Genomic DNA, 72089 nt, shown 5'->3' on the forward strand with positions numbered 1-72089 from the left:
TATGCTTCCAACTTTGTGGGAGCAGTTTGGGTATGGCCTCTTTCTGTTCCAACATGACTGCACACCAGTGCACTAAGAAAGGACCATAAAGACATGGATGATGTGGAAGAACTTGACTGGCCTGCACAGAGTCCTGACCTCAACCCTATAGAATGTTTTTGGGTTGAATTATAGCAGAGACTGCATGCCAGGCCTTCTCATCCAACATCAGTATCTGACCTCACAAATGAGCTTCTGGTCAAAAATTCCAATAAACACTCCTAAACCTTGTGGAAAGCTTTCCTAGAAGAGTTGAAGCTGTTATAGCTGCAAACGGTGGGCTGAAATCATATTAAACCCTATGGATTAAAAATGGTGTGTAACACAAGTTCATATGCATGTGTAGGCACATGAGCAAATACTTTTGGCAATATACAGGGGTTGGACAATGAAACTGAAACACCTGTCATTTTAGTGTGGGAGGTTTCATGGCTAAATTGGACCAGCCTGGTGGCCAATCTTCATTAATTGTACATTGCACCAGTAAGAGCAGAGTGTGAAGTTCCAATTAGCAGGCTAAGAGCACAGTTTTGCTCAAAATATTGCAATGCACACAACATTATGGGTGACATACCAGAGTTCAAAAGAGGACAAATTGTTGGTGCACATCTTGCTGGCGCATCTGTGACCAAGACAGCAAGTCTTTGTGATGTATCAAGAGCCACGGTATCCAGGGTAATGTCAGCATACCACCAAGAAGGACGAACCACATCCAACAGGATTAACTGTGGACGCAAGAAGAAGCTGTCTGAAAGGGATGTTCGGGTGCTAACCCAGATTGTATCCAAAAAACATAAAACCACGGCTGCCCAAATCACGGCAGAATTAAATGTGCACCTCAACTCTCCTGTTTCCACCAAAACTGTCCGTCGGGAGCTCCACATGGTCAATATACACAGCCGGGCTGCTATAGCCAAACCTTTGGTCACTCGTGCCAATGCCAAATGTCCGTTTCAATGGTGCAAGGAGCGCAAATCTTGGGCTGTGGACAATGTGAAACATGTATTGTTCTCTGATGAGTCCACCTTTACTGTTTTCTCCACATCCGGGAGAGTTACGGTGTGGAGAAGCCCCAAAGAAGCGTACCACCCAGACTGTTGCATGCCCAGAATGAAGCATGGGGGTGGATCAGTGATGTTTGGGGTGCCATATCATGGCATTCCCTTGGCCCAATACTTGTGCTAGATGGGCACGTCACTGCCAAGGACTACCGAACCATTCTGGAGGACCATGTGCATCCAATGGTTCAAACATTGTATCCTGAAGGCGGTGCCGTGTATCAGGATGACAATGTCAACTGTTGCTTGAGTCTGCTCTCTGGGTCTGCTTTTAGCCACATTATGACAAATGTGGTTTTTTTTTCTTTTCATTAAAACTTCCACTTGTGACTCCCTTGTTCTGCTGAACCTAGCAATAAATATTTTTAGGTATACTGAAAAATCTGGCCTAATTAAAAAATATAAAACATGGAAATTATATGATTTCAGGATGACAATGCACCAATACACACAGCAAGACTGGTGAAAGATTGGTTTGATGAACATGAAAGTGAAATTGAACATCTCCCATGGCCCGCACAGTCACTTTGGGGTGTTTTGGAGGAGCGAGTCAGGAAACGTTTTCCTCCACCAGCATCACGTTGTGACCTGGCCACTATCCTGCAAGAAGAATGGCTTAAAATCCCTCTGACCACTGTGCAGGACTTGTATATGTCATTCCCAAGACGAACTGACGCTGTATTGGCCGCAAAAGGAGGCCCTACACCATACTAATAAATTATTGTGGTCTAATACCAGGTGTTTCAGTTTCATTGTCCAACCCCTGTAGTTTGTAGTTTAGAAGACCACACTGAGTGTACTCCTGCCAGGTAAGAATGGGAAACTGAGGCTACAGTTCGTATGGGCTCACCAAAACTGGACAGCAGAAGACTGGAAAAACATTGCCTGGTCTAATGAATCTGTTTTTGCTGCAACATTTGAATGACAGGGTTAGAATTTGGCCCAAACAATATGACCACATGGATCCATCCTGCTGTGCATCAGTGGATCAGGATGCGGATGGTAGTGTGGGTATTTTTTTCTGGTGCACTTTTGATTTAGTATTTATTAGGCAGTTTTGAACAAAAAAGGGAGTCCAACCTTGTAGCAAGGCATACCTAATAAAGCAGCACTGTTTTTATTTTAGTTTACAGTGCCCTGAGAGGCCAAAAGCACAAGAAGATGAGGTACATTAAACATGCAGCCAAAATTCAACAGTGTTTGGAGCCACATCAAATCTTGGATGCAAGAGAAAGACTGCCAACACACAGTCAAAGACCTTTCCAGAGTTACTGAGAAAGGTAGACAATAGCTGTGGATGAAGAAAAAGGGCTCCCACTTCATTTCCAAGCGAATGAAAGCACGTAGAGGTAAGCTTGCTGAATCTCTTGAAGGTATTGAGTTCATAATAGCAAAACCCTAAGGAAAGAAAGAGATTTGCTCAATTGATAAGGTGCTAAAAATCAGCTGGCTATCCCACAGAATAGGCTGCATATCTCAGAAGCCTAATTGAGGGACCCTAACAGCTAGACCCACTTGAAGGCTTCAGCCATCCACTTCTTTGGCAGACTGTAAGTTGTCTACAATGCTATACCACAGATAAAACCAGGTAGGTTACATCTACATTCAGCATATTCTTCTCAACATTACATACATGTCGTCCTGCAGCGTCTATGCAATGTGTACAATTAGCAATAACAGCTAGTTCCGTAAAAAAGCTCATTTCAAGTATATGCATTATAGATTAATAGATTAATTAACAAAAGTGACAGCTTTTCGGGGACTTCAGCTGGCATTTATTTTTTTAATTAATCACATATATTGCTTAAAACAGTAACCTGGGGACAGCACAAAGATGTAATCACAACATAAACACAGCATTGGTATGTTATCATCTTATAATGTTGAACACATTTGCAAACAGTTGCCCGTTAGCACTCTGTCTCTGTCTCTGGTTTGGTCTCACCCAAAAAGCCCAGGGGAAGCATGTGGCTTTGTGTAATCTTATATCATGGTTGCCAGCTAATGGTTAACTGCTTGTTTGCTTTTTCCTGCTGGACAGGAAGTGCACAGTGGGTTTATCCCTGTATTTTTGGCTGAAAATGCCACTTGGAAAAGCAGTGATAGAACAAATGAATGAGCAAAACAGTTAACTTGCAAAAAAAAATGCTGATCGATGCCAAAACCTCCAAAGCGCTGACATGGTTGGGTGCTTCTTCTTCGTCCTCTTCTTTTTTGTATTGTAACTACATTCCACAGTAATTCAATACCTTTTATATAGTGATTAATGCAGCTTTAAACTGATGACCCAATGGTGCTCATACGCCTGGCGCAGATGTAAATAGGAAAAAAAAAGAGCCTTTGTTATTAGTCTATGTGTTTATAACAAGCATATGATTGAATTTTTTTCCTGCAAACACTTTAAAAAGAGCTGTGGGAAATAAAACTCCACTAAAAGCACAATGATTTCGGATGGTTGCATCATGAAAACAATGAAACAGAAAGTAGGTGGCATCATATTTATAAACCAAAAGCCACTAAAGAACCTGGATGTGTGGTCCTGTATACACACACACACACACACACACACACACACACACACACGTACACACACACACACACACACACACACACACACACTAGTTTGTAGCTGCTGTGTTTTTCAGTCTAGTGTATTAGAATGAAATCCTTAAAAAAAATAGTGCTACATAGTAATATGGGGACACGTGATACATAGTCCTCATAAAAACACTTCTGGGTGAGTTCAGCGACCATCAGCGACACATATCACTTCTGTTTTTCTTTCTGTTAATCAGGAGACCGCATTTACTCCCTCTCTTTTCAAATCCACGCATGAATGTACTATAAAAGTTTTTTTTTGCGCGCTAAATTTCAGGTATCAGGTTGTTTGGTTACTAATGATAAATTCGTTTACAGAATCTTTGCTCCTGAGTGATTTTTTTCTCCATTAAAACCCTGTGGATCCGACATTTTTTTTTTAATCTTTTAATTTCTGTGCTTATTTTATCTTCATCGCAACGATAAATACATAAATGTGCGTTAATGGCAGGTGCCCATAGGCTGGTGGCGCATTACTGTGCAGCGTTGGGTGTTTTCACGCGTCACCAGTGGGCGCTTCTTCCTGCGCACAAAGAGAGCAGGACCCGTGTATGCGCACAATGTGAGTCTCTGCTCAGAGGCAGCGCAGTCCTCTCTGCTTCTTGGCAGCATCTTGTGGAAGTGTAATTCGAGGAGGTCGCGGAGCACTCCCAGTGCAGCGCGTATCGTCCTCAGCCAGCAGATTTACTTGTGATTGTGGAATTTACCGAGGCAGAGCTTAATATTAGTCCCGTCAAGGCGAGCAGAATTAAGTGCAGAGCGCAAACACTGCTGGAGCAGAGGGCATCCTTTCTTGTTTTTTTTTTTTTTTTTTTGAGGACAGGAGTTACTGTGAAAAAAAAGAAAAGAAAAGAAATAATGTGCGTGAAACAACGCGTCTAACGGATAGTGGAATTACAATCAAAGCAGTTTAATGAAGAGGAAAAAATCTGCATCCTAGGACAAGTAAGTGATCCTTGGAGAGCATCACTGCATGCGTGCGTGCTGTCGCCCTAATTTTTGTGCATGCCTCTAAAGAACTGAAAAGCTGCTAAGTTTGTTTTTGTTTGGGATTTTTTCTGTTGTTTTTTGCAACAAAAAAAAAAATAGTAACAAACGTAACTTGAAATGACAGAGCATAATCGGGCAGCCTAAAACGCCTCTTTCCTCCGGCGGAGATGTCTTTATCTGAATTTGTGAAAAGGGCACAGATACCGAGTGTGCATGCTGATAGTAGTCACACGTGCACGATGCTGATGATTGCGTTTCTAGATGAGCCTCAAATGGTTTGGATGGTCCTACTGGGATTTTTACCGTTGGGGCTCATTTCCCTCATCTTAGACAAAGTCCATATGGTGCCGCTCTGCTCAGTCACACTGAAAAACAGCATCAGGACTGTCCGCCTGGAGAAAAGCCTCTTTCGAACTTGTTTAAGGCAATGATATCCATCTCCGCAGATGGGGAAAAACGAGCCTTGATTCATGTGAATTATTTAAAATAGCTGGGATTTTTGGTGAGGTTGAGCTGTACCTCTATATCCTCTTTGATTGATAATATTTTTGATTATGTTGTCTTTTTTTTTCTGCAAAATTTTGCATACTCATGATAGTTGTGCCACACAGGGGGATGGTCATTAGAGAAATTATCTTTAATAGCTCAGCTCCAGTCTCTTTTTTTCGTTTTTCTTTTTTTTTTTCATGCACATCCAAATATTTGCCCATCGGTGGTCTGCACACAAGTATTCCCTTTCTTCCCACCCAGACTGCAATCGGATAGAACAGTGAAAAGAAAACGCAGCCGGCTGCATCTTCAAAGTATCCTACTATTCAGCAGGGATTGTAATCGTTCTCCCCTCTGTTCATGTTTATTTATGGCTCTTTTTCACGTACTTTGAGAATAACAAGCAGAAGGCAATTGAGAGGTGAAACGTGTCTTTGAAGGCATGTAGTGAATTGTCCTATAACACATAGTAGGATAGGAGCGCAAAGATGAGCTTGTACCGTAGCACCATTTGCTTTCAAAAGCCCTTTTGATTGAACCAGAGTGGCAATTACATTCTACAGCCAGTTCCTTTTCCTCTGGAAAGGCTGTAAAATTAGTTGAATAGCATGAGGAAAAAAAATGTAACGAGTCTTCCTGAGTGTCTCCTGCTCCTCATCCTTGACCTCCAGTCATGTGTTTTTTTTTTTGTTTTTTTTTTGCTGCTGTATGTAGGATGAGGGTCTGGGGATGTGCCTGGCTGATGAAGGGGTTGAGAAATGGATCGCCGCTCCCCTCTTTTTTAAGTGCACTTACTCCCCTGCCCCTGTGTTAGGCAGCAGCTGAGGGATGCAGCTGTGTTTAATATTGGAGGAAGTCATCGGGGGGAGTCCTGCTGTCATCCAGGGGTTTCATGATTTTTTTCGCTTGGAAATACACAGCTGCCCAGATGTGTGTTTCTACATTTGTAAACAGATATGTAAACAAACCAAAAAATAAATAAATAATGTCAGGGGAGGTCATAACCGAATGTGAAATTACAGGGTTTTTTTTTTTATTTTTTTATTTGTGTGTGAAAAAGTCCACATTGAATGTGAAGTGCTTTCATGCCTCTGCTCTTCATTTTAAGTGATCTTTCACAAGCAGAACTCCTGCTCTTTGCTGTCCTCCAGCAATTCAACCCTGACCTTAGCCACAGTTCTAACCACTGCGTTTTATTCATATGCTCACAGTGTGACATGTCAATCACACGTGTAAAGCTGCTACTTTTTCCTTTTAGCCCGCAAGGCTGTGCTTGAAATGAATTGGAGAAAGCATCTGATGGGTGGTGGGGGGTGCATGCAACTTTCATGAATGTTAATGCAGCTTTTGAGGCTGGGTTTGGATGGGGGGCAATTACACAAAATGCCTTTTTATTTGAAACCTTAATGCATAATTTGCCATGGGAAGCATTGCTCACTCACTCAAGAACCTAATGCAGAGTTATGGCGCAATCAATACCAAACAATTACCCCTTCTTTGCTTCTCTTTTTCATTTCATTTCAAGTATTTCACTGTAGGCTGTGAAGTTGTGAAATACAGATATTAAGCTTGGCTTTTATTTCTACATGATCTCATTTTTTTTTCTTTTTTTTTTTTTTTAATTATTATTCAAAAAAAAAAAAAAAAAAGCCACCCTCATGGAATAGGCCTGCGCAGGTCTTTAGTCAGTCAGAGTAAATTCAGAGTTGACTGTGAATTCTTCATTTACTGGCAAAGGAGCCAAGCAGCTGTGGATTTAGATTGAGTTTGCCCCTGGTGGCACATCCTTGTTTCCCAGGTTCTTCTTCTGCTGAGTGATTTAATGGAGACGGCAACAGACAGCCATAAAGACAAAAACTACAATGAATGCATCATATAATGTAGTGAATCTGTCCTCATTGTGCTGTTGCTGTTACATTTCGACAGATATATATGTTTTTTTGCCTTTTATTCTTTTTGCATGTTGTGATACATGTGCATCTCTCAGCTGTGTGTTGTGCGTGTAATGCATATGATCTAAATGCAGACCTTGAGCTTGCACACCCCTGTGATAGAAACTCTCCTTTCTTCCCTCCCTTATTAGATTCTTTTGCAATTATGCTGCCCTCGGGGGGAAATGGATGCCTTTAACCACCTCTCCTATCAATTATGCGCCAAACAACAGCCCCACTAACCAAGAAGTCATCTCATTTACTCTGGAATGCGTTTAGCCAATGACTTCCATTAGGTTTAGCTTCTGTGGAGGTGAAAGTGTGATGCCTCATTACATTTGGCAGAGCAATCGTTTGCCCATCATTTCAGCTGAGAAAGCTGAAGGAAGAAAATGCCACCTCACCGCCACAAAAGCAAAGAAGTCATTTTTAGTTTGCTTGGCATCCTCGGTGCTGTGTTCTTTTTCTCCTGGATTTGCTAAAGCTTTAGATGATATTCAGCTCTGCTAGGAATGACACAGGTGTAGCTTTTTGAAGGTCAAAAGAGTTAAAATCCCCTTTTATATAAGAGAACTGTTGCCTAGTATTATGCCATTTTAATCTAGTAGCACTCAAAGGATCGGAGCATCGTCAGACACTTAAGCTCTTCACAGAGAGCCACTGAAAATGAAATTCTACAAGACTGGGTCTTGTACTTCATACTGAAAAAAAAACAGGCATGGGTTGACCGTTTCATAAAAAATAAGATTAAATAAAATAAAATAAAAGTTTCAGAATCAAATTTACAAAATACTCCAAAATGAAAATGTTGTTACAGGTTTCTAAGGATTCAGAATAAAGCCACTCAAGGACAACCATCCCTTCCTTCAGCAGACACTTTGCCATGCACTGATCTTACGCTGGAACCTCTTTATGGGGAGATTTTTCCTCTCAGGATCTTGAAGTTTGGGGGCTGACTGGCTGGGATGACAAGATGGGTTCCTCCAGAAAGCAGATGGCTGTTAATACTACACTCAAACTGAAAAATGCAGCACACACTTTTTCTTTTTTTTCTTTTTTGCTCCAGTAGAATCTCAAAGCATGTAATCCAATGTGATGGGTTTTTAGAGTGGCAAAACGCCCCCTAAATTTTGAAAGACACCAGGAAATCCACTCTGAATCTGGCTGTGCTTGCAATTACAGCAGACCGCGAACAATTACTGGCACCGGGACAGTCGAGCTAAGCCAGAGCCGGCCATTAAGTTATGATCAAGAAAATGGCATTATTTTCCCCTGTCTGTAGAGTCTACTGTGCATCACGCTCCTCTGTAGGATTATGCTGCCATGCCTTTCACATCAGACCACAGTCACAAGCCTAGAGTTGATAAATCAAGTGAGTGGTTAGTATTTAGGTCTGTTTCAAAAATTCCAAAGATAGCCTGGGGTTAATCCACACAACAGGGTTGTGCTATAAGGAAGAGGGGTTGGGTTGAATTCTTAATCCGGAGAGGCATATCAGTTTCCTCTCACTGTGATGTAGGTCAGAGCTTGAGCAAAGCCCCTCCTGTGCCACTGATACTACAATTACAGCTATTCCATTACACCACCATATATGAAAAGTTTTAATGGCCCTTAACATCATCGATTACTAGATAGGGCAGTAAATCACTACAGCTCCTCATCTGATGCTATTAAGCAAAGAAGGTTTATTATGTGGGTAAATGTTCCACCACAATAGGAGTTTTTATCATAGTAGATATTGTGATATGAAGACCAGAATGTGTACTCTTGGCTAATTAAGAGAGTTAAATGTGAATCTAACTAAAAGTCCATAAAGCAGTCCCACTGAGTGAGTTACCAACAGTGACCTAATGCATCCAGAGATATTAAAAGGGAAAATAAGCAATAAAAGGGCCAGATATACTGTTTGTGCCAGTGAAAGCCCTCTTCTGGCATTAAAACAAACAGCCATGGAGAGTTAAAAGGGAGAATTAAATAGAAAAAACATGAGCATAGTCATTTAAGTTTTTTTCTGTCCTTATTTTCTGTGCATTTGTTGGAGTTTCAACTTGTCAGTTTATTGCTAATTGCTGCATTATTTAACACTGAAGAAAAAAAATAACGCCTCACCCCATTTTGCACTTGACATATCTGCAATAGTTACTGCTCCACTGAAAACAGAGCTGGATGCCAGAAGAGGCGTTATCAGAACATATCGATCCCAATAAGACATGTTATTATTAATTTGCCGGAGTAAATCAAAGATGACCTGCAAGCTCCAACTAGAAGAAGTTATGAGGTGCCCACTGCATCAAAACTTCTTTTCAAAAGCTCAGGCGGTGAAGTCTTACTCTCTCCTCAGTGTTTAGGTTTCATGTCATCTCACAAACTACAAAAACTCATGAAGTGCATGAAATCCTCAGCTTAATGACTTTCAGACTTTTTTCCCCACCTTTCAGGACCATGGACAGAGCACATTGTTTCTCCCAGATTGATGATGTTAATTTTGGGGGGGAAAAGAACAAAATAAACCCCCAAAACTGACAATCAGGCAAACAAAAAACAAACAATAGCTTATCTACAATATTAGTAGAATTAACAGAGACTGCCATCAGAGTTTAGTGATTTCCTATCAGTTTCACTTCTTCTTGTACATCTCCTTAGGTCATGCCATCTTGTTTTTATTTTCACAGTGGAATAAACCTTTCCCCCGTCTTCCTTTCACTTGCCCAGAATGCCATTTTCATTCCCTTCTGCAAGCGTGTTGGACAATGGAGAGTGAAGTGTTTTAGTGAAATTGCTTCATTTCTTCATTAACACCTCCAGCTCTCCTCCCACTGCCTTCCCTCGGTCTTCACTGTCTGCTATTTTCTGGGAAACGTGTAAAACAAAACACAAACCCTATATTATGTTTTCAGATTACAAGTAACAAACTGCATCTGTGTTGTTACTAGTTAACTCACACCCACCTCTGCTATTCTCGTTTGCTCTAGATTGCATTATTGTAAAGAACTTTCTGCATATGTATTCATAAATTTGTGCATTGTCACCTGCAGAGTTTTCCGCTCCCGTGGGTGGTTTTTTTTTTTTTTTTCAACTGCGGCCTCACGCTAATTTGTCCTGCTTAGTAAATCTGCTTCCACAAAGTTGGCGGTCTCAGAAGAGGACAGTTTTAAAAAGAATGGTCACAACTGGTGCATGAGAGGCTGAGATATTTTAGTCTGTTGTATGGCTCACCCTCGATAAGGATCCTACATTCCCCCATAATGGAGAAAAATGCACATTTTCAATAGCAAACATGCACAGGGCTCTTTCTTTTCTTTTCTTTTCTTTTCTTTTCTTTTCTTTTCTTTTCTTTTCTTTTCTTTTCTTTTCTTTTCTTTTCTTTTCTTGTAAATAATTTATTTTTACCTGTTACCACTAGGACTGTCCTAAATTCCTTTGGGGTGGGGCTTCACAGTTTATTTTAGTAGGTATTAAAAGCACTGACTACAGGCTACTACTACAGATCACTGGATGTGAGATAACTGTAATGTTAACAACATCAGCATAAACATAAGTTCAAAAAATAGCTCACCTGTGATTTCTAGAGCCCGACCGATACAGGATTATTAAGACCAATATTGATACAGAAATTTGGTGATTTTAAATGAAAAATCTAATATTTTTTTCTTTTGGACAAACAGAACATAAACAGATTTCCTCAACATTTATTATGTGTAGTTATTTATGAGACCTTTCTAAGATAATATGCAACATTAATTGTTTACATTCTGCCTGATTCTGCTGGGATCAGCTGGTTGCTGTGTTTGTGGCAAACTCGCCCGTTTCCAACAGGAATCCCCTCTGGTGGACAAACTATGCAACATCATTGCTCATAACATGAGTGAATGCTGTTTCTCCCGTCTCATCCTTAATTTTTAAATTTTCATTTACTGGCTGTTATAAATTCTGGACACTGATAAACAATAGCTATGATCAGCTCAATATATTGGTCGGGCTCTAGGGATTTCTACATCATTTAGAAGTAAAATTATCGCTCTGAGAATAAGGTCGAAGCAACAGAATGCAGAGCTTATATGCAGAGCTGTGACTAAGCGCTCACTCACTGTAGAGAGGTTTGCCTTATTGAGTTTAACTGTCCATAGATTTTTTTTTTCTTTTTGAAAAAAAGTCACTTAAACATGACCATGACAAGTAGAGTTGCAAAGCAGGCAATTAAAAGGTGAACTGAAGTGTGAATATTAATAATGTGAGTTAGAGAGATATCAGGCTGTGATGGTTTCTATATTCACATAAGAAAAGGAGTTATACAATACAAATACAAATCCTGAAAGTAAAAACCCAAGAAATGAACGCGTTTTACTAACAAATTAAGTCTAACTAGCAGTTATTATTTGTTATTACATAGTAACTCTACAGATCACAAGATTTTTTTTTTTTAATGTTGAAACAGAAAATGTTGGTTTAACAAGTAGCTAGCATCTAGTTGGGAGTAAGTACTATAATTCATTTGAAAGAATTTGAGGCAAGCCTGCAGGATGAAACATTCCTGTCCTTTAATGTCAGTCTTGTGCTTTCACTGTTTCAGCATGTGGTACTCATGTACTAAGAAAATTTGATTTATGTATCCAGAAATGAAAACAGCCGCTTTGCTTACATTCAGTCGGCCACCAAAGTCTTTGTTAAAGTATGAAGTGGCATTTTGTGGAGTGCTGGTACACAGTCTGCCAGCTCCTATTAATAGTCAAATTGGGAGAGAGAAGTATCTTTTGAGGTCAATCATTTCCTTCCTCACTTCTCTTTAAAGCAGCAGAATTGAGCTTGTTAGGCGGGATGAGAAACACACACACTAAAAGAAAACATACCCATTTAGCAGCTGTTTCTCTTCTTCAGCGCCACCTGAGAAAAAAAAAGAAATCACACAGCTGGGTTGTATCCTCAGGTTTTTGTCTGCTGCTGTTTTTCCTCACTTCCGCAACATTCACTTTACAGTAACTCAAAAATAATAGGAACCAATTATGGAAGTTAGCGGTGCTGTAATCATGTTTTTTTGGGGGGTTTTTTTTGCTGTTGAATGCTTGTCATATTTGGATCAAAATGTCATATTTTAATCACATCCATAATTACTTTCCCTTCAGATTAAAATTCTTATATTCAAGCGAGAGCGTTCCATTCACAAGCAATTGGATGAGAGTCTTCTTAGCCCTCGGCAACTAAAGATGATGCTACCATGGAAACAAATTGTTCTGCTATCAATCACTGGATGCCTTGCAGGTAAGGTATTTTACACGTATTGTATTTGAGTCTCGCTGCACATGTTGTTGTGGTTTATGTCGATACAAAATCTCTCCTGAAAAAGTGTAATTTCTAATGTAGAGTCATTAAAGCCCATTGTTCTTATTTTCTTTTTTGTGCTTCTCTACATTCTCACAGCAAATTTTTTTTTAAATAAAAAATGCATATACTTTCATCTCACTAAGAGGAAACGACTGAACATTTGTAGGTAGCCTCAGAAAATCTTCTGACCAAAAGAGGTTACGCTGATTAAGCTGCAGTCATTATATGTACAGTGTTCCAGCATGATGTCCTTCACTGCTCCCCAGAGTGGTGTCCCTGCTGCACGTTTTCACTGCCCCGTCAGGGACAACTGGGAGTCCAATCCTATTCCTGTTTATGGCCTGTCCCGATCATTATCAGGATCCATGCAGTGAATCCAGACTCACATTTTTGCACAATCTACTTGCCACCGCGCCTCATTCTGCCCTTGTGCAGCCACCTGGGATTCTAACAGCAGAAGCACAGAGACTCAGAATGTCAACCCTTGTTCAAATGACATTGTAAATCCCAATGAATGTTATTCAAATTGGCTCATGGGTAATTCACAGCCTTGCACCCAAAGGAGCAAAATCCAAGCAGCCTCACCTTGCTAGCGGACAAGTGTTTTTAACAGGGCCTGTAGGTGCTATTTCTTATTCAGTGTTGTCATCAGACACTGGGAGCACCTCAGCAATCGCTGCAGCCGATAACAATCATTAACAACATGTGAAGTGACGTGTTGTCTTGGCTCTCCAGTCTGGGACAATGCAGCAGCCACACAGAATAACCTCACACCTGAGTTGTTACCCTGTGGGATGAATGAATTTGCTCTTGCATGCGGTTTGATCATTTGTTGACAGATCATTCAACGACGGTTGTTTTGAAATGTGATAGTTTTCAACCAGGATTTCACCTTCAGATTACAGTACCAGTCAGAAGTTTGGACACACTCACCCATTCGTGTGAATGAGTAGTTTACCTCCTGCTTCTCTATATTCCCAAAGCACTGCCGGGGGCAGCCATGATTCACTGTCCTGCTTCGTTTCTCAACCTGTTTTGATTCCTTGAGACATTTTCACCGATTAAAACCACATGTAGAACTGCTAGCCACATGCCGCAATCTGTTACCAGTAGGATATTAATTAGGCCTACACTGGCCGTCTGTTGACTCTGCTTTAACACCAGATTGTGTTCAACGTCCTTTCCTTTTTGGCTGCTGGCAGATGAGCGCATCCTTATGGCCTCAATTAACATGCATGTGTAGCATGACATAGCTGTTCCGAAAATATAACGCTGCGCTTTATTTATCAACCCTGTCATTTCCAAGCAGTCGTTAATTACTGAGGGAATATATAAAAACAGGCTCTGCATTAACGCTTGTTGACTTTGGTGCTTAACTTAAGTCCTTGCACTGTATTCATCTATTTTTAGGATATTGTTGTTGGCAAGTAATTAGTTTAATTTGTATCAGTCAGGAAGCTTTGATTAAAAACTCTCAAGCATCTTAGCCAGCTAAATATCGCAATCAAAGTAGTATGTGACATATTTACTCGCAGAGTCATATCTAACTACAGTATGATGATTTGTGACAGAGATAAAAATGGCAGAATGAAGCCTGGCCTTATAGAAAATGGCCTAATATGTAGAACTTGAGTAAATACGCATAAGTGCCGCGGTCATTGCTCTTTTCCTCATTATTCCAAGTGTCACGTTCATCTGAAAAATGCAGTAGCACACCGAGAAACAGATAACAAATATGTCAGCATTAGCTGTTAATGCCTAACAAGGGTAAGTAGGATTTACTCTCCTTGCAGCAAGATAAGCAAATAATGTACACAACACATCACGAGGCGTGTCCTGATGCATTCTTCTTTGCAAAGCGCGGCACTGCTCAGAGAATGGGAAGCAATATACTGTATATAGTATATTGAAAAAGTAATATACACTGAGTGTCAGAAGGTTCCTGTATTTCTGTAAGATTAACTATTTGCCCTCACAGAGATTGTGCTTCTTCCAGTATTTTCTCTTAAGGTCAAAGAGACAAATTTTCTAGCTTGTACAACTATAGACTTTCTCCCCTTTCTCCAGCCTGTACAGAGGATGTCATATTTCAAGGGCCAAGATGGAGGACGGAGCCAAGTGACCTCATTTTACCAATCAACTCCCCAGACCACCAGGCTACCATTACGTGTGAGGCAGAGGGGAGCCCTCCTCCGCAGTACAGGTAAATTACCACATCAAAGTTCCATTCCCCACAAGCCTCACCCGTCTACCTGCTCTGTGCTCCATGTCCGCATCACGTGCTGAAAATCTAATCCTGCTTAATTGCTTGTGAACCTTCATTGCCGCTTCCATGGAAATCAAAGAGGGTCCCGATAGTGCTGAATGCTATTGATTTGTTAAAGAACAACGTTTTCTGGACATAAATGCTCGGGAGAGATAACGCACTATCCAACAAGAAGACAAGCTTCAAAGAGCAACTGCTTAATTGAGCGCCTGTTTCTAATTTAAAAAATAAAAAAGCATATCTGTTTTTGGCCTGAGCTATGCTGTGGCGCTCGAGTCGGGGAGCCGCCACGGCGGTTGATGAATATGCTAACACCTAAGATATGAGTGAGGTTAACTTTATTAATGATAAGACTTAAGTCACTGTGCGAAATGAAGCTGCTGATTTATAATATGGTGCACGGCTTAAGAAATCATTAGGAGAGAAAAGGAGATTTGAGCGACTCATTTGCACCGCAGATCCTTTGATATCTCTGTGGATATTCCCTGGCGGTGCAGGGGAGCCGGCCTGAAAATGGCAACGGGCTGTGTTTTTTGTGGTAGATTGTGTTTCAGAGCTTGGTCAGCACCATGTAGATGCACAGCAAGCAGAGGAGAGAGGCAATAACCTTGTGAGTGACATCCCGTTAACTGCTTACATTTCCTATAATGCGCCTGCACTGAAAACATGGTTCAGGCAGAGCAGGGGGGGGTATCACTGTGCCTGTTGTGCAACCTGAGCTATCTCAGGGATGAAGGCAAAACCATCACTCGCATTATCTCACCCGCAACTTAAAGCCTTTCTGACGTTCACTTGTGTTATTCCAGAGGTTTTCTTCTTTTGGGCTCTTTGCAGAGCTAATGCAGCAGCAGGAAATGGCATTGTTGTCAGGATGATCTGCAGTTTGTTCTCTAGCTGAGCAAGCAGAGGTATGATGTAACATTAGGCGAGCAGATACACACAGATTCTCACTACAAGAGTGTATCCTCATATTAAGGCTGCTCTAATCAATATTTTACGTGAACAATGGCTCAAATGACAGTGTGTAATGTGAAAGGGCTCACTTGTAGTGGCAGACCCCACAGCTGAGGTTTACCCTACCACCCATTACCAGAGTCAGTGAACGCAGCCTTTATATATATATATATATATATATATATATATATTAGGGGTGGGACTCGATTAAAAAAATTAATCGAATTAATTACAAGCTTTGTAATTAATTAATCGAAATTAATCGCATTTTAATCGCATTTCAATATTTGACATGAGAAATATTAATTTAAGTTTAGTTGATGAATAAATCAATATACATGAGCTTAAACTTCAAAATTTTGTTCATTTTCCTACCAGTCTACTACACAGACCAATGAAGGGTGGAAGTGCTCCTGTGATAAGCAAACTCCTGAAATTAAAGTTAAGCATCATAACTGGATAGTTTTATTCAACATTAATGTCTCACTTAATATAGTTGGAAATTAATCATTCTCTCAGCTGTATTCCTTGATGTTGAAATGTGTTATGCTTGTTTTAACAGCTTATTTTGAATTAAAGACTTAAAATTAAACCACAAAAAGGAGAAAAAGTTTGTTCTCCGTTTAACAGCTGCTTTTACATAGCTGTGCTTCACACTCACGGTTGCTAGGCGACATGAGCTACGCAGAGGTGACGGCAGCTGATATGAAGGCTAGCTGCTCACTTCCGGCCTTTGTGGTGTTCGTGGGCTGCGAAAGACGTGGGCCGGGTCCTTCGCAGGATGCGGCCCCTAATTTGGACATTGTGCGTCGATATAATCTGTATGCCGGGAACTCGCGCACTGAGAAACGTTCCACGGTGCAAAGTGCGATTAAAATGCGTTAAAAATTTTAACGCGTTAATTTCCCCGTAATTAATTAATCGAAATTAACGCGTTAAAGTCCCACCCCTAATATATATATATATATATATATATACACACGTACACACTTTGTGGTCATTTATTATGACAGTAATATTTCTGTGCTTCTGTCTGACTAATACAGGATGTTATGGGTAACATCAATAGTAAAATCAGTCAATATCGTTTATATGTATTTGTGTTTTAGTATATTGAAAATGGAAATTTATGGTGTCTTTGGTTAACTTTGAAGCAATGTATACACAGCAAATTAACAAACCACTCAGCAGTGGTGACAGTGGTGAGTGTATTGCAAACAATGTGATAACACAATGTTTTAATTACCCCAAGCGCCATTTTTGTTCTGGACGTTTTAAGCAAATACTGAAGAATATACACTCACTGGACATTTTTTTTTTTTTTGCATTTTTGGCCACAGCGGCTTTTTGTGACAGTGCAGCGAGACAGGAAATCGGGGAAAGATACAGGGGAAGACACGCGGGCAAAATCAGCAACGGGCCGGCTTCACCACTAAGCCACCCAGGTGGCCCATTTTACCTGTTTCTTAATGCAAACTTCTGGGATTTTTCCACATCACCATCTCTAGAGTTTACACAGAATGGTTGGAAAAAGAGAAATTTTGTAGTAAGTGGTGGTTCACTCTGCAAAAATGTCTTGTTGATTCCAGAGGTCAGAGGAGAATGGCCAGACTGCTTTGATCTGATAGGAAGGGAACATCAAATAACCACTTGTTGCAACCAAGGTATGCAGAAGAGCATCTCTGAACATACAGCACAGAACCTTGAAGCTGATGGGCTACAGCGGCAGAAGACCACAACGGGTACCCCTCCTGATAGCCTCAATTTCCAGCTGCAAACTGACGGTATCAGGAGTGGTAATTCACAATTCACATGGGATCACCAAACTTGGACAATAAATGATTGGAAAATCATTGCCTGGTCTGATGAGTCTCGATTTCTGCTGCGACATTTGGATGGAAGGGTCAGAACTTGATATCAAAAACATGAAGGCATGGATCCATCCTGCCTTGCATCAGCTGGTGGTGTAATGGTGTGGGGGATTTTTTCTTGGCACACTTGGGACTCCTTAGTACCAACTGAAAATTGTTTAAACACCACAGCCTACCTGGGTATAGCTACCCATCCCTTTTTGACCAAAATATGGCTGCTTCCAGCATAATAATGCATCATGTCACAAAGCTGAAATCATCTTAAGCATGTGCAGCTGACAGATCTGTAGCAATTGTGTGATGCTGTCATGTCAATATGGGAAAATGTTCCAGTACCTTGTTGAATCATGAAGAATTAAAGCAGTCCCGAAGGCAAAAAGGCATCCAACCCAGTACAAGGTACACCGGTATGTTTGTAATAGGCTAATATCAGTTGTTACTGGCACTTAAAAGACTTTGCCAGATGTATGAAAGATGAAAAGCTGCATTTTCAGGTTGTTGAAAAGGCTCCTTTTCCCCTTTCACTTTTCAACCAATTTCAAGGGACATTTGGTTTCTAAATGTCTTTTCAATGTTGGTGGGGGGGGGGGGGGGGGGGGGGGGGGGGTCACCTTTCATCTTTAAGCCAAATCTCAAAGTTGTCATTTTAGTTTTTGCTGGATGGGAAGTGACCTTATTTTCATGGCTGCATTAGGACTGTATGGGGTCCAAAGCGTGTCATTCTTCTTCTAAGTTTGGACAAAATCAGACTAACTGGACTAAAAGCAACCCAGTTTTCAGTGACCAAGGCTTAATAAAGCTATGACTGGCCGATCAATTTAACCCAGAAAACAATATCCATGGACAGTTGGTGCTTGGTGGGTAATATCATCCTACAATACTGAAGATATACACTGCCCACATGTTCTTGAGTTCGCCTAATAAAAGTCCTTTTTATTGCCCTTTGCTTTTATTATTTCTTTAATTTCAAATGCATTTCCTGCTTAACTTTGCCCCACCTCTCCAGTGAGCCTTGTGAGGCTTATCATTTTCTGTAGTACCTGTTGTTCACAAATTTCCCTCTGTTTCAAAGCACCTGGCTTCTGTTTGCGGTGCAAAAGCAACACAGATATCTCACATTGGCCAATTTCATCTAGGTCAGTAGCTCTCGGAGACACTGCCATCATATATTAATAAATAATGTGAAACCAGGTTTTAAAGGAAAAATTGATGTTTGAGTAAGCATACTCACCACTGTGGATTGACATTTTTGGTAATGCTTTTAAAGACACTAGATTTTTGCCCTTAATGTTACTTTGAAGAAGGAGTCATTTTTGAGCTTTATTTAGGTTGCATCAGTTTTTGTGACACTGATTGTCCTTGACTTGTTTCCCTTCGGGCAAGGAGAGGACTTTTTTTTTTTGTCCTGGTGATAAAATAGAAAGCATAAATTTCTTCGCAATGTATTTCACCAACATTGAAATTAGAAGCTCAAAATGTCCTGAATGTAGGCTGAAAGAAATGCCTTTAGGAAGTGGTCATGCTGTGACTTTCAGCAGACTGGGCATAAACTATATGCACAAGCCTACACTCTGCAAATGAATAGTATTTATATAATTAGATATGCCAAGCGAGAGGGTATTACATTCAGAGCACTTAATTTCCTCAGTTACTCCAGCTATTAAGAAATTCCATCCATTCGGTTTAATATCCATACAGAAAAATTGGGCCACACAATATTGAATTTGCCAGAAACGATGATGATGTTAACCCTCGTCAGCGAGCCTCGACTGTGCTTGTAGCAATGAGTTCAGCTTTTCAGCAACTCACGTGCCACTGGAAAACACATTAGGACATTTAGCACTTTTAAAATGATCAGCTATGACTCAGATATTACCTGGATTCATTTCATTTTCATTTTAATTGCACTGGAACGAGACCCGATGTACACAGTGTGGCCAAAGTCTATCATACTGTCCCAAGGTACACCAAAGTCTAAGCATCTCTACTGATATCAGTGCAACATAGCCTCTGTGTCATATGACATGCTCTTTTTTTTTGCTGTTGTTGACTGTTTTTTATGGTATTATCAGACGAGTCACCTTTGAGTGCCCCCTTGCAGCATGTAAACCTTGCGTGACACCTGCAGTTTTGCATGCAAGAATGAGAAGGATATACCTCACCTTCATCACTTTATCACACACTTTCACACAATCCAACAACTGTTCTTTCTGCTTCTCTTCAGCTTTAGCACCCTGTTAAAGTAGGCCAAGTTTCATATAGAAGGGACTTGCTTTGGCACCGTGTTAACATTAGCCAACTTCTCTTGACGCATGACACACTCAGGCTGAGGGCTATTGGTGACCCCGTAAGACAGGCGGCTTTCACCAGAGTGTCTACTGACACTTTTTTTTTAATCTTTGCTGGTGGTTAGTTGTGGTTTGCTTCAGAGAAGAAAGGGTTCCAATTTCCCCGTTATTAACCCCCTCACTGTTAGTCGGGGCCTTTGATGTGTCACATTCTTTTTATTCTCACCATCCAATAACTGAACTGTGCATTAATAAATAACAGTTTCTCCAGTTTTATATTGCAATAATAACATGTAGTTTTCACACAATCCCAAGTAACTTGCCTCAGTTTACACCTGTGTGGCGCAGCACACTATTTGGGAACCACTAGCACAGACCATATTCAAACAGGTATGTTTGAATATGCTGTATGCTGTAACAGATTACTATGCTACTGCATGCATAGCTGTCTAGCAGTAATGACAAAAGAACCTCAAGGATAGGGCTGGTTAAAAAATTTTTCTCACTGTCTGTAAATTCTGTGGAGACCAAAACAAGCAATCCATTTGTCCATCTCTGAATGGACTCTGATTTCCCTTTTTTATGCAGTTCTCAAACAAAGCTGGGCGTGTAAATGTTTTAGAAAAAAAAGAAAAAAAAAGGCTCTCAAATTTACTGTTATATTTTAAGAAGAGGCCCAGTAATTTCCTGAAACAGCTGGGCACCGGAAGGGTTGACTAAACAAGAGTAAACACCTCATTTGTTCAAGACTATTTTCAGCAGGGGATGAGTGCAGGTTTGGTGAGCTTGTGTGCGTTTATGGCAGCGGGATTGTGGATCGAGTCAAAGTAAACAGCAGCACTCATGTTCCCAGTCATAAAGGAACATGTCACTCAGTGCATCGATGTGGGTCGCTGATGCGTTTTTAATAGATGTTTGACAACAGAGGAGCTCCGTGCCACAGAGGAATAAGATCCATCTGTCTTCAGGTGGACACAAAATACTTGTAACACATGAACCTGACAGTAAGAAGAAAATGTTTAGTGTCACCTGCCTTACTCCTATAATTTGTGGTAAACCATTAGCAGCAGCACTCAGTGCTGGAGTGTCAGTCACGGAGAAAGTGCTTTTGAGCCTTTACACTGTAGTCAGTTTGCACGGATGCTCAACAGTCACACATGGAAAAATCCATCACAGAAAAGACCCAGCAGAGCAGAATGCAATGTGGACAGGCATTACGGAAAATGGAGGAAACCAATAAGTGAGGAAGGCAAGGATGACTAAATCTAAAAATAAATACTTCCTGACATATTTCCTCCTGTAATATACTGAAATGACAGATTGGTTGTATTTAACAGTCGTCTCGAGGTGGATTATTCTTCTAACGCACGACTGAATGAGCTGAAGAATCTGTTTGGTTGATTTAAATATACCTATACACATATGTGGCAGATATGATGAAATGAAAATGCCTTGTTGTCATTTGTGTTTATGCTCATAATCCTGGTGAGTTATTGTTGCTAGCTGGCTTCATACCGCCCGATTTTGTTTTCAGCACGCCGCTCCACCTTCACCTCGCCTACACGGTGAATATACGAACGGGAACCCTGACAGTTCTTCGGCTGACAAATAGTCCAGTGTAGCACCGGAGCACACTCCAGGGCTCAGAGCGCTGCTTTATGAATACACCTGTCACCGTGTTTACTATGAATCTGCCGTAACACAGGATCAAGGGCACAGTAGTGATTGGAAAAGGAGAATAAAAAAGTGCTCCGGCTGGCATCTGCTATCATGTAATGCGACTTCAGGCAGATGCATGGCTCTACCTTTGTTTACCAGTTGGAACTGGGTAACAGGAACACAAACAGAAGTGGGAGGGTGTGATTAGAAGATGTTCTCTGTCTTCTGTTATGAATTCAGTTGCAGCGTAGGGCCAGATAACAGCTCTGAATCAGCACTGTAACAAATAGAATTGATTTTTATCTTTTAGCGGGTTACGTGCTCCTTTATAGGGTGAGAAAATTCTCTGAGCCTCAGGCTTGCAAAATCATTTTGAAAACAACAGGATAAACCGAGAGAATTCAGCAATCTGGTCTTTAGTGTAGGTTAAATCTGGAAAGAGGTATGTGGACTTTGTTAGGGCCGTGTGAGTATTCATTCATTCATTTGAGCAAAAGTATTGTATTCAGACCATAAAATTGTAAGTTGTACTATGGTTGTAGATAATGTCTGTATGTGTAAATGCGTAGACACGTGCTGTATATGTACCAATTTATCATTATTCCATAGGATTTCATAACCTGACACACACACACACATGCACACACACACACCAAAGCATTTAAAATCACTGATACGGGGGAATTTAAGTTTGTCTATAGTGTTATTTTTTTCACATTTGGCTCAACAGCAAAATGAACATCGTTTTATTAAAAGGCAGCAGCCATACCTTGCTAAATATAATACTAGAGCGTACCCTGGTCAGCAGTTGAATTTCCATTATCAGCTCTTAAGCCCTGCGATTTTGTGTGTGTGTGAACTGCATGTGGTCTGTGTGGTCACTGCTGTCTCTGTGGGTGTCTGGCCTCAAGGAAAGCCAGGTGAGCCGGTGCTGCAGTACAGTCCCCGGTCTATTTGATGAGGAGACCTCATGCAAAATTGATGTGAACCTCAAGGTCACGAGGAGTTCATTCAGAGCATGCTCAGCTCAGCCTGTGCCTGCAGCACACCACAGCAAATAGGACTGTTCTCCTAGACACTCTCTCTCCCTTTGACTTACTGTAAGCTCCTTCTCTGCCTGATGTGGTGTTGGATTCAGTGTGTTTCACTCAGTGCACTAACATTAAGACCTCTGGCTTGCCTTTCTCTTTTACTGATACAGTAAAAGAGTTTAAGTGTTTTATTGAGTTGCCAGGTTGGAAAAAAAACTACTCTTTCAGCATTGACTCTCTGTGATTCATCTTCTCCTCTAAATCCATTTACAACAACCTATTATCACTGACAGATACAGATTACTGTAGGAACCCATAACAAATTACTTACTAGCATCAGAAACTGAAGAGAAAAACATTTTTTTGTCTTTTTTTAGTGACTTCCTCAGAGATAACTAACTTTTGCTCCTACTTGAAAGTAAGAAATGAAAACTTTACTTTGTTGCTTACTTAATATTAATAACATGTATATTAACTGTTATTAGCTGCAATTCATGCTTAATACCATAATACATTTTGTGGTAAGATAAAACCCATTTCATTTTTCTCTTACTAAGTTAGAAATCATAGAAGTTTTATGAATAACTTATAATTATTCCTCTTTGTTTCTGTACAACCTTTTGTTAATGTTAATGTCCTGAGAATGTCCTAAAATTGCCTAAAATTGAGTTATTAACATGTAAGACTCTTCATTAATGACTCATTAATCCTAGTTCATGTTTATTTATATGTATTAATGACTAAATACCTTTTACTTTTAATTTTTTTCTTATGCATTACAAACTATAGTTTTTTAATGTACAAATTACACATATAATTGATTATTTATTGATGTAAATGATGTAGTTTTTTTTTTTACTTGACAAGTTTACATTATCAGTGCCCAAAGAGCCAGATGTTTTTAATTATTAAAAATAAAAAAACTAAAGTTTGAACAGCACTCACTAAAAACAATTTGTGATTCTCTCCAACTCAAAATACACTGTAAAATCAGTCGTATTGATCAGTCCAGGTGTGAAAAAGGAACAAAAGTAAAATGAGTGGTAAGATGACGTATATCTTTCTTATTTATCCCCAGACTTGGTAAATTCTTTTGTTCGGGAGCTGAAACAGTAAATTCAGCCAACACAAATGAGAAAAACAAAGTAAAAATCCAAACAGCACAAATAAATAAGAAAAAAAAACATTATGTAAAAAAGACTCTACCGGGAAGAGTTCAATAAAACAAAATAGCAAAGCTTTCTGTGAAAGCCTTTTCAGCTGCATTGTCAATAGCAATATGCAGTGTAACCCAATTGTTTTGAATAAAGTTCAATATTGAAGTCCTCACTAGTTAAAAATATCTAATCTATAAAGCATTAGTAAACTTATCCATCATATAAAGTTCTGACTTTTTAGAAATTATTAACCGCTGTCAGTTAAATTTTGGACAGACATCGTCTGATATTGTCTTTAGTTACCATTTGCAATATGATGTTTATAGATTTTGTATGGTGACTCAATGAATGATTATGTAAATATGCAAGTAATCACTGAAATGTACACATTGATTATCAGATAATGCATCCAGGGGTTCTGCAGAAAGCAGGTGAGACTGAGACTGACTCACCTCAATTTTCTGTAATGAAATCAATTTCAAACTATTCTGTAAAATAAATTTACAGCTGGTGGACGTGAAAAGTGCAGAATTTGAATATATGCGCCCGTGGAAACAGCGTCCCACACAGCTGTGAAAGAGCACTCCATTAAGAGATAGGTACATTTCTCCTTTCTTGTCCCTTTGATGTAAAGCAGTGCAGCCTTGTTGGCTCTATAGAGGTGTTTTGTACAGTGTGTTGTGTGGATGTTCGTTCACATGTTGTTTGAGTTTGAAGATCCAGATTTTCTTCACTTACCTCTCACTGTCACCATGGGAAAAGCTGCAAGAACGGGCTCATTATTTAGCTCAAAATTGGCCTGTAATGGCAAAAAACTGACATAGCTGCATATACTGCAACAAAAACCACACTCCATTAATGCTACACAAGATGTTTAGCAGCCCTGTTACCCTTGTTGATATTTCCTTATCTTTAAATTCCATACAAAAAACCAAACACCATCCCTGTGATGACTGGTTCCCTGGGTCTGCTAATATCAAAGCATGTCTCAGATGTTTCTGCAGCACAAGTGGGTGTGTGGCTTACTGATTGTGTTGGTGGAGCAGAGGCACCATCACACCCAGCCAGCTGTCTGCTCCATGGGTGTGTGATCTGTCCAGGCTGCCCACCTTCCTTTCCCATTAAGTTCAATCATGCTGGGTTGCTGCAAGTCTGACTAGCTTCTCATCCTTTTCCATTTAACCTCCTCCCCTCTTGCACATACAATAATCCTCCCTTTGGCACAAACAGAGGAAGAATTGGGCAGTGGAGAATTCGAATGGAGGCATAAAGGGACGTCATGGAACTAAATAAATAGTAAAAAGGGGGTGTTTTCAGATATATTCTGGAAACACTCCTTGTTGTCAGTATATTCTTGTAAACCTAAGCCTTTTCATTGCAAGTTTAGAACATTTAAAAGTAATACTGTTGAAACTGTGACAAAATCAGTCAGATTAAGTGACGGGCTCAGACTGTTGGAGGAATAATAGAGGCTACGAGATGAAAGACAGCTTCGTCTTTTGTAATCTGTCAGGCAGGAAACCGGGGCGAGCCACGACCGGCTCTAAGACTGTACGAGGCATCATTCTAACTGCCTGTTAGTTTGCCTAGGAAGGAAAAAAACATTTATTGATTTTTTTCCCCCCATCATTGGAATTGTCATTTTCCAGTCCTGTCGCAGGGGCAGCCTTACAGATGACATTCGAATAACCCTTTACTTCCCAAATTCTGTGAGGAACTCTGAGTTTTCATCAGCATTAACATGCTGCGATGCTGTGTGCTGTTTTCCTCCCTGCCTCTGCATGCACCCTATAGGATTGCATCTCCTTGAAATATGTCAGACCGTAGATTTCAGTGAATTACATATGAAGTGTTTTTATTATTCAGCATGAACATTATTCAGTGTTTTGTCTCTGATGGTGGCTGTGATTAATAGCTGTCACTTCCTGAATTCCGTTTGCATGACAGAGTGTCTCGTGACCTTTCTTTGGAGGAAATGGTCTGTAGACAATGCAATATGAGAGTGTCAGAAAGCAATAAGTCAGAAACACAAAAGCACAAACAGAAAACTAATTAGAAAGCACTCAAAGAACGCATAAATCTGCCAAAGCGGCACAGTCCTTTACATTTGCAATTTTTCCACCACAAAATGTTCACACATTTTATTCTGCATTTGAATTTGCCTCAGATTGCACACACTGTAGGCATGCAGTCAAAATACTCCTTTTTCTTTCACATGTATGGTATGAAAACTTGAATGTCTACAGCCATAATGATTACTCTATGAAGCTGTGCACTTACATGTACATTTATATAGCAGGGCTTTGAGCTAAATGCTAATACCAGCATGCTATGAAAATTAGCAGCTATAATGTTTGAGTGTTTGCATGCTAACTTTAACCCATCCCATACTGGAATTCTGAGGCTTGTGTTAACATTGATAAGTGCATATTTACAACTTCTCATAAAATACACAAGAAGTATTGATTTGATTTGATTTGATTTGATTTGATTTGATTTGATTTGATTTAGACCAAGATGGAAGCACTGGCTGGTCAAACCTGAGACAGCGCTTTTGTTATGTCAGACCAGGGTTATAATAGTTTTGGATTTTACATTATAGTTTAGTTTTAGTTAGTTTTTACTTTTTTTCTCTAATTCAGTTAGTTTTAATTAGTTTTCAGAGTGGTTTTCCTCGTTTTTATTAGTTTTTATTTTTGGTTTTATGCTTAGTTTTAGTTAGTTCCAGTATTAGTTTTAGTATTTTCATACTTAATCAGGTACGCTTTAAAGATACCCTTTAAAGAAATAAATTCAGCAACCAACTGTTCACAGACAGCAGAACTACATGCTAAATGTGTGTAATATTAAGGACACACATGAACATCAACAGGGAGAAACTGCTAACAATATGAACTCCAAAACTCGATAAATTCTACAATAAACTCCCAATAAAGTTCAGCCTCAGTGCAGCAGATTAACAACAGCTACATGTGGTGTTTGACAAAAACAAACTCCTTGAAGGAGTCAGAGCTCAAATCCAGCTGCATCCTGATGTTCTCTCCACCTGATGCTGCTTCTGTTTTGGAGCTAGCTTGGTTAGATGCTTGCTGATTAGACTTGCAGGGTCTTTGCGGCCTATGTAGCCTACGGAAGTGTCCGACCTCATGTCCGCATTTATGCATGTATAGCTGGATTGCGTGTGTTAATTACCTTGTGGTTGTGTGCTGGGGGGTTTTTGGTCCTCGCTCTTTGTGCTCAGTTTTTAGGGTGCAAACATATTTGTCCCTGTTTTTTCACTTTCTTCATTTCTTCACGTCCATTCCCATAGTTTCAGCAGCTCCCTCCAGGAATTTGCTGACATTTGTGAGTCCTTATATTGATGCTTTGATTATTAGTCCTGATTGTTATTATCTGACTGATAAAGTAGCCGGAAACGCACAAGGACTAAACACAACGTTGTGGGCTGCGTTGACCCGACGAGTAGTCACGTTTCTCTGGAGGTGCAGGCCGGGTTGCCTTGTAGGATGAGAGCGGTTTCCGTAGCTGCCTTGTGTGCGCTTCTCAGGTCTACTTTGATGTTGGTGTTTTTTTTCCTGACTAAGAAGTGTTCCGTACATCATCCACAACATCATCCACAACAAGACACTCGCTGCTATCTGTGCTATCATAGTAAAAAAAAAAAAAAAAAACACCACATGGGACTCTCTGAGGAGCAGCGCGGTGTGCGCACGCACGCACATGCGCACCCATTTGCCCGACGGCGTTCCGAGCTTAAACTCGGAGAGAGGAAAAAAATGATTTCATATCAATCCACAAGACTTTTGAAAAAATAACAATATCTATAATTTCAGTTAGTTTTAGTTAGTTTTGTAAACTCACAATTCAGTTTTAGTTAGTTGTCGTTTCTTCCTTTTAATTTTAGTTTTTATTTATTTCAGTTAACGACAATGTTTTTTCAATTTCAGTTTTCGTTATTTCGTTCGTTTTCGTTAACTATAATAACCCTGTGTCAGACATATATGAAGGTTGGGACATGCAATCAGAATAATATAATCATATAAATTAAAGCAGCTGTAACCAGTCAACATTACAGTTACATTTTCAGTAATTACTTGATTAGATTTTCATTGCTTCTTTAAAATGTGGAAACAAAATCTTAAATAAAAGAAGTAATGCAGTCTGAATGCAGATATTTATGCTAGCGTTTTGTAACCTAACATGTTGTAGAGTACACAGTACACCTTTACAGTACTTTGTGTCAGTACTGCTGACCAACTGTAACCGGTGAATATTGAAATATGAATTTAATCTTTATGCAGAATTTTGAGATAATTAGCAATAATTAAAAAGAGCAACTGTAGAACATAATTTCTCTACAAGTTGCAATATTTTCAATGTTAATGTTAATTTTGAAGTGATCCAAAATTAGACTAGATTATATTTTTGTAATTTAGTAGCTTCTGTTATGCTCTTTCTGCAGTAAATGTGCTGGCTAATCATGCAACAGAGGCTGATGGGAATGTTGTCAGTTTTAAAGGGAATTCATAAACAAATCTACTGTACAGAGTAAAATTTAAAGTTATTACAATTCACCCTGATGGAGAAAATCTGCACAAAATTACAGATAAGCCAGCAGAATGTAGTTAAGTCACTGCAGTCAAAATCACAAAGTGAACATAGAGGAAAAAAGCTATAACGCTACTAAACTGCATGGCACTAATTGCTGAGATACTCAAGTATGGTGGACCTAAGTATCTCAGCTGGTGAGCAAAACAAAAACCATGGTGAAAACATCTGTCTTAATATATGAAAAAAAATTTTATGTACTCGCACTCGTAGATATTTCTTGGCCCGTGGCCTCAGTTTCCATGAAGACAACTAAATCTGTTGAATCCTTTTTTTTTTCGTGTCCAGATAAGATTTCCAGCAAATATCAGTAAAATCTTTTTTTTTTTTCAGACATCCTGCTAGCAGACTTATAAACTGTACCAATCCTCCTCTGCTGAGGTAATTAAAAATGAGATGAAATAAAATCCACTTCTTCATGCAAGTAGGAGAAAATCAATATTCACCACAGCAGATTTGCTTGGTTTTGGAAATTTGCCTAAATTAGCAGCAAAATAAAACACTTAAATGAAGTCAAACTGAAGTCTAAAGTAACAACAACTGCTTCCTTTCTTCCTAACTTGCTGCAAATGCTTTTCACATTCCTCTGTTAATAATACAGGCTCCTGCTTTTATTGCTCACCTTTTATCCTCTCAGCATGATGTGGGCAGACTGATCAAATCGATAAACGCTGCAAGTGTTCATCTCCAGGGGGCCCAGCTACTGATTGTGTTTGCGTTTTTCCAGATGGTCACTAAACGGAACACTCATTGATCTGGGGAATGACTACCGGCGTCACATGTCTGGGGGCAGCCTGATCATTAGCAACCTGGACAAGGACCAAGACACTGGGGTGTACCAGTGCACAGCTTTCAACACGTGGGGGTCCATACTCAGCCGCAGAGCCAGCCTTCAATTTGCATGTAAGTGATCCTACAATTGCTAACACGTTCCTGGCATGGTTCTGACACACTTACGACATTCTAGCATCTCTTTGTATCTGCTGTATGACAGCCTGACATGTGGGTAATATGCTCACAGCCCAGGCCTTCCTTTTCTTTTCATTTACTATTGCGATTTCTCATTTAGATTGCCTGGGAATAGATTTTCAAGAGGGGAAATGGTAATCGAATGAAATGTCAGATACAACAAACACAGTGGGTGAGGAAGCTTCTGACTGCTTCTGAACTCCATTGATTCTCATTAGTGGTTCCAGCTCTGACAGCATCTATGCTCCATCCAAACTGCCTCATATTTCACCAAGTGATACGCAAGCCCTTGTGATACAGACTTTAAAGTGGACAAACACAACTAATGTTTAAGAGGTCTTTGTGTCTATGCAATCACCAGCTACTTCTTTATGTGTAATATATACAGTGAGTGGATCAGACAGTGGCAGGATGTCTGCTGCTATAGCAGCCTGCATGTTTAAAAAGACAAAAGGCAGGCTGAGAAGTGGCGCTGTGGAGTTGGGTCCCACCTTCCATACAGCCACTGTAGAGGTACCTCTCCTCTCTTGATCAGGCCTCCTGACTATTGATCATGTCCCAAGGATAGAGAGCCTTTCACTTCCTCTCAGGAGATGGACTGCCATTATCCCTATAGCTCAGTAATGAATCTCACTCGTGGGGACTGGGTGAAGAGGAGAACTGCTTGACATTTATTGTCTTGCCTAATGCACAGTGAGGGAGGTCTAGCAGATCAGCAAGGCTGATATTCAGTTTTTCCATGTAATGAGGCCACTGCCCTAAGACAGAAATGTCGTGCTTTCTTTGCTGCTTTGCTTAGCCTTCACAATGCAGCTGCAATCACTATAAGCATACCCCCCGACCACCACCACCAGCTCATTTTCAAAACATAAAAAAAAAAAACAACTCAAAATTAATTTAAAACTGTTATTTAAAAATTCTGTCTTGATACAAACAAAGTCAAATTAATTTCGGAGATTTGGGAATTCAGAAAAAAAAAGGGGCCACTTAGATGATCACATGGTTCTCAGTCAGGTAGCTTGAGCTACCATTGGCTCTTTATATCTGTACCTCATGAATTACATATAAGCAGAAGGGAAACTGCAGCATTTATTTTCCTTTTCCAGAGTCTTCGAAAGAGTTGTGGCTTAAAAACAATAAAAGCTGGTTTTGTTAGATGATATGACCAATAACACATTATCTGCATTTGTTCATACATCCATTATTAACAATTATAGACATTTAGAGGGCCTAGGAGAGAGTCACGCTGTGGATGTTGGCATGCAAGACTCACTGGTCACTGCTAGATAATCTGTAGACAGTCAGAATGTGACGCAACTGCTCCCATAATTTAAACAATCAGGATAAATTATTGGCTTCTTTACAGCTTGTCTCATTGTCATGTTTCTGTCTTTGCCAGACTTTTATAAACAGTAGCAACGCTGGAGCAGACAGAGATAGGAATTGTATCACTGAGTACAATTTTACCACAACTACTGGAAATGATGAGCAAAAATGGAAAAATAATACCTCATACACCGAGAGAGCTGTGCTGTAGTGCCTCTGTAGCAGGTAAAGGAGCTTTGCTCGAGAGCTCAGTAGGACACAGTATATAACAGGGAATGTCTCTATGGCGCCGCCATTGCCCAGACCAATCATCGTCGAGCTGTAATGGTCACTCTCTGTAATCTCTGGGCAAGCCATTCTTGTATGGCAAAGACTGATTCTGCTTACAAAGGAATCACTGAAGCTACAGTGAGTTTGGCCTCTAGCTTTCAGACTTTACAGTGTGTGGTCAGTTCACTGCAGTGAAGCCCATTATTCTTCTTCTCAGCGAAAAGAGAAGCATATCCCCTCCAGCACTGGCTCCAGATTCATCTTCACCAATCTCAGTGCAGTTTTGTACAAAGAGAATGAGTCATCTTTTTCTCATTCACTAAGTAATTATTAGGGATTCTTTGATTCACCTTCCCCTGTTTCTAAAGGTGTTGTTAATACAATTATCAGCTGCTGTTGCTGTGATTGTTGTACAGTTGGGTCCAGTTATGTTTGAACCTTGACAATTTTTGTTCTTTTAGCTGCATAGTTACAATTACACTTGTTTGATTTGACATAAAATATTACATAAACCTTTGAGGAATTACATCCATTTTGTATATATTCCCATATTTTCAGGTGTCTACATGTACAAATTAACAGAATGGTTATGAATGGGTGTTTTTAATACCCCACAAACCTTTACCTGATGCTTGGACTGTCATGGACTGCAAGAAATAATGGGGTTTTCTTCATGATGCTTTCCTGCCTTTCATCCAAAGTCAGCTGGGATATGCTCCAGTACTCATTGTAACCCTGAATTGGATTAGCAGTGAAGAAAATGAATGAATTCCTGATTGATGCTATTCGCTTTTTGCAGAAGTCTTAAGTTCCTACTTGTTTGTGGGTCTTTCTAACTCAAGATTTAGTCTTCAGCAAGTGATATGCTGCTCCATCAGTTTCAGAGACTCCTGAGTTGGTTTTATAGCATGTTTTGGGTCACTAAAACCTTTGCTGCATTTATTTGAATCTGAGCCGTAAGTATAGCTCTGCACACCTCAGAAATAATCCAGCTGCTTCTGTCTTCTGTCAGATTATCTAGAAACACCAGTGACCCAGCGTCGTGTGTCTTTGTGTCACACTGCCCCGCTGTGTTTTACAGAGGATCTTGTATGTTTGGGATCATCCCAAGTCGTCACAGATTTTTTTCTTACCAGATTCTGAGAAAAGTTGATCTAAGTTTCAACTGTTCACAGCAGGTTGTTTTGGAGTTTTGTCGGCCTATTTTTGAGACTGATCAGAATTTTGTTCTTCATTGTGAACCTTTCGTATTTTCTCTTGTGAAGTCTTGATTTATGCCAGAGTTGTATAAGAAATACCAACCTACTGAATACTGTGCGTCTCTTGGCTGAATAGTGAAGTATTGTGTGGTTGTCCGCCACTGTTGTGTTTTTTTGTAGACATGCAGTTATGCATTCTTTTCTCTCTCAATGTCCCAAACTGTTGATTTGGCCTCTCCTAATGCTCCCACTGTCTTTCTGATATATTCACCTCTTATTAAAGCTTAAGGATGGTCTTTTTTTCACTTGCGTGCTCCTTTGACCACACGTGAATTCACAGAAAATCTTTCCAAATGTAGCTGCCACACTTGGAAGCATTTCTAGTCTGTTAACCTGCTTAATTTGGGAAGAAATAATTCAGAAATTGACCACAACTGTGGGCAAAGATTCATGCATTTTTTTTAGGCCCATATCTATTATGTAAGTGTCACTTAAATATGTTTTGGTGCACATCTAACAAAAACTTTGTCAGCGCCCACAGATTGCTCCAATACCATTCCTCAGAATCATAAATGTCATTAGAACATAGACTCTCCTAAAGGCAACCTAGTGAGATCAGGAGGCCATTGCCTCTGCCTGTATTTCAAGTCAGCTTCCTCCTCCTGTGGCCTTCTAAGTGTCCTGCCATGACTTCGCTCTGTTTGATTCCACTGCGGTCATCAGAGAGCTGCTCATTAATCTTACCAACACTCTGTCCCACTTCTCTCCATAATCTTCCTTCTCCTAATTTCCCTTATCGGTCACACTGACTTTCTTTTGTTTGTGTTTGGAAGGCTTACTCCAGGCTGTTAGCCAGAGGGTGCAGACAGAGTACAGAGCGGACTGCAGCAGCTTCCCTCCATCAGTCATGAAGCCAGGGGTGGTTTATCATCCCAGGTTTAGGTTTTGTCTGCCAGCAACTGCTCATTCATTTGCAGAGGGATAGATTGTGCTGAGAGTATTGATGGGGAAGCTAATGCTTTTAAGTGCAAGATTACACCACATTTAATAATGATGTTACTTATTGCTGCTGGCACTGCAAACTGCCATTTGTCATGCACGCTCACCACTGTTTGTTCAGTCTGTGCACAGTATTTCCTTCTCCCCCTGCTCATTGTATCTTATTTTAGCCTAATCTCTTCCTTGTGCTAAAGTGTCGTGTTGCAGGGTTAACGTCACCAAGTCAGGTCCATCTATTTCATCAGCACGCCAGATTGTCTTTAAAAGCATCAGAGGCTGTCAGGAGGTGTCCCAGGGCAATCAATGATGCCCGATTAAAGCCCCAATCCTCGAAGTGTAACATCTAAAACAGCTCGGTGATTCTGTGAAGGGAGTTTGGGAAAAACTTATGTCCCCTGTTTTCAAAATTATCTTTTTCAAAGTAACCCCTGTGAATATAGAAAATGTTTGAATCACACTTTTTGGCCAATCTGTCAGGTTTACCCTTTCTAACAGCGGCTCAGTTTTGTTTTAATGTTGTTTGTCTCATCAGACCTGGACAACTTCAAAACTCAATCAGTGAGGAGTGCTGTCAATGTCCGCGAAGGCCAAGGAGTGGTTCTGTTATGTGGACCACCGCCGCATTCTGGAGGTAAGTTTGTGTTTGTTATTTAAACATAGCTCCTCAGAATTACCTGCACTCAGTTCAAACTGCAGACTTTGATGAATAATTACTGCCTTTTTCTAAACTTAATCTAGTTTTAGACCCATTAATGTGTGCCCATGCTCTTAATAATCATGACAACGTTATTTATACAGAACACCTAGAAGCCAGTTCCCCCCTTGGGTGTATTTTTTCTTCTTCATTACTATTTTTCTAATTAAAGCCATGTTTTTCTCAAGTTCAAAAAAAAAAAAAAAATGCTCATTCACTTTCTTTCCTTGGGTGTATGAGGCTAAAGCAAGCAAGTAGTTAACCTAGCTTCAAACAAACCCGAAAACTGGAAAACAGCCCAGCGACGTCTAAAAATGACAATATTGGGAGTGCGGCATCACTAAAGTAGCTAATTACCACAGTATAATAATTTACTTATTCTGTATAAAATTGTGTGGTTATAACGGAGGTTGTGTGCTGGAACGATAACCTCCATAAAACCACAATTTGTCATTTTTACACTTGAGGTTTACAGAAATAAATATGCTAATTAGTGAGCTTCAGAGGAGCTAAAGGTGGGTTTTGTTGTCTTCGCACTGAGCCAGGCTCGCTGTCTTCACACTATTTCCAGTCTTTATGGTAAAATGAATAACACAGCGCTGTTGGCTGTTAGCCTTATATTTAAGCACCTCCACATATTTAAAAAAAAAAAAAAAAAAAAAGATGCTTTCATTGTTCAAGAGGGATGCTAAAATTGCATTTTATAAAGGAGAGGCTACAAATAGGAGATAAAGACACAGGCTACTCAGACCTAACACTCTGAGTGTCTGCAGAAAACTGAAAAAAAATGCACAATGGCTGCTGCCTAGCTTGTCACCCTCTTGATACAATAGCTTGCACGGTGGAACAACCAATTTCCTTCACAAGCGAGCAGTTTGTAGCACAGCGCATTGTACAGCTGGTCTTTGGGATAATGGGTCAAAGTGCTCTGTGAAATACAGTTTGACAGCTTTTCTCTTTGACATAGGTTTATATGCAGTTGGCTGTTGTAACCGTATCACAGTTGTGTTTTCCTGTGTTTTCAGAAGTGAATGAAAGCAAAGCTGTGCAAGTCCGCTGTCCCTGTTTTTCTTCCGTACTTCCATGCCCTGTTGCTCTCTCCCCGGCTTTCTCTCTCTCCCCTCTCTCCACCCGCTTTTGAAATTTTGAAAGCAATGATGTGCCACCTAACCTTGAACTGTATCTGACGCCTACAGTAAGAGGCATTCCTTTTGGTTTTCATTACACTTCATTGGCTTTGAAAGCTTTTTCTCCTCCCCTAACATATGCGTTATCCCTCCGCCCATATATGAAAAATTAAATAAAGTACAGTTGCAAGCAGATGTCACTGTATCGCTTTTGTACTCCAATTTAGACATTAGCTCATTCAAAGGGCTTTTTTGGCTCTTTTAATGTATCTTTCACACTTGTGTTGTGTTTTCTCTGTCACTTCACTTAACAAAGAGTTGCTTGGCAAAATGATATTACTGCCCATTATAGCCACATAGTTCAGTCCGAGGTTATGCTGAGTCTGAACTATGCGGCTGCTTTTGCCTAATCAGAAGGATCGTTGTCTCTGCATCGCTGCACCCAGCTCGGACGCTCAGTCCCATCTAGTGGGCTCACCCCCTCGGGGGCCATTGGATATGATTGACAGTCATTGCATGCACCTTTTGACTCTGAGCCCCGTACCTCTGGAGTGGCTGATTACACAGAGCATCTTCTTGCTCTTGAAAGTCTTTGCAGTGTTTTCATTGAGAAAATGACACAGAAATTCATCGTAGCGAGTCTCTCCTTTCTCGCGGTAGACCTACCATTCGCAAAGGGGCATGACAACATATTCCTACATCCGTATGCCAATCCATCCATCCCTTAATCCAGCCATTGACTTGCTATTGCCACCCATGAACTAAGGCTCTCAGGGACCCAGGGAATGGAGGCCATGTGTCAGGGGAGGGCCACTGACGCGCTGTAATCCATTTTGTTTTGCTCCCTTTCCTTAGGTCTCCTTTTTTTTTTTCTTTTTTTTTTTTTGCACTGATAGCTGTTACAGTCACCCAGTCTTGGTATGTCCTCCCAAGGAAACTGAGATAAGGGCAGGAAAATGACATGATATGCTCACATTTAAGGCCGCAGCCGAGTTCTTTTGATACAGCTGTCCCAGCAGAGGCCAATGCATTTAATATGTGTGAAATCAGCCGAGGTGTGAAAGTGGACCAGCGCTGCATAGTTCAACTGTTTCCCTTTCTCCTCCAGAACTGACATTTGCGTGGATCTTCAATGAATACCCACACTTTGTCCAACAAGACAGTCGCAGATTCATCTCTCAAGAGACAGGGAGTCTGTACATCGCCAAAGTGGAGCGCTCAGATGTGGGCAACTACACCTGTGTGGTTAACAACACTGTGACAAGGGAGAAGATCCTCAGCTCTCCCACACCACTGGTCCTCAGAAGCGATGGTAAACCTTTTAAATACAGGGGATCTTTAGTATGTATCAATTACTCATTATCATTTTTGCTTGTGCCTATCCAGTCATGCAGGGTTAGGAGAGCTGTAATCTCTGCCTGTAGGCTACATTCCTGGATTCATCGTGCTGTCAGCTTGTTAAGACCTAGGTTAATATTTAAGTTTCGATTTTTAATTTCATTCTAAAAACAATTAAATGATCATACTCACACTTAATATCTAAAAGCTGGGTCATGAAAAATCCATTTGGCTGGTGTTTATCTTCCTCCAGTTGAAGAATTTGGAACATTTTTTAATTATTAATGCTATTAATATTTGTTTACAGGCTCCGATGACATAAAATGAGAAACCCACGACTGTCAAAAAAAATCATAGATGAATTATTACAAACTGAAAGGCCAGCAAAAGGGATTATTACAAGCTTAAAACTGAGCTATAAAACAGCAATAGATGAATTGTTAACCATCAGTAAAGACGCTAATTACAAAGCTTGTCTTTTTAGAATGTGGCATAGAGTTAAATGAAAGCCGTTGGTTTCATTGGTATTCCAGAGCTTTCATGAGCTAGCTTCAAGGTTTTATTACTAGCAAAATGTCACAAATATATTCTAACTAAGTAGTGAGGAAGATGCAGTGGCATATTTTGCTCGTTTTCCTCATGGTGTGTCAGACGCTCAGCCTCATCACAGTCTTCTTCCCCCAAATCAGCTTTTACTTTGAGACTGTGGGGGTTGTGGTTGCTAATAGTAAAGGGCACAGTCCTGTCTCCCGCAAAGAAGTCATTGACCTGTCCCAATGATGTGAATAAAAATAAACTCATAAATGAAGTCACACTGCCAAGTAAGTCTTTTCCGTCTGAGTCTGATTTTTTCCTCTTTATAATGCAGACACTGGTCACTTTTGATTCATATGCATAAAGACTTTTGTGTTAGCTGTCCCACTGTGTTATTACTCTCTCTCTCTGATCCACAGCGAGTGTAATGTCTGCTGTTAATCACTGATGTAAAAAGCTTGTCATCTATTGTCTCCCTTTTGTAGGAGTAATGGGTGAATATGAACCTAAAATAGAAGTTCATTTTCCTGATTCAGTTCCAGCTGCGAAAGAATCGGCAGTGAAACTGGAATGCTTCGCTTTGGGAAAGTAAGTCTGCCTTACTGTATGCGTGTGACACAGACCGTACACTCATTCATGCATGAATTATAGCTACTCAAGACAATTTAAGAATGCACAAGTGTAGCATTACTCATGCTGATATTCATCAATCCATAGAAGCACGAGGGCCGTAACATGAAAAAGACAAGGGAGACAAGGCAGTTTGATTTGCAGGGAACAAGAATTCTCAAAGCTTTTGTTACAACTGCTTTCCTTCTGTCCTTAATCGCACTTTGATCAGAGCAAGTGACAGTTACAATCCTGGGAACTTTTTGTTCCTCTTTTAACAGCCCTGTCCCAGAAATAAGCTGGAGGAGAACAAGTGGCGTCCCTTTCCCCAGCAAAGTCAAAATGAAGAATTCAAATGCCGTCCTTGAAATCCCTAATTTCCAGCAGGAAGATGCAGGGACGTACGAGTGCATGGCAGAGAATCGCAGAGGCAAAAATGCTGCACGGGGTCGTATTTCATTCCATGGTAAGTGAGCTGTTTCAGATCGAATGACAGTGAGATGAAGGGACAAATGGAACTTATTGCTTTGCTTGACTTAAAACCTGTTTGTGTACGTTTGGGGTTTAATGTTGCCATGAAATTTCAGAGCAAGCTAAGGGTAGAAATGATAAATGACTATTTTTTCCAGAGGCTTCAGATTAATTTCTAGTTAATATTCAAATCTGTTTACCATCCTGTGTTTCTCATTTTGCTGGTAATCCACTTGTTAAGTTTAAAATTTGATTTAAATTCAAGCTTTAATGCAAGGCTGCATTTATGGTTGTATGATTTCTGGTGCAATTCTTTACTAATCCAGTGCTTCTATAATTAAAACGCATGTTTGAATAGGTAACCTTTTCATTTATTCCAAGCTAAACCTCACTGGCTCCAGACAATGGCGGACACAGCTCTTTCCATAGAGGGAAACCTCTTTTGGGAGTGTAAGGCCAGTGGAAAGCCGAAACCATCCTACAGCTGGCTGAAGAATGGGGAGCAAGTGATGGCTGATGTACGGAGATCTGTTATATTTCTTATTCTGTTCGATTTATGGTTAAGAAGCTAATGTATGCACACATTACCGATTCTATAACTAGAGCATGCTTAATAAAGCATGGCTCCATTCCCCATTCAGCACTGAGATCCTAGACTGGTTTATTTGTTAAACTATGTCAGAATCAGAATCTTTATTGTCATTGTACACAGAAGTTGCACAACGAAATTTAAAATGCATTCCTTTCTAGGTGCCTCAGACAATAAATAATAAAATAATAAAAATATGAGTGATAAAAATGATTACTAAAATACAATGCACAATAGTAAATTAACAGACGAATCTAGCCCCGATACACACACCAACGCACGCACACAATCAGCACTACCACCCCACATCACTGTCCATTTAACCACACAGAGTTCGGTTCAATGATAGCCCTGGCAGCCCTCAACATCTGATCTGTCATCATTATGCTCATCCTGAATGACCGTGAAAAAGAAATAATGTCAACGTCGCTTCTATTCGGTGTGTTTAAGAATCAAAAAAAAAAAAAGAATCAGTTTTCACCGCTGCTTACTCATTTATGTCAGGCTGAGCATACATAGAATTGTAGTAATTGCTGTTGTGCCTTTGGATATAATAGGCTGGCCTTGAGATGGATAAGCAGAACTCTTTCTCTTTCCTCCACAGAGCCGGGTACAAATTGAAAACGGGGCCGTTTCTATATCTTCTTTAAACCTTTCCGATTCTGGGATGTATCAGTGTGTGGCTGAAAACAAACATGGAATTATTTATTCCAGTGCCCAGCTAATGGTGTTAGGTAAGATTGCCTCCCTCCTCCTGCTTTTATCCTGCTTATCGTTTGATCATCGCCTGAGATAAAAACCAGCAGCCTGCTATAACTTTCCTCTGCAATCAGTCTGTGCTCGCATTTGATGTCACCATGAGCTTTGCCGGCAAAAAAATATGAATCTGATAGTGTCTCATTTTACTTTCAGTCATTTCATGTATTGATTTGGATGCTACAGATGCATTGTTTTGTGGCATTGTGCATGCTTTCTCATGTAGACAGGGTATTGATTTATTTGCAAAGCTTTGATGACTTCCATCTGAACGGCTCAATAAGAAATTCAACTCTCTTGATACATGTGATGACTTGAGTGTCCAAATGATGGTTAACAAAAACAGTGATGAGTGCAGACAGTAGTTGATGGCTCGAGACATGCTTGAGGTGGATGTTGTGTGTATGCATGTGTAGCTGGAGGGCGGGGTGACTAGCGGCAAGCTTTCAAACCAGTAGGCTTTTGTGCTGAGATTGTGCTGAGATTTCAAACTGCTCCCTCTGAAAGCTGAAGGACAGTTGATCTCAGTACAGCATGGTTGATCTGCAAAGGATCAGGTTGCCTATATATTTTTTTTTAATCTCACACCTTTTCTTTGCTCCCCCTACACACAGCTTCACCTCCTAGTTTCTCCAAAAGTCCGCTCAGGGCCTTGCTAAAAGCTCGCTCAGGCAGCGAAGTCACTCTTGAATGCAAGCCTCAGGCCTCACCCCCAGCAATTAGCCTGTGGAAGAAAGGGAATGAAATCCTGCAGAGAACTGAAAGGTAGGATAAAAGTGTATATTCCTGGCAGCTTTCATTCACATTCACTGCAAGACGACTTGCTTCAATAGCGCATTTGGCATTTGTGGAGATGCATAGAAGGAAAGGCTAATGAGAAGAACGAGAGGGTGCCCACCAGGAAAATTGCACATAGCTAATATACTGCGTGCCCCCTCGTGTGCAAATAGCTCAGTGTTAAGCATGGCGATGCCAGGTGGTCATATCAACACTGTCTGTGTTAAATAGTTAAGAAGATAAAAGCAAAGTAAATGGAGTTTCTCCTCATCTTGCAGACTGAGGAAGGAATTCAAAAATAAGAATGAAGTTACCGCACCTGTAATTATCTGTTTTATCGTGACAGACAAAGCGTTACAAGAGCTTGATTGATGCAATCACCAAACGGCAGAGACGAAAGCTTTGATGTGGAGAGCAGTCTCAATAGACAAGAAACTCTGCACACAGACACAAAGACAATGAGCCAACATCAAGCATCACTTTCAGCAGCATAGAGTGGTGCTTCATTTAGTTTGTTGTCCTTCTCTGTCAAATTTTTTTTATTGGATACACCAGAACATTTCACACTAAAGAAGTATTTAAAGGTGGAGAATTCCAAAGGCATATCAGAAGCGAGAAATTACACATTTCAGCGATCCATCTGCAGGCTTTTTGTCATCCCCACTGGCAAGAGAAGAAAAGCTTAGATAGTTACTAAGTTATCATATGTACATCAAGACTTTGGAACACACACTCACACACAACAGACAGGACAGACTGAATACAAACTCAAATGCAGGCATCCTAGTACACGAAAGAAATGCTGTATGAATCACTCCCATGCTGCCTATTGAAGAGCAGGTCTGAAAGAACAATATGAACAAGGCGTCTTGTCAAAACAGCACCAAGTCTCTTTAGTTGGCTCCAGATGGGAAGCTGCATCTATAGCGGTGGAAAATTGGTAGAATTCCCAAGCTGACTGACATTTAGCATATGTGAAGCCCACGTACTCTTTCAAGACTGGATGTATGCAGACACTGGAAGGGAAATGTTTACTCACATACGCAGTCATGCTGTAAATTGGAGCAGTGTTTAGAAAAAATTAATTTTACACACATTTTCTCACTAAATACCACTTCAGTTAAGAATTTCTTACAACCTTCTGGTTTCTATTCAAGCTTATATTTAGCTCATGTCTTAATTTATACATGTTTGAAGATAGACATCTCTTAAATAACTGCCTCCACCTCACTGCCGCTTTTACTTACAATATATTGAACATAGTGGGAATTAAAGGTTTGTATTCTTAAACATTTTTGGTTGATTGCATCATGAATGTTGGCAGAACTCTGTAGAATTGAGCAATTAATGTAAAATTCTAAGCATATAGTGTAACAGTCACACTAAGAAAAACAATGGCTGGAGACCTCGGCACATCCAAAATTATTGTGACTATGTGCAGTGACCTTGTGATCTCATTGCCTTTCTGATCAGGTCTGCACCCACTTGCTGTCAGTTGCGGTCTTCAAAGCAACTTTGATGTGTCAAGACGGTGATGAAAAGGCAATAAGACAGTCAGTCTGCAGTCAGTTTGCAATTGAATGGGGCCGAGTTGGCAATGACATGCATGGATGGCAATTTAACTGCAAAATGATGGTCAGCAACTTTGCTTTTATAAAGGAATATAACCAGTTGAGTCGAATCTATTGCAAAGAGACGTGTTGCAGATGAGTTGCAGTCATCTATGCAAACTGGCTCAGGTTGATTGCAACCTGTGCACATTTATAAATTATTTGCAGAGCTTTGCCAATCTGTCTGAGAGTGACAGCATGGTCGAGGTTTCACATTGACGGCGAGTTATTTGACAAACCTTTGAGAATTTTACTTTCTATAATACATGGAGACAGACAAAAAGGTCACATGCCAATGTAATGAATATCAGCACAAAGTAATGACTGTAGACAAACACTTTAGTCTTTAGACTTTACACTTGCCATCTTAGCCAATACAGTAAAAAGCTGCTCTCTTCTCAGGATTACTTTGCTTCCAGATGGAACATTAAAGATTGCCAATGTAACCAAACGGGATGCAGCTAGCTACACATGCATCGCTAAGAATCAGTTTGGGACAGCAAGCACAACAGGAAGACTGATTGTCACTGGTAAGTCTTGCCTAAAAATCTAATCACTCTTAGTGAATTGACCTTCCAGTATTTGCTCTTCTTTGTCATCGTATTTGTTATGCCACACCTGACCAGTTTCCCATTTAAGAATTGTTTATTTTGACAGCTGTTTTTAATTTGCTAAATTAACTCTGGCTTCTTAAACATGACCCCCCATGACCTCACAGGTCAGAGCTGTTTTGGTGGTGTAAGAAGAAAGCTGCTGCGGCAAAGTATGATCACATTAGATTGATTGTGTTTCAAGTTACTGGCTACAAATGTAAATAGTGTTTTTGATATCTGTATATAGTGTTTTGATGTATATATGTATATGTGTATTGATATATATTTTATGTATATAGTGTATTCTATTTTATTTTATTTCATCCTTCTTCTCTGTACTTGAGCTGCTGTAATATTAAAAGTTAAGGGCCTACATGTATCTAAATGTTGTAGCCCACTCAATGCAATCTCATTTATACACATTAGACATTTCCAACAAATGTTATTTAGGGGCAGCTCTGGATAACTGATACACATGAGTGGACAAAATTTAAGTAATTATGGATATGGAATAATATGTTTTAGGTAACTGGTTCCATTTAATTTTGGTGCCATTTAAAATTTTGCCCATTCTGTTACCTTTAACTGTTGGATTTTGCTGGATCAGGATCTTGACACCCACACAGTAATAGCACAGTTTGCTCTTTCATCTAAAAAGGTAAGTTTGACAAGCATTTTTCACACATAAAGATTTTTTTTGGAACATTCAGGCTGCATCATTGGACAGCCTTTACTAATACTTGGAATGCTCAGCTCCCATCTCTCCTCATTCCTTGATATCTCAGCGGCATACTCTGAAAGTCATCAGCTGTGATACATTGCACTGATACAAATTCTAGTTATTGAAATTGTGTGCATTTTTTTGAGCCTGGCACCAATTTTAATGAAGGCCAAAATTAGTGTTTCAGCCTGCTGTTTTCTAAATATAATGTAAAGATATGTGATATTCCAGCATTATTGTGACAGTTTGTCTGTGGTTAATGGTTAGAACTCACAGGCCGTGCCTACACCTATACAGTATCACCAGTTGTTTAAAAAAATGCCATGACTGCTGCCACAAACATTGAATTTTGCATACAGACAAGACAGAGTGGTATCGGTCGTGTCTTCCAGCTCTTCCAACCAAAATTCCTTTAAATATGCACTTGAAAGTAACACGAGGTTAATATGGTGAGAAATATGCTCTTTGCCGGCCAAATGTTTTTGTTCTAAAAAATATAATATTTCTCTATGTAAAGTTGGCAAAACCATGAATGAAAATTTCTTATTAACAAATAGCCACCTCTCCATAATAAAAGTCAGCTGTTTCTTGTCCTTCTATGGCTTGAGATCGCCATGATTTTTATTTTAGTTTTTACTTTCAGCTTACTTGAACATGTTATCAACCAAGCATATTGTAAAATTAATAGGGCCAGTAAATAGCAGCCAAAATAACAGTTAAGTAAGCAACAAAATGGTTATCATTGATTTCGTTAAAGGTCATTATTTATGAGTGCAATGACATAACACGTTCATGTAGTCCCCTGGTTTTAATGTGTGTGCAACTTTTTTTCTCATTACTTTCTATTCTTCTCATACGCTGACAGCTGAACCATTTAATGTCATGGAATTTAATTACTGTGACCTTTTGTCAACATACTCTGAAGCCTCCAATCCACCACAGTCACCAGCAGGAATGTGCTCCCACCTCAGTAATCCTGTTTCAAACAACTTTTTTTTTTCTTCTTTTTTTTTTTTTTTTGGTCCAAATTGATCTTGGAACATAAAATGTGAACCCACAATGTCATTAAATGTTACTAATGGACAGGCTTGGAATTTAAGTGCTTATTAAAATCAGAAAAAAAGCACACATCCATGGGTAATTTAATGACTGTGACTCGGTTTAGCTGTGGATTGGAGTGAAATGGCAGTTGCAGGGGTCATGGTGGTGTTAGAGGTTTCAGTGGCAGGGATATTAACATGCTTGTGCTGTCATCTGTTGTCTGGCCAGAGCCCACCAGAATCACCATGAGGCCTACTAACATGGAGATTATTGTTGGCGAGAGCATCGTGTTACCCTGCCAGATTGCCTGCGATCCAGCTCTGGATGTCTCTTTCTCGTGGGCATTCAACGGCCAGCTCATCGACTTCCAGCGAGACAGCGATCATTTTGAAAGAGTGGGCGGGGTGAGTGATGTCGAGCATTAAACTCAGATACTTTCTGGCTATTCTGGGATTAATTGGGACACAGTGTGTGTCGCGCAAGGGTATGCTCCACAGTCCGGCTGAGAGCTTCTTAGACCCCAATAATACCCAAGCAAAGAGATTTATGCCAAGATTTGTACATTTGAAAGTTTCCCTGTGGACGGCTGTGAACAGAATTTCAAAAAGATGGTGATATCAGTTAAAGTCATTCATATGCTGTAAAAGTCTCAGTGAATGGCAGTATCAGGTCTGTAATCGCGATCCTTACCTTTTGAAATGGCTAGCTGCCATGTGTTATACAGTACCTCTAAAAATATATTGGTGAAATGCCATTTTAGTCTTACAGAGGGCCCTCATTAATAAAGTCTTTATATTTTTCATCCCTTCAACTTATAATTTTTGCACCTCAAGGGAGAACATTTTCTTATCATCTCCCTCTGCCATAATTGAATTTGCATACCTATTTATGAATCTAGAGTCCCGAAATAATTAAGTAATGAGCTGGCTGGCATTCACCAAGGGCAGGCCTGGCACCAGTAAATGTTCATTTGAAATCCATATGCCTTGAAATATTGATAAGTGACGACTTTTTTGTTGAATATTTGTTCCTTTTGATGAAGGGCAAAGTTAATTGTTCAGAGCTTGTCGGTTTAAAATTGCTATGCACACTCTTTTTGCTCCACGTACTGCCGCTTATCATCCAAGGTTTCTAGTCTGATCACTGCCATTCATGTGGTAATAGTTGACATCATATCTCAATACGCTCACAGTTTTGTGGACACAGCGTACTCGTTTCTTCATGAAAGCAAATGGCAATTACTAATGACATTGAACTGTGCATAGGCATTTAATGAGAGATAGTTTTCACAGAGTCTGTTTCCCCTGTCCAGAGAGATTACCAACCCCCTGCTCAACAGCTTCTGATGAATTAATTAACATAATTAAAGCAAATCTGCCTCATCACTTCCTTCCTGCCAAGGCAGGAAGCCTGCGACGCATCGCAAGCTCTCGGGTCGGCCAGGTGGCGGCTGACATTGGAAGGAGAATCAGGCAGGGCGCTTCAAAACTGTCAGGCAAAAGGAGAGAAGATGAAAGGAAGGGTAAAAGAGAAAAAGGAGCGAGAAAGATAGTCACTTTATCCCTTGGGCACATAGAAGTGCCATTCGGCTCAGGTCTGCTTTGTCAGTTGCCTTAGAGAGGTGAAGATCCACGGGTGTTCATGCCCAGTTGCAGCAGAGTGGAACTATGATCACTAGCCTTTGGGGGTGATGAGATCTACTATGACTGCAGCGAGTCTTACCTGGCTAGCCCCCAGGTGACTAGTTTCTAAAGCAGCACACTCTTTTTCTCTGGCTGACATGCTTTGTGACAGGCCACTTCAAGAGGTGACTTTGAAAGGGTGAACTCCCATCAGCAGTCCAAATAAGAGCAGAGTGTCTAAATGTATTAATGCAGCATTGGAAATGACTTTTTACCTTGTAACAGATAGGTCTTGTGACTTTCCATACTTTTGTTATTGCCTCTGAGTCCCATCAGAAACCCAAAACAATCAGTCATTTGATCCCTCTAAAGACCCATCTGACACTGTACAGTAACAGTGAGCAAGTGCATGTCACACTGTGCAAGAAGGGTTTAATAATATCTTGGTTTACAAGACGACAGAATGACACAGACATGCTGAAGTGTGGCGTGATAGCTTTTAGTTTGGGTTATTTCATTGGGTAATTGGAATGCACTGAAAGAATATTCGTGCAAGCCCTGAAAAAGCGAAATCAGCTGTGTGGTTTAGGTTTGGCATAAATGACTGATGAGAAATTTTGTGCCACATTTTCCCACATGAATTTTACATTTACCAAATGCTTTCACGGATGCTAACATATTCTGTCACTACAAAGAAATGAGCTATAGACTGTGCTTGCTAGTTGTTTTTAGAAGAGGTGCCTTTGTAGTAGAAACCACCAGAAGATGTTTAGAATAAAGAGGAAGGGATTGTTGATTTTCATTCTTTTTGAAAATAAAGGAAAAATGTATAGAATTACAACCTCCTTTAAAAAAAAAAACATTAAAAAATCAGCTTTATTTAGCCACACATAATAACTGCCTTTTGACAGATAAGAAAATTAACAATATTTGCTGCTATGTTTTGTTATGTAGTCCTCACGGGCACCACATGCATGCAGCCCATGTAAAATAATATTGACTCTTTACACTGGGAGTTAGACTCATATCTTGCTTGAGCTTATGTAATTAGAGAATAATTAGGATTGCTTTGCCAATTAGTTAGACTGTGTTTGTTTTGTGTGTCCTGTGTGTAGCTGGTAGCTGTTTACAGGGGGTTTGGAGGCCAGTTGGTTAGGTAGTGCCTGAAGGACGGCCAATAGGGTTATTTGCTCGAAGTACATCTGCCATGTCAGTTGTTGGTGTTTGAAAGATGCAAAAATCAGCAGCCTGGAGTCACTGTGATTGTATTGAATATTATAAATTTAAAAGCATCCCAGAGCCACAGGCTGAAGGATTAATTAGCACTACATCTCTTACTTAACCTCATTCCTCTCTTCTAGAGCATATCAGGGGATCTGATGATTCGTAACATCCAGCTGAACCACGGTGGGAAGTATGTCTGTGTCATTGACACTGACGTGGAAAGCCTGTCCACCTCTGCCATTTTGGTTGTCAAAGGTAAGAGAATCAAATGATTCTGATTGCTTTTATATGAATGCCATAGTACAGCTACCATAAAATAATGCAACTGAAGCTTGTGTAGAAGTATTCAAAGCAAAAGAAGTTTGACAGGATGGTGTGGAAAAATCCCTGAGGCTTATACTAAAAATACATGATGGGAGAGGCAAAAATGGATGCTGTCTCAGTCTGTAATGTCAGCTCCTGTTTACATTATATACTGTACTTGTTACTGAAATGCAATAATGGTGCACACACTCACTCTGGTGTGTGAGGTAGCTGAGTTAGTTTTGTTGATATGTGCTTGGTGTATCTGGCTCAGTGTACAAGCTTATCTCTGGTGATTTACATTGGTATTCATGCCCTAAACAAACTCTAATAGCTGTCCCAGGTGCTTTGAGAAGGCAATGTTTATCACAGAAAATGACTATAATTGGCTCATTTACACATCGGCAAAATATCATGGAAAGCATTTGAATAATGGAGCAGCAAAGCAAAGCGCGAGAACATGGTAAAGACAGAGCATGAAGTTGTTGCAGACACTTGCTTTTCCACTCTTTTTTTTTCTTCTTCCTGATGTCTTCTCCTCGTGAAGCACCTATTTCCTTTTCTAATAAACGATCCCATTCACTTTATCTTTCCGCAGCCAGTGAACTCATCACTTAGGAGTCCCGCAAGCACAGGCATACACACACACAGCGTGCGCACATCAAGGGCAAAGCCCTTAATTAAAGCGAGTGTGATGGCCTTGATATGTAACAATGTGTACAAGTCTTTATGAGTTTGATGAGGGGAGGCTTCTTTAAATGGGTGCTCACCTTGGGTTCACTGTCTGATTGATGCAGGTCCCCCAGGTCCTCCGGACAAGGTAGCAGTGGAGGAAATCACAGACAGTACAGCACAGCTATCCTGGACTCCTGGAAGGGACAACGGCAGCCCCATCACTGGCTACATCATCCAAGCTCGAACGCCTTTTACAGTGGGCTGGCAGGCTGTAGACACAGGTACCCTCAAACAAGCCTTCTGTAATATCTATTTAGGACATAATATGGGTATTTATTTACTTATCATTCAGTTAGAGTCTGATTTTTCTTCTAAAGAACTGAATTTCCACTTTGCAGTGCCCGAGGTGGTCAATGGTAACATGCTGACAGCCACAGTAGTGGGTCTGAACGCGTGGGTGGAGTACGAGTTCAGGGTGGTGGCGCGCAACGCCGTAGGGCTTGGAGAGCCTAGCCCAGCCTCAGCCAAGACCAGGACAGAGGATGCCAGTATGTACACCAAAAAAACTAACTACACATATGCACACACACATTCAGCTTTACTTTAAAATGATGATGATTTGGGGAATATATACCTTCCTTGGGCTTGTTGGAATAAATGGCTCTAGATTAGAACTGTGGGAAATTGATTCCAAAAATGATGTTTATTTTATTGGTGTTGGTGGCTTTTGGTGTTATTGTCAGTTTGCATGATGCTGGAGCATTATTTGAAACAAAAACACAGCAATTGTCTGACGGTGAGCTAAAGTTAATGTGTCCAAGAACGTGGCTGCTGTGTTCCAGCTGATATCACTGTATTAACCAGGAATGTTTGTTAGCTGGCTGGTGTTTAGAAAAAAACACTGAAGATAAATTGATGTCAAATACTAACCAATCTTAAGATAATCTTCACATTCTGTACAAGATGCCCACATGCCTTCTGCTGTACACTCGCTAGCCATTTCATTAGGTACAACTGTTAAACCTCTTGTTAAGCTATATAACCAGCCAGTCACATGTAACTCAGTGCATTCAGGCATGTAGACATAAATATTAATTTATGGGCATTTATTGTGACTATTGATATAGACAGATAAGCAAATAGCTAATAATGACAAGTAGTATCAACTCATTGTTTGAGCTCACCAAAACTGGACAAAAGAAGATGAAGAAGATCCATCTTTGTATCAACAGTTCAGGCTGGCGCTGTTGTAATGGCCTGGGGGTAAATTTTCTTTGCACATCTTGAGCTCCTTAGCTCCAATTGAGCTTCATTTAAACGCCACAGCCTACTTGAGTATTGTTGCTGACCATACCCATCTGGCTTCTTGAACGTGACAGCGAGTTCACTGTACACAAATGTCCTCCTCAGTCACCAGATCTCAATCCAGTAGAGCACCTTTGGGATGTGGTGGAAAGGGTGATTCACATTATGGATGTGCAGCTGACAAATCTGCAGCAACTGTGTGATGCTATAATGTCATTGTGGACCTAAATCTCTGAGGAATGTTTCAAGCACCTTGTTGAATCTGTGCCATGAAGACAGTTCTGAAGGCAAATCGGGGGGGGGGGGGGGGGGGGGTCCAACCCAGCAGGTATACCTAATCAAGAGGCTTTTGAGTGTGTATGCTTCTGAAAACCCACAAACCTCCATGGCATTAGTTTTTCCATTTATTGAAATAAAATTAAAAAAAAAAATGAACATATAAGATTTTGTGATTTATGAAGGTCTGTGTGTTTTTGTTGATTCACAAACAACACAAACACAAAAAGTTGCCTTAATTTAGGGCTGTCTAAGGAACTAAAACAGCTTCTTCCAGACAGAGGATGAACTGAGGGGCTACACCAAGAGATAAATGAGGACTAGTGTGCATTGAGCAAATCATGCAAAGCTACTGTAGTAGAGTCCAAGAATATAAATATGGAGCTGCAAATAAGCATAACAGGTACACTTTATCAATTTTAAAGCTACTTTAATAAACCTTTCATTGTACTGTATCGTATCTTGCAATTTCTTTTCTCTCTCTCTCTCTCTCTCTCTCTCTCTCTCTCTATATATATATATATATATATATATATATATATATATATATATATATATATATATATATAAAATAGATAGAAGGAGAAATTGCAAGATACAGTACATTGAAGAAATACAGAAATTCTAAACTATTTAAGCAGCTACATCTTATATGAGTGCTTCATTGCAGTTTGGTATGGCAAAAAAAAAGGACATCAAGTCTGGACAGAAATTCCTGGAAAAAACTGAATCTCAATTCCACACATTCAGCTGCTCATGGGCTTCAAACACAAACGCTGCTTACTAAAGCAGGGCTCCACTTACTAAAGGATACTATGAGGACGTGCTTGAGTGCTCCTCCACCTACACTGTCGTTTTTTCCAACACGCTGCAGTGCACAAACAGCCGAGTGGGAATTGAAAAGGAGTGGGTTGAGTCAAATGTCATTTGCAAAATATTACAAATCTTGGCTTGTGGTGTATGCATGCTGACATTTGGGCAAAGTCTGTAAGTCACTATTCTCTGAAATGCTTGTGTTTGCACAAAGTGAGGGATTTGTGGGGTGTAAAATGGAAGACGAAGTATCTGCAGCTGGCAGACTCGTCATAAGGTTACAAATACAGTCGAGGCTTGCCGTTGAGCTTTGTAAACTGTTCTAATTGCTCCCCTTTGGGCTTTACCTCTCAGTTCCTGATACAGCTCCCACTGATGTTGGAGGTGGAGGCGGCACAAAGTCTGAATTAGTGATAACATGGGAGGTAAGTCATCTGTCACATTTTACTGTTCTCTCCATTGCCGCGTAATGGTTTTGCTTAATTGTGCAGAATTGAAAGGAGCAATTTTATGACCCCCATTAGAAGGAGACACCATTCATCTGGCTCAGCCCCCAAATGCCATTTATCCCTCCAAAAGCAGCGTCGGAGACACTTTCTTTAGAAAGAGCTGTGCTCTTTAGCCACAATCACATATGACAGGAAAAGATAAGGTAAAAGACATTTGCGGAGGGTTCTAGGTGGCGACAGCTGACAAAGGGGTTGCGTCTATTCACGGTATCCCTTAGTCGAGGTACAGTGCAGAGACGGGCCTGTTTGTTTTTTTGTCTGTATGCGTTTTAATATCACTATAGTTTTGTGTTTTGCTCCCAGCCTGTGCCCGAGGAACTGCAGAATGGAGAAGGCTTCGGCTACATCATTGCCTTCAGGCCTGTGGGCACGGTCACGTGGACGCGAGCGGTTATCTCCACACCTGCGGCGCGTTATGTCTTCCGCAATGACACCATCCCACCCTTCTCGCCTTTTGACGTCAAAGTGGGGGCATACAACAACCGAGGCGAAGGGCCCTTCAGCTCCATTGCCACCGTCTACTCAGCAGAGGAAGGTAGGATACAGACTTCACAGCCCGGTGGCAGAGAGTGATGCTTAAATAAGCTATAATCTTTCTCCTTATAACTATGACCTTGAATAGTAATCATGAAATGAGCTTTCTTTTTTCTTTTTTTTTTTTTCCGGTGCTGTTATTTCCTTCCACTCTCAAGCTGGGAATGTCAACTTGATATTAGTTATCATGCTTGTAGATTACAGGAAATCCTAGCAGACTCTTACCACACTGCACTGTCAGGGAGGTATCCTGTTAATTGAATTTGCCGGGCAGATAGTCTTCCCTTATGTCAGTCACAGATCCCATTAAAAGAGAGCGGGGGAAATAGCTTTTCACTGAAACTACAGGTCTATTTTGTGCCTTACCTCTTATTGCTATTAGTGTGTGTGATGGTGTTGGATGAGTCTGTGGGATTCTCACCACATTTCTGCTCTATTTCTGCAGTCCCCAGTGTGGCTCCTAAGAGGGTTAGGGCTAGAAGTGTGTCTGCAGCACAAATTGAAGTGAGCTGGGAAGCTCTCCCTGCCATCCCTGAAAGAGTGCTTGGATATGAGGTATGACCCGCTGCAAAATCATTCTTTTTTCTTTTTTCTTTCAAATAACATGATAATTGGGCTTTTCCCTGTGGCTTGTTTATCAGTTTTATCTGTTGGTTTTTCTTTAAATGAGTTTCTCTCTGTCCTTAACTTACGATATTCTGCTATATCTTCTCGTATATCTCAGAAGAGACTTTGTTTAAAGCATTAATATCACAAAGTGATCACAATGCTTTGTTGCACCGATAGCAAACCCATGAGAGGAAAATAAAAATTCATCATTTCAAGAAAGCAAAGAAGGCTTTGCTGTGCTCTTTCAGTATCTGTCACCTCTGGCCCGTTTCACAAAGCCCTCCAGTTGCCATAGTGCTGGCCACATTGTCCCCTCAGAACAGAGCTCAATTCTCCAAATGTGGTTCTGAAGTGGATTTAGGGTGCTGAATCTAAATAGGCCACCAACAGTATGGAAACCAGGGACTACACACGCCGAGGCACTCGGCTTTTAAGTAGACGTTGTTAGGGTTGTAAATGCAGTCGTAAACCTGCTAAAAAGATTATATTACTTTAAACTGATTACTGGTGTTTATCAAACATGGCTTTAATGGACAACAAATTGGAAATACAACAATTTATGGGCAATCAAAAAACAGGTGTATCCCCCAGGACAGACTTCACATTTCAGCTTAATCACTTATTGACCTATCTCTTATGTCACTTAATACCAGGCACATGAATATTAAAGATGACCCACAGCAAACAGCAAATTAGTTTGTTTTATCAAATATCGCGTCACCTGCACCCATAAGTGTTGGCTTATAGCCCAAGAGAAGTTAACTGTGCATCTTGTTTTACACACCAGAGAACTGTGCTTTGCTGGACAAAGCGGTGCAAATAGAGTATTTTTTATTTTTGCAAGAGTTACACATAACATCCTCATTTTAAGATCCAGTTTCCTTAGACAAAGGGAAGATTTGAGGTAGAAGTTTTGTTTCTGGGTCATTGATCATATGGCCCTCTAATGCCCTCTTTATATCACCATGCCAGCCGAGAGGATGTGCATCAGGAATTGAGACTCAACTAGTGAAAAATTTATTATTCACCATCCCCGCCTCCCTCCCTTTCTGTAATACAAACAGCATTTCAGATTTCATGATGGAATATGAATTTTAATAATGCAATGAAATGCACCACTTCAGTCTTTGTGCTTGTGATCTTGACATTTTTTTTCTTCTCCTGCCAGGTCATGTACTGGGAAGATGACACCAAGCCTGACACTGTTGGCAAAGTGCGCTTATCTGGAAACTACACACTGGTTAATATCACAGGGCTGAAGGCAAATACGGCGTACTACCTGTCTGTGGCTGCTTTCAATACTGCTGGCCCTGGGCCACAGTCTGCGCCCATCAACAGCACCACAAAGAAACCACGTGAGTCCATCCCCAGATGCACACTGAAAGCAACCCTTCGGATGCCACTGTATTTTCCTCAGCATGATAGGTGTAGCATTTGCTCAGCTTTGCCAGTTGTGCTGAGACTTTTCCTTTTTCCAGACATGAGCAGTGCTGACTGTGTCACACCTGCAACAAATTCAGGAAGCTTTATTTAGACTGGCACATCAGTCATTTTTCTATGATCTTCACTTTCCCTCCACATGTCCAAATAGTCGTGGAAAATGGGTGCCCTTCCCTGAGCCTGGTCTCATCCTGTTAAAATGGAGTCCCCACCACCACCACCTCCCCCCGTCACCAAGAGCTTGTTCATGGGGGATTGCCTGATCATTGGGATTCTAGGTTGAGGTGAATTGGTGCTGTATAAATAAAATTAATTTGTAAACAAATCTAAGGATGAAAACAGCAAAAACTGATTTATTCATTATACAAATAGCGATAACACAGGAAAAAAATGTAACAGAGAAAAAAGATGTCTCCTCATCAGTGTACACGAGAACCTGGAATATTTCCCAGTTCAGTCTTGAATACATTAGGTCATCAAATCTGAAAATCCAGCAGATTTTCCATACGGATCACTTTCTGATGGGTTGGTCAGTTTTATATTATTCCTTCTATCCTAAAGCAACTCAAGACGATTGCTAACCACTACCACAGATTTGTAACTTACTTACAGTACTCAAAGTTGGGTTCTGGGCCCGCAATCCGTGGTCAAAGGGTCCTCAGAATTATTTGTCATAAATCCAAGAATTGCACTGTATCATTAAAAAGTTCAAATATATAGATATATAATATATAGGGACCATTTCAGTCAATAAAAGAAACGTACCGTGTCCATTTTTGTTGTCACTTTATCTTTGGGCCACTGATATGATTGTGACATATCATGTCAGTGTGTCATGGCCTCACTCACTGCTTTTAGGATGCAAAGAACTGTTCCTGCTGCTGCATAGCTCAGGTGATGAGCATCAAGAAATATTTGGAATATTAGTGGCTATATAGGAGTGGCCAATAGGAATATTGGTGGCTACTTTTAAAAGCTAGTGACTCTCAATGTCAGTTATATATCCAAAGACTGTTGAAGCAGGAATGTAAATGACTTGGATCGCTAAAATAGCAGTCAGGATTGTGGGATAGAGACTGCAAGTTTATACAAGAGTTTCCAACAGCATTCTCCCCTTTGCTAGGGCTAGTTTGTCTGTAGCTAATTCAGTCACTGCCTTTGACATAGATACAATTTGGCCCCTCAGTAGTGTTAGACAGTCCCACACCAGCAGGTTTTCCCCTGTTATTATTAAATGTTGTCTATGGTGCAGTGTATTGACATATCTTATTTAAAGAGAGTGTGGTCTTTGACTAAATTCATTAGTTATTTAAGTGAAGCTTCTGCATAAACCACAAATTTGGATATTGTTCCACAAAGATTTAATGTTCTTTTTTGAAAGACAACCACCAGGAACAGTTAAGCAGCATGTGCTGTACATATTTGCTCCTGATTTCTTTTGTAGCTCCAGATCGGGCTCCGCTCAACATACAATGGACCATGATTGGCTCCACACTTACGCTGCACTGGAACCCTGTAGTAGCCATGGAGACAGAGTCAAAGGTCACTGGTTATTTGGTAGGTCCCACTTGCAAAGCTCTGATTTAGCTCCAGAAACAGTGATCATGGTTTTTGCATTAGCTAATTTTCCTGCATCACTCTCCCTGGCCTCAGGTGCTGCTGAAGAGACACCGCTACAATGACATCCTTACTGTCCTGACCACCAAAACCACTGCTGAGCTCAGCCTCTCAGCCAACGACAACTATCTCATTCAGGTCAAGGCCGTGAGTGAGGGCGGCGAAGGTGTGGGAAGTGAACCGATCCACATCCATAAATTAAGTGAGTTTACTGTTTTCTCTTCCCATTCATGTTATTTCCTTTAAAAAAAAAAAAAAAAAAAAAGTTTATATATTTTTTAAACCACTGATAAATCTCATGTGAGGATTTCATAATTTAGAGAGAGCATTTAATTTTGCTTCATTGCATCCTTTTCCAACCAGGTGTAATGGACTTATTTAGAGTGCGAGAAAAGCGACCTTTTTAGAAATGCGTGCACGGTGTCATCCATCTCTGCCATTGGGTTATTATTCCTTGCTGACTGGCTGCGCAGCGCGGCAGCATATAAAGCAGTTCTGTGCTCCCATCCTGCTGCTGTGCAAAATTGTGAGGCAGCTCGGTTTGGCGCTCTCCTCTTTGAAATGATACCAATTTTATCTGCTCGGGATACTTAGATAACCTCTCCTGTTGAAAGCCACTAATAATGTAGATACAGGAAAATGTCACGCTTGGTTTTTTGATTTATGACGACTTGTCAGAAATTTAGAGGGTAGCACAGCAGAGTGCAGGTTTTCTTCCTTTGAGTGGGGCGGTATTCCTGGTTCTTCACAAGCTGCTCTGTGGGTTTTGGTTGCAGGTATGGGAGCGCGGGGCTCCAGAGCAAGTCGCCTCAGCCCGTCGTGCCACTCTGCAGTCCTCATCAGCACGTTGCTCTACTCCATCTGGTGATCTTTAATCACAGCCGATGGAGTGCTCTCCCTCCCTCCCCCTCCGTCCCTTCAGTCAGCCTGTCCTATGTTAACCCTCCACTGGACTGGCACAAGGCCCGGGTTTCAGTGGCTGGACTGGGAAACACTGGAAAGGACCGAACTGCGCCAAACTCTTAAAGGGACCATGCCACTTCTTCTTAAAGGACCATCAGATAGAGATGTGATAACTTGCGTGCATGAAATCTTTTGGTATTTCTTCCAGTGTCATAAGTGCCACCGTGCTTTAGGTTTCATTTTAGAAGTTCTGATGTCTACATGACTTATCTTAGTATCTTTGGAGATACTACTGCCTTAAAACCAACTTTACATATATAGTCCATACCAAAGTAGGTGACAGAGGCTGCTTGTTTTACCCTATTAAAAAAAGGAAAATGAATATAATATAATGATAGGTTGCATCCATACTTGATCATCCCAGAAGTCATCCTATCACAATCAAATAAAACCACACTGATCCAGTGTTTGTGCAGCCTTCCCAGCACAAACATCCATTGCAGGCTTAAAGGTTTTACATGGGTTTGTCAAATGTATGAAAGATAAATAGCAAACTGATCAACTGTGTCCGAGTCCCACTTAAACTGCGCTCTGAAATAAACTTAAGCCTGTTCAAGAGCCATAGGCTCCTGAGCTCCGCACCCTCCCCCTCAGTACTCTGATAGATCGTGGCATTTTGCTCTCTGTCTCATGCTCCTCTAAATAATAAATGTCTATCACAGTCCGCATTTTCAGTCTAGCAAAAGGGCCCTGATTCCAGAGAATAGAGACATTTGGTGTTTCATTGTCAAGCAGGTCCCCCGTGTTCTGTTCCTCCTCTACATTTAGATGACCTGCATACTAGATCTGTTCATCATATCTCAGAACATATACTGTGTACACCCCAGCTGGCCCAGTGCACAGTGGACTATGGGATAACAGTGCCTTCAGTAGAAGTATATTCAATTTTTGTCTCTTTCTTTCCTCTTCAGATAGCTTAGAAGAAAGATTCATGTTGCAGCAGAGGCATTGTTTGCTTTTCTCTCCTGAAGAAATTAGTTACAAAGGACGGAAGCTCAGCGTGTAGAAGAGACCATTATTGGAAATGGTATGTTGATTAAATTTTCATTGAGACGCTGGAGCACCTACGACAAAAGGAGGTTGGAAGCTTTAGGAAAGCCGCAATGGATTGAGATATATGACGGAAATTTTGGTCTCAGTATTTATGGTCTGTGGTATAATAAATGTATGACTCCATCCGTAGCATAATTTATGGGCTATTAAGGCATCAGAATAATTGATATGAATACCGCGGTGAAAGAGCCCTGACTGGAAATGGAGTAAAAAGGCATGGCTGTCATTTTACCCCCACCTCACTGCTGTCAGTTGGACACATACCAAGCTGAACATTAACAAAAGAACATTGCTGCTCTGCTGAGGGAGCTACTTTTCATGCCCTTTTATCACGTGGATGAGTCTGTCAAAAGTAACCCAAGTAAAAGCCGAGGTGTGATTGTTGGGGTCCTGACAATGTTCACGTGGAAGGATACAGTCGACCGAACTGCTACACATTACTGTGCCTTTGCCGAACATGGGGCTGTGTACGGTTATTAGCTAGAGGCTGTCATCGTCTGCATTTTGCACTCTTTACCCCAAACCCCCCCCCCCACCCCAAAGTCAAATGAAAGCACACGGAGTTGATGCAAGGTGACTGGATGTCCTCACTTAAACGTCTGAGCAGGTGTGCAGACCCCAGAGGCCTCGTAAAAAAAAAAAGTCAAAACGGCCGACATAATCAGGCTGTCCTATCCACTCCTTGACTGGTTTCATAAAGCTCTGTGCTCGTTGATTAGACTGCTGCAGACCAGTCAATGGGATATTGATTTTCCTGCCCCATTATTACAGCTGTCACAATTCAGCTGCTTGATTGACTGATAGCTGTGTTCTTATTGCGCTCGTTCTGTTGTGTTACAGTCAGTGATGTTTCAGATGTCCTCCACTGCTTTTCTCCCTATCAGAAAACTTCAAAGACATTCTTTTTTTTTTTTTTTCTTTTTTTTCTTGTTGTGTTTTGGTTTGACTAGAAATCTCACTGTATTCGCTCCGCTTGTAGTGTAGTTGTAGATTGTGACTTTGAATTGGAGCGGTGACCTGAAATTGATCAGCTGGTTTATTCTTTTGAGTCACACATCAAAACAAGCCCTGTTGTGCTTCAGCAGCAATATTACTGTATCTTTCTTTCCAAGAGCATAAAAGCCCGGTCACACCAGCATTTAAAACGGTGAAATTTCAGTTCAAAAGCAGCTCAGGCTTGCTTTGATCAGTGCAGTCACTTTTCTTGCCCTAAGTTAAATATGGGTGAATGTTTTGTGGTGCTGATATTGCTTACAGCATGGGAATTCAAATAAGGGGAGCTAGCCTAGCTAATTCGTTGTGCTGCACTATCAACTTTTATTTAACTCCAGTATGTTCATGTGTATAATGCTCTACAAAAGATCTCTTTCTGTGAGTTTCAGTGGTGCAAATCCTCTCTCTTGCATAAACTGTGTGTACTTAATGTCCCATTATGACAGCACTAATGATCTGGCAGTCTGCAATCTAGCTAGCTTTTTTTTTTTATTCTGGCTGGAGCTAAATTGGATGAGCTAGCTAAATACGCTTGTGATTGTGTCTGATTTGAAACATAAATGGCTTCAGTAGGCGTCTGCACACACCAAGACAAGGAATGGTTTGTAAAGAATTCAGAAAATAGTTTTAGAACACAGAGTAAAAGGGTTAAAAAAAAAAAAAAGTGTCTACATTTTAATGCATAAACTTTGCATGTAGAGAGCATTAGTTATACTTTTGAAGTAGACCTTTTTCTGGTAGATCTTCACTAGTCTGCCTCACTTGTCAAGCAGGTCTTTAATCATATATCATTTCCTCTGGATCCAATCTAGCACCAGACTTTTTTTTTTTTTGCCCCACATGGTCAGCCATCACTGGGATCAAGATAATAGTAGGAATAAATGACCCAGTACACAGAAAAAAGAAAGATTTAAGAGAACTAGCTGTAGCGTGGTCCTAACTATACAGCATGTCCAGTAATTCACAAGCTGGCCAGTCGAGCTTCGGTGTCTGTTTTATGAATTGTGAAGTGAGTGTTGCTGTGCAGTTTTCTGGTGTGACCGGGCTTTGACTTATGTGTTTCCAAGTGGTGTTAATATTTCCATTAATATCCAAATAAGGTAACCTCATCGCCAGATTGCGGGCTAATAGGTTATTCATTTATTTACAGTATGTTATTATGTGGCAGTTTCTCAGACTGACTTTTTTTTATTTACATAGATGTAGATGAGCCTAATGTGTAACCTCTGCTCATGTTCACATAAGAAAACAAAAGTATTGTTTCTGGCCTTGTGCATTAAAAATACTACAAAGTACAATCTGAAGGAAGCGAAGAAAGGGACTGGAGTGGCTGAAGTGTTGAACACAGAACAACAGCATATCTATTTATATCCACAAGGTCAGTTCAGTTAGATTGGTTTCTGTGGTTGTTGTTGCTACAAGTGCACCTGGTCCAGTGTAAATAGCTTGCATATTTTTTTTTTTTAAATATGGCCATCAAAGACAACCTTACTGCTTTTCTATAGTGTGTCCTCTGACCTTAATACTGGTGTATTAATCATTGATCTCTGTGAGATACTGACATGTAGAATGGCATTTTCATATTGAAAAGTAACTGTACTGTCTTGTATACTAAAAATTGTGCATGTTAATCATTGTTTGTGAATTTGTGTTGATTTTTTTTCTAAAACTATAAGTTAATAAAAATGTTTATTCCAGCCACTGGTGTTTTCTCTTGCATTTACCCGCTAACATGCAAAGGAGCTTTCTTTAATTTGGAATCCAGAGCAAAGTCCTCAGGAGCTATAACGAAGCACAATATCAACTAAAGGGGCTGCATTATTAGCTGAGCTAATCTGAGGGTTATTGCTGTTTCAACTGTTCTTACCTAAATGAAGTTTGAACAAAATAACCCCAAACTAACACAAATAAATCCTGAAGCCAGGATGTGTTATTCCTCCTAGGATGTGGCTCAGTGTCTGAATCTCTGGGAAAAATCATGCGGTTGCAGTTGAAAGCATGTGCAGTGTAGCAGAATTTTGCAGCGTGCTGTAAACACTGCAAAAAAAGCGGGTCAACAGGGGCCACTGTGCAAATATTTGCCCCGAAGCATCACAGCAGGTTAATCTGGCTAGGTTAAATGATATGTAAGAAATCATTTTAACTGTGGAAAACGGATATTTTTCTATTTCAAAACTAGGCCTCCCCCCAGAATCAGAATTTTGTCAGAAACGAAGGGGTGCACATATAATATCAGGCTGCCATATGGATTTGTTGGATTAATGAGCCAGGGAGCACACATGTTGCTGCTGGCTGTTCAAATCAGGCTCTTTTAGCTTAATTTTTTTTTTTTTTTTGCTTCACTTTAAACAGCGTGTGAAGACATAAATAAAAGCATTAAACTTACCTCATCTCTGCAGAACTTACCCATTTCAAATAGTTTGCCATACAGTATTTGTTGTTTCTAAAATACGGAGTAGTTTGCACCGACAGTTTGTATTTACATTTCTTTTAGGTCACTAAAACATTAATATTGCTGCTGTGCCTTTAGCTGGTAACCTTTACTGTGTGGCCCAACTCTGCACTGATGATTACAGACGTGTGGTAAACTTTTTTTTTTTCCCAGCAAACATAGTGCACATTTGGATACCTGCTATACTGAAAGTCAGTTATATCTAGATCTTTATAGTTGATTAAAATAACTTAATCATTGCCGTCAACATGCACTTCACAATGCCTGCAGCTGCTGGTGATGTTCTTATAGTCTCAGGTTGCCACCTTCCCACAACACTGATTCCTTAAGGGGAAAGGCTCAGCTGATAACAGCAATAGGCAATCAGGACAACTTGAGCTTTTCCTCTTACTGTACATCATCATTTCCATAAACAAGGCTGTACTTTTCCCACGGGTGAAGGCTGTTATTATGAGCTGTAGTTGCATTTTGAAGTTGATCTAAGAAGTGCACCTCTGTCATCACACTCCTGTAAGCTGTTTCAGGAACTCTTCCATGGGTCAGTTCAGATGACCACATGGCTAATTTAATCACTTAGTCGAGGACTTGTTGAGATGAGTGAACGCTTGACTTGAAGAATCTGAGCTCTTCGATCGCGTCTTCAACTGACTGACTTTTAGAGGGCAGCTCTAATCAATGTTTAGCACAACATGGCAAATTTATCCTTAATGACAGCATTTCAAATGATTTATTGCCATACAAAGAAATTAGGAAAAATCATAGAAATTGTTGATTTCCCAAAAGACAAAATTTCAGTCCTTAACGTGACTACATTTGCTCTAAAAGTAATCATCTGCTGTCACATTTAACAATGATTAAAAGGGAGATATACATCTTTGTAGTTGGAAACTAAAATATTATGGCCCAGTTTTAATCCTGGGACCCTACATTTGTAGTACAGAAAGACCTCTAGATCTATAGAAGCTGCTGTTGATAATTCACAGCAGGACTTTGAAAAATATCAAGTAGAACGCGACGCGTTACGAGATGTTTTTACCTAAATGACAACATCACAGCAACGCGTGATTAAATTAAAAGAATCACCTTACATAATCCAAAGGAAGAAGAGGAGAGAGCTGCTACTTGTGGGATTCACACATCGCTGGCACGCAGGTCTTTTTAGTCAGTGAGATCTAAACAGGATTACTTTATGCTACAGCAGTTTGTAGAACAAAGGAGTGTTTCAGAATATAATCACCCGATTCATCAAAGCCCAGCTTTGCACTGCCTTCTCTACTCTGCATTTTCTCCATCATTAGCCCGGCACTGGCACAGTATCTGTGAAGAATACATGTTCCTATATTTGGGATTTGAACTCGTGATTTTTCTTCAGGAATGTTTATTTGCTTTCACCCTCCATGTTTGATTTTTACAATATTTCTGAGTAACTGCTACATATATAAATGACCACTAAAGTTTAGAGGAGCAATGTTCACGCTCTCATGGTTCCTTCCACTATTTTTTCCACTTTGATAAAATTAAAAATATTGCACAAGTACAACCGGAGGGCTGCTTCAAAATTTATAAAAATTATTAAAGTAAAAGGATTTCCAAAAATTAAAGTTCTCTTAACTTTTTTCCTACAATAGAAGCAGCAATAACTGCCCCACACTAGTATTATATGCATAATCTACACACTGTTAGTTTTTGCAGAGTATATTAATTCTAGCTGAGATGTTTATGAATAACTTAAGGTCACTTCATACTTTCAAATCTATCCTCCAATGCAGTGTGCGTGTATGTGTGTGTCAGGATTTTATAATTAAAGTGCCCCGGTCTTTCACACAGAATCACTCATGTGTTATTCATGGCAAATGATTACAAAATTCAATATAAGTGTGCTTTCAAATGACAGAAAGACAGCAATTTTCAGTGGTATGTTATCTCTTCTTTTCCCCAAAAAATGCTTCACATTTCTGAAAATTAAAAGACTCCGACCTTCCTCCCACATAACCTCCGCTTTATTTCAAAGAATCAGAGATACTGATCGGTTAAAAAAAATATGAAAGCAACTGTGCTTTGACACAAGCTAAAAGACTCTCAAACTTCCTTTTCTGACAGGAAAAAAGTTATATTGTAAAATTAGATTTGTTTAGATAGATAGATAGATAGATAGATAGATAGATAGATAGATAGATAGATAGATAGATAGATAGATAGATAGATAGATAGATAGATAGATAACAGCTTTAGCTCTTCTGGGAAGGCTTTCCACAATGTTTAGCTGACCGTTCCTCCAGCTGGATGGGAAGGCATGACTCGTAGTTTCTTCTCCAATTCATCCCAAAGGTGTTCTATGGCGTTGAGGTCAGGACCCTGTGCAGGCCAGGAAGGGGCCATCACCAAACTGTCCAAAATGTCCTGGTATGCTGAAGCAATAACAGTTCCTTTCACTGGAACTAGTTTCACTGTTTTTGAGCTAATCTGAAGGCCACATGAAGTTTGGAGGTCTGTAGCAATTGACTCTGTGACCTCTGTGCCCTATGCACCTCAGCATCTGCTGACCCACTCTGTCATTTTACAAGGCCTGCCAATTTGTGGCTGAGTTGCTGTCATTCCCAATTACTCCCACTTTGTTATATTACCACTAACAGTTGACTGTGGATTATTTCGTAGGGAGGAAACTGGACTTGTAGCACAGCTGGCATCCTATCACGGTACCACGCTGGAATTCTCAGAGCTCATTCAGAAGCAGTCTGCACGCCTAGGTGCTTGGTGTTATATATGTGGCCCTGGAGGTGATTGGAACATCTGAATTCAATGATTTAGATGGGTGAGTGAATATTTTTGGCAACATAGTGGAGCTAGATAAACATTTTATCTGCTCTCTTTCTGGATGAAAAGATTTATTCAGCCAGGAGCATGCTGTGTTAGCTTTACATTAACAACCCATCTACTAAAGCTATCATTGCGCCACGTGTCACATAATCAAGGATGTGAGTGGCACTGAATATCTTGCTAATTAAACACAAGAAAATGTCAACTCAATCACACATTCATCACACAGGTATTAAGCGAAGCACTAACTTTCTATATATTTTCTTAATATATGAGCGCTCACTGCAATTAAAATCATAAGTTTTAAGGTTAAATGGCCATTAGCGTAAGAGATTCTATTCTTACAGATAAAGACTTCAACCACAGTGAGTATTTATGGATTTCTTTTTTAGCACCAGCACTGCTTTGTCCCTGGTCATTATAGATGCTCCATCAGTGTTCACTAATTAGGAGGGCGCCTTTCTTTAGAGACGACAAGGGAAGGGACACAGGAGGGAGGTTTGGAAATTAATCACTGAGGTTTATTAATGAGGGGGTATCGGCCCTGTGTGGCCCGAGAACAATATGAAAAGGAGTGATCAGAGGCGAGCTCCATCCATCACTCTGGGAAGCCACCAGCAGAGTAAAGCTTTTCAAGGCACTCTTTAATGTGAGCACAAGTGAAGAAAAGAAAATCATTATCTGAAATAGCATATTAGCTGGACCTGATCCAATATTAACATTTACTATAGTTTTAAAGAAAAACAGGCTATATTTTTTTTATGAATTTCTATTTTTAAAGCTTCTGATTTACATCACTGCTTCCTGCAAATTTCTGGTGCTGCTTTACCTCTACTAGCAAATACAATAAAGATTCACTGATCAACGGGCCGAGGGACGCAACGAGCCTCACATATGTCTGATTACAAGACTGTCATGGAGTTGCTGTGGCCAGCAGGCAGAGGATCTCCGACGCAGGACAAAGAGGCCAGAGCTAAATTTCAGCTTTATTAGCACAAAGCACATTGACAAAACCGGTCGGGTACCAGCAGCACAAAATACTAAACTCACTTGAAACTTGAACTTAACTTAGACTTGAGCATGAACTAGAACATGAACACAAGGGCGCACAGCAGGGGAAGCCAACAACGAGGATGCAACAAGGAACAAGGGAAAACGCAGATAATATATCCACAGAGGGATAATGAGGGAAGTGGAAACATCTGGAGAGAACAGGTGAACAGAATACACTAATGAGACAAAGCAAAATTAAACACAAAGCACACGGGACAAGGGACTGTCAAAATAAAACAGGAAGAGCCCAAACATGACACAATGCAGACTTGTAGTGATGGGAATTCCGGCTCTTTTCAGCGAGCCGGCTCTTTAGGTTCGGCTCCCAAGTGGCTCCTCAGACTTTAATTTTTAAAAAAAGTGTAAAATGAATTACTAATGTAAAAACATACATTATATCAAATGTTTCTTTATATACTCAACAAATAATAGAGTGCTCCAAATACAAATTATGAAACAAAAATAACAAGGGCCTTTGAAGACTTTATCCTGTTACTCCTACCTGATATGACCCCGTTTTGTTCTTCTAATTGCACTGATGGATGAACAATTTGTGTAGCCTGTGCAGATTGTTTGTGGAGATTGTTTGTGCTTGATATTAAATTTTAAATTTGCAGTATACACTGTCTATCAATCTATTAATCCTTTAATGCCAGGCAATCACCACTGAAGCGCTGATTTCCTGCACTTACTAGCTGCGAACAGCTGATTAAGACGTAGTGGATCGCCACCGAGTCGGCTGATCAAATGAACTTTGATCAGCTGGCGTTTTACCATAACTCCGCAATCGTTTGTCCTATCGAAAAAAATTCAAAGGGTTCCTGAAAGCTCAGAAATTGCGCTTCACAGCCATGTATGGGGTATTATGGTATTTGTTGCCAGAAGTCCACAAACAGCAGCACTTTTGAAGTATGCTGTGTCTCGTTTGACATGTTCAGAGATATAAGGTTAAAATGTGTCCCGTCTTTACTACGTTTTCCGTCACTCATTTCCTCACTTCTTCTAGCACTTTCCTGTCTCCGAGCGAATTTTGAAGGAGCCCCTCCCTCTCTGGTGTTTACTTCCTGTGTCATGTCCTTGGCCCTCCCCTCCCGCTCAGTGCAGACGCTCATATGCCATAGACCAGGGATCCTCAAATCCAGACATGTCGTGCAGGTTTTAAATGTGTTCCTGATCCAACACACTTGACACACACAATGGCTGAATTACTTCCTCAGTATGCAGTCAAGTTCTCCAGAGTCCTGCTAATGATGTCTATATTTGACTCAGGTGTGTTGGATCAGGGACACATCTAAAACCTGCAGGACACCAGACCTCGAGGCCTTGATTTGAGGATCCCTGCCATAGACATATACAGGGGTTGGACAATGAAACTGAAACACCTGGTTTTAGACCACAATAATTTATTAGTATGTCTATGCTCATATGCTACCACTCATCTTAACCAATCACGTGCAGCCGCCACAAAAAATAAATAAATAAATAAAATAAACGAACGCCAGCTCCCATCGTTCACTTCAAAGAGCCGGCTCTTAGAGCTGGATCGTTCGCGACCGACCCATCACTACAGACCTGACATATAGGGACGCTGACACACAGAGGGAATCTAAACATATGACTAAACGGAACACACAACACACAGGGAAAGATGTGAGACAAGGGACCAAAACAGACACAGGAACACACAGAATAGGACATGGGAATCTAAACATTTGTTTGTGGACCTGCAAACCCATAATTAAACTAAGGCAAAAGCAAACTAAGAAACACAACTAGAGAAATTAAACAACAGAGATTCAGTTACAAAAAGGACCATGACAAAACTAGTCTGCAACACATGCACAGCAGCACACAAACCTAATCAGGCTCAAACTGCTCTCACCCAGTTGAACATCGAGATTTTAAAGAAGCTAACAAAGGTAATGACACTAAAGCTAAAGCTAGCTTTAGCTCAGAGCCAGCCACAAGCCAGAAGCCTCAGTGTGTACCTTGGTGTGAGCAGTCAAAGGATCAAAGCAGGTACGAGGAAAATTATGGAGAAGAGTGAGAAAGAGAAAAAGGGTGATGTCCTTTTATCTGATGAATTTCTAAATATACTGGAAAATGATGTAAGTGCCTGACATTTGTTTCTGTTGCACCTGTTTTTGTTTAATAAGGTAAAAACGAGGTAAAGGTGGGTGCACAGAAACTCATTTTCAGTTAATTATTTAAACCTCTTTCCAGTAGCAGAGCACTTCATTTTCAAGTTGAAGGATCCTGCAACTAACTACAGTTTGAGAGAAATCGTAAAGTTTAATGATTTTATCGTGAAAACAATATTTTGCATTTAAGAAAAGTTGATTTTTCCTTGTATATGCTATTGATTACAGTATTTAGTACAAAAATCATAATTGGCCAATAATCAGTATCAGCAAATCACACTTAGAAAAAAAACTGTGTGCAATCAGTGCCACAACATGTAAAATGAATTCCCAAGAACATAATGAACTGCTGAACATGTCAAGGAGCTCCCAAGTTTACTTCAAAAGCATACAAGGAATATGGAATATGACTGTGGCTCCACCAATCGGAAGGATAGGGAGAAACCTATCCTTCGGACAGATACTGAATCCCGAGTAGCCCCTGATACGTCCATCTGAGTGTATGTGGGCATGTCAGATGAGGCGCTTTGGTATAGGGAAAATCACTTGTGTGGATGTGAGTGTGACTGGGTGAATGAGGCTTGTAGTAAAAAGCACTTCGATTGCTCAGTTAGAGTAGAAATGTGCTACACAAGTACCAGCCCATTTACCATTCATGAAGGTTGATTTTTCTACACTTTGTATAACATTAAAATAAGTCCCATTTGTTGTTGGTATCAGGATCATGTAGTATTACATTTTATTTCATCCCAGTCAATTGTCAATTGTAAATTCACATTCCCGTTATTATTGCTCAGCATTAGCTTTTTGGACAGGTCTTCCTCCTGGGATTTAAATCCCAATGAATTACCTCAATGTGAAATTCAGAAATGATTTTGCAACAATTGAACCAATGTGACCACTTAAAATATAAAGCCAACTTGGAATGAAAGAAAGATAACATAAATCCACATTTTAAATCATGGGTTGTATTTAAATTGATAAAAGTGGCTTAGTAGCAGATGACCAGTAGTGGAAAATGTTTTAAATGCTTCAGAGAATAAACTGTGAAAGAATAAGCATCCTTCCAGGAAGCAGCGAGTAAGACCTGGAGACAGTGACTATGCCTTGAAGGTTTCTGTCGATGCAATCATAACCACCGGCAAGTCCTGAATGATGCTCACAGGACCAAGTAGGTCACTGGTTATTATCTTATCGAGAAGGTTATACATCATTAATCTGAGGGCTCTGTAGCAAAAACTGTAACAAATCTTTTCAATTTTATTTTTGTCTTTTATATTTATGTTGTAGAGTCAGCCGACACTGGTAGCTCAGATTTTTGAGGGTCAGGTTAGACAAGCAGGTTTCTAACTGGAATGTTTCCATTTCAAATCCCTGACCAGGAAAATCTTAGCAGGAAAAGTGGATGTTTTCCTCCTCCCCCAATGGCTACACTCATACTGCCCTTTACATAGATACTTAACCTCAATTTGCCCCTGTGATGCTGCCCTGTGGCCAACAGCAGAGGACTGTGACTATGCTGGGCAGCTCCCAGCTGTGAAAGCAGCCGAGTGAGTGGACACGTAGCCTCTCTCCATAGATAAGGTAGAACAAATTAGAAAACAAGGTTAGCAGATGCTTCTGAATGCTAACCACGTTTTATTTTCAAAGGGTGACCTAGATCACCCGAGATGGGTTTTTATAAGCTCAAAATGTGACCAAGCAAGGACTTGGATTTTCAAAGGATTAAAAAGCAGTCCCTTTAATTTTCTATAATGAATAGGAAAGGAATAGCAAAATCAAGAGAATTTGAAATCAAAAGCAGAAACTGACATTCAACCTGTACTTTCACTTCAGAGCATAATTTCACTTTTCATTAATTGGATCTGAGTGAAAAGTTTATTTGTGACCTGGAAACAGTCAGTCAGTAATACACATCTCAACACATCATTCACAAAGGTGTTATTCTGAAACTTTAACTTCATTTCAAGTAAAGTTGTCCAACAACTTTACTTGAAATGAACCATGACAATTCTACACATCACGGTCCTTGGGTCTTAAAAGAAGTGACACTGATGCATTAAGAAAAAAGTTAATAAGCTTGAGTATTGTGACATAATCTGACTCATTTTGTAAAATGAAAAAATTTGACATTAGTAAAAATTTATGTTTTCATTTCTTTTTCACGGAACACACACAATCACCACTTATCGTGCAAACTGGAAAAGTAACTGAACACTTGAATTTAAATATTAGGTTTCTGAAACCGTCTTTAGCATCAACAACCTCCATCAGATGTTTTCTGTGGCTACATGTTGGACTGTAGGAATAAATGCTGGGCAATTGCTCTCTACAGAACAGCTTCACATCATCAATATTTTCAGAATTTCTTGCTTGTAGAGCTCTCTTTATGTCATGTATCTCAGTTAGACTCTGAAAAATTCCAGTAAAAGTCTTGAACCAACCCCCATTTTTATATATTTTGCTAGGAAAATAGGAAAGAGGTCCAGAAATTTTTTTGACACATAGGGAAATAAAAGGAAGCACAGCATGTAAGGAAAAATCAGAGTTTGTACAATTAGTACAATCTATTCCCAACTTTTTTCTTTAGCACAGTCTGAACGGTCTTAGGCAAGCTTTCTTGTCAGTTTTTGTAAGTAGTGTAGAGGAATAGTTGGACCTTCACTGTCTTTTTGTTTTGTTTTCTGTGAAGATGATCCCACACTGCTTCAATAATGCTGAGGTCTGGGCCCTGGGGAGGCCAGTCCGTGACTGAGAGTATTCTATTGTGTGTTTTTCTATCCAGGTATGCTTTTACTGCACTGGCAGTGTACTTGGGATCATTGTCATGCTGAAAAAATTAATTCAGTTTTATTTATATAGCGCCAAATCACAACAATAGTTGGCTCAAGACACTTTATATTGTAAGGTAAAAAACCAGAAATATTACAGAGGAAGAACTCACCAAATGACCCCCTATGAGCAAGCACTTGGTGACAGTGGGAAGGAAAATTTTCCCTTTTAACTGGAAGAAACCTCTGGCAGCCCTAACTATACACTTGATCAAAAAGGAAAGTTTTAAGCCTAGACTTCTCCTGAAATCAGACTGGGAGCTGGTTCCACAGAACTGGTGCCTATAATTTGGAGGCTCTGTCTCCAATTCTACTCTTAATTATCCTAGGAACCACAAGTAAGAAACCAACCTGCAGTGTAGGAGCAAAGTGCTCCATTGGGGTGATATGGTACTATGAGTTCTTTAAGATAAGATGGGGCCTGATGATTTAAGACCTTGTATGCAAGAAGAAGGATTTTAAATTCAATTCTGAATTTAACAGGGAGCAAATAAAGAGAAGCCAATATGGGAGAAATATGCTCTCTCTTTCTAGTCCCTGTCAGTACTCTCGCTGCTGCATTTTGAATCAACTCAGGGCTTTTTAGGGAGCTTTTAGGACAACTTGATATTAATGAATTACAGTAGTCCAACCTAGGAGTAATAAATACATGAACTAGTTTTTCAGCATCACTCTGAGACAGGATGCTTCTATTTTAGAGATATTGCGCAAATGCAAGAAAGCAGTCCTACATACTTGTTTAATAGGTGCATTGAAGGCCATATCCTTGTCAAAAATTACTCCAAGATTCCTCAGTGCTACTGGAGCCCAAGGTAATGCCATCCGGAGTTTGTATTTGTTATCATGTTTCTAAGGTTTGTAGGGCCAAGTACAATAACTTCAGTTTTATCTGAATTTAAAAGCAGGAAATTAGAGGTCATCCAAGCCTTTATGTTTTTAAGTCATTCCTGCAATTTAACTAATTGATATGCGTCATCTGGCTTCATGGATAGATAAAGCTGGGTATCATCTGCATACATGTAGCAATGAAAATGTATGCTAGCATTTGACAGTCCTAGCATGGTCTAAGAGACATGTTGATAGTTTGGAGGAAGCAGCTATCGAAGTTAACTCGGATCAATTGTAGAGAAAGAGTCTAAAAAAATATCAGTTGTATTGAAAGTAGCGATACATAAAGATATGTCTGTGACATGATTATGAATCATTTTTTTCACTAATGGTTAAAATTGTATTTGTAATTGTATTTTTCAGCCTGGCTACTGTGCTGAAAAGAAAGTTGGGGTTGTAGTTATTTTCTTGATTAATAAGCTGGAAGATTGCTGTTATTCCTCCTCCTTGACCTGTGCATCGAGGATTCTGATAGTATGACTACATTCACCCATCCATCCATCCATCCATTGATCCATCCATCCATCCATCCATTTTCTTTTGCTTATCCTTTTCAGGGTTGTGATGGGGGGCTTTAGCCTGTCCCAGGTATGAGTATGACTCAGGGGTGTTTGTTCATTTAATTTAACATATTGATCCTATTGTGACCAGGTAAGTTATTTAATAATTGTTGATCAACATGAGCTAAGAAGAGAGAGGCATAATGTTTAATAGTCCACATTTAACACGTTTCTTCTTTGGTGCAGTTCCAATGAAGCCATTCCAATAAGATGCTTTCCAGATGGTATTGAAGAGTGAATCAAAACCTGTTTGACAAGATTCCCACCAACACTGGCTTAAATATAGTCCCATACCACGACAGAGCCTGTTTTACAGACGGCTGCAGGCACTCACTACTGTACCTCTCTTCTGACCTCCTCCAAACAAATTGACAACAGTTTGAACAAAGAATTTTACATGTCTGTTCATCAGGAGTTGATTCTGTGGATGGGGTGTCATGAGACCTGTTGATACTGATTTTCAGTACAGTTCTTGTGTAATTTGACACACCTCAGACTTGTTACCCTGTTACTCTGCCTTAAGAATGTCTTCTTGACAACAGACCTTCTATTGAGACAATTTCTGCCAGGTGCAGAAGGGCCAGATGCATCTCTCAGGTCCTGTGTCATGTTTTTGCTGGATTCTTGGCATATTTCATGAGGGCAAGACTTTCAGACACTATTCATCTGCTGTATATAGTTTTTTTAGGCCTGCAACTTCCTTTATCTTCCACTTGTCAAGTTTCCCTAGATTTTTCAAAGGCACACTGTGGACCAGACAGATGCCAAGTTTGTAGCCAATAACTCTTTGGCAATCACCCTGCTGGTATAAAAATGCTATTTTATCAAACTTTGTTAACTTTTGGTGCAAGAAATTTCATTTCATTTTTTTAGTAGGTTCAGCTAAAGAAATGGGAACAAATATGATGTGTTTTTGTGACAGGCTGCTAGTAACAAAAGATACAATTTAAAATTGGTTCTTTGCTGAGTTATGTGTAGACAAAAGATGATTTTTACATTTTTAACTGTTCTATTCCTAATTTTGATCAGTCTTGTTTATCCAGCCATTACCAAGTTCAGATTATGGAGTGCAGCCCTGAAGTACTCCCATGTTTCACCCCCCTCAGTGCACCCAGATCCTGAGGTAGCAAAGCAGCTCTAACCATGATGCTCTCACCACCATTCTTCACAACGGGATATTCTTTTTTTTTTTTTTTTAGTTGCTGTCTGTCTGTATTAATGAACTCAATCTGTTCTGTGGAACATCCAGGTGTTCTTTTTTCTTTGAGAACTGTGGTCTTATTTGTTGTTTCTTTGCATTAACACAGTGTTTTTCTTCTATTGTGGATATATAACCAACATTTAGTTGCAGAGTTTTATGCAGGTGTTTTACTACCCTTGGGTTTTTTTCATCTCTTTTAGATTGCTGTGTTCTTTTTGTATGGTTTCTGCAGGGCACCCACTCCTAGGGCAAACAGCAGCGGTTCTGAGTTTGGTCAGCTTGCTTACATTCCATCTAAAAAACAAATTGAGAGAATCAATAAATACCCA

The 72089-nt window shown here is 40.1% G+C and overlaps 1 protein-coding gene across 1 annotated transcript; it reads left to right on the top strand.

The window, feature by feature from the left end:
• Nucleotides 1–4516: 4516 nt before the first annotated feature.
• On the top strand, nucleotides 4517–59430 carry cntn3b (contactin 3b). The gene is given in 24 exon segments (XM_030729959.1): nucleotides 4517–4640; nucleotides 12226–12361; nucleotides 14492–14627; nucleotides 28986–29161; nucleotides 33554–33652; nucleotides 35951–36154; nucleotides 37200–37302; nucleotides 37605–37789; nucleotides 38176–38312; nucleotides 38988–39117; nucleotides 39754–39904; nucleotides 41929–42056; nucleotides 44110–44285; nucleotides 46865–46982; nucleotides 47828–47986; nucleotides 48104–48253; nucleotides 50454–50524; nucleotides 50912–51143; nucleotides 51588–51697; nucleotides 52920–53106; nucleotides 54636–54748; nucleotides 54845–55010; nucleotides 55585–55649; nucleotides 55652–59430. Coding segments are annotated over 23 exon segments (3234 nt in total). The 5' UTR covers nucleotides 4517–4640; nucleotides 12226–12306; the 3' UTR covers nucleotides 55835–59430.
• Nucleotides 59431–72089: the final 12659 nt, after the last annotated feature.

The sequence above is a fragment of the Archocentrus centrarchus genome, chromosome 5 (genome assembly GCF_007364275.1).
Source record: "Archocentrus centrarchus isolate MPI-CPG fArcCen1 chromosome 5, fArcCen1, whole genome shotgun sequence".
NCBI classification, from domain to species: Eukaryota; Metazoa; Chordata; class Actinopteri; order Cichliformes; family Cichlidae; genus Archocentrus; species Archocentrus centrarchus.